Source organism: Macrobrachium nipponense, chromosome 7 (assembly GCF_015104395.2).
Source record: "Macrobrachium nipponense isolate FS-2020 chromosome 7, ASM1510439v2, whole genome shotgun sequence".
Lineage (NCBI taxonomy): Eukaryota > Metazoa > Arthropoda > Malacostraca > Decapoda > Palaemonidae > Macrobrachium > Macrobrachium nipponense.
The window spans coordinates 78,772,948-78,839,703 of record NC_061109.1 but is presented as its reverse complement, the minus strand read 5'-3'; the positions used below and the strand labels follow the sequence as shown (position 1 = coordinate 78,839,703).

Sequence of the window (66,756 nt, the reverse complement as noted above, 5' to 3'; positions counted from 1 at the left end):
GAAGGATCACCCGGCTGCAGTCACTGGCTGGATGTTCAAGGCCCCACAGATAAAGATGAACTTATTGAAGATATTAAGAAGGATATTCAGCAGCGAGGAACACTTTATGCTAAAAATTTGAGTTGGACGGATCTCGTCAATGAAATTCAAGCAAGGGCTCCAACAGGAATGAAGTTTAATATCCTGTTGGTAGCAAAGGAAAAGGAAACTTCACTGGAAGAGATTTTGAATTCCAGAGGACGTAGTGGAACACATCCTCTCACAAGAAGAAAAATCAACATGCATAGCCAAATTATCACTCAAGGAGGATGCAGTAAGGAGCTTACAAGTCATCAGGTTCCGAAAGGAAGTATGCATATGAAGTTAAGCAAGAAAAAGAAAAAGGATCCTGAACCACTTTCCGACAGCACAACAACAGTTGAAGAAATAAACTTGGAAAGTGATTCTGCCGATGACGTAAGTTTCAGTTTGGATAAAGAGATGAAAGCGACATGGATTGTGAACATGAGGTGGTACCAGCTCCAACAGAAACAGGCATTCTTGTAATATCAGAATTATTCTGTTGGAAAGTACTATGCAGCATACTACACTGAACCATGAATGATTTATTTTTTGGGAAAAATAATAAAAACCTTTGCAAATGATGAAGGCGGCACAGTAACGAAAGCTCAAGTTGATTTTCTACAAAAGAAGAATATCTCCAGCAACCCCAAGGAATGGACCTGGATTGAGCGGAACAAGAACAAAAAGGACCTTGATATTGCTGATATAACGTACATTTTCTACGGGCCAAAAGAACTTATGGTGAAGAAAGGTTTCTTTAGATTCCCAGATGAAATGGGATATGCTCGTCTAAAGAAGATAGAAAAGGATTTGTTAACTGAATTATAGCATGAGTATGCATGATTTACAATTCATACCAGTGAAATGATTTTAATTTTGTTTATGGATATTGTAATGAAAATTTTTTTTCACAATTAAATACCCAAAAATACACTTTTTTGTTATCTTTTGATATGATTTAACTTTTGTTCATGTTAAACTTCCCATTTTGTATGGAAAAACGCATTTTAGTTTCTTACACATGTTTCTTTAGCCAAAAATAAACATGATTTGCTCTTGCCTCGATATGATTTTTTTTTACCCCATTTCGGGATAAAAAAAAATCTTCAAAAAATATTGTTAAAAAAACATTGAAGGTCCTAGGCTCAATTCCTTTTTCATGATTTACTTAACATTGAATATTGGTAAATATGAAAAGGTTTAACTGGAAATACAAATCAAATAGAGGGAAAAATGAAAGTTTTGAGTTTTGATTGTTTTTTGCCCCACTTGACTATATATACTATATATATATATATATATATATATATATATATATATATATATATATATATACATATATATATAAATATATATATATATATATATGTATATATATATATATATATATATATATTATATATGTGTGTGTGTGTGTGTGTGTGTGTGTGTGTGTGTACTTACGTGCGTAAACGATTGTTGTCTTAAGGGTGTTACATAAACCGGAACGAAATAGCTTATCGTGTTATCGACAGTATGAGGCTGAAATTATGGCGCTCTTATCTCATCTACCCCTATCCTGATAACGTCTCTCTCTTCCAATAACCGAAATCATACAAGAGGAGAATCTGTTGAAATTTCCATTAATTTATGCAGCATTTATGAACGATACTGACTCACGTTTATTGCCCCTAAAGATATAGTCCTAGCATCTTTATATATCCAGTAACTCGCCGTATATATATATATATATATATATATATATATATATATATATATATATATATATATATATATATATAATATAATGTATCTGAGTTTGTGAAATTTTATCATATCACCGTGATTCATATACACGTATTAAGCTACAAATGTCCTTTACTCCTTAGGGGGGGTGGTGTCGTCAGTGGACCTCATGCGGTGCACTGTAGGCATTGCTTAAGGTTCTTTGCAGTGTGCCTTCGGCCCATAGCTGGAACCACTTTCGTTTCTTTTACTGTACCTCTTTTCATATTCTCTTTCTTCATCTTACTTTCCACGCTCGCTTAACACTTGATTCATAGTCCAGCTGTGAGGTTTTCCTCCCGTTACACTTTTCAAACCGTTTACTGTCAATTTTTCATTTCAGCGCTGAATGACCTCATAGGTCCCAGTGCTTGGCTGTTACGGCCTCTGAGAGAGGTCCGCTTCAGGTTCGATATTATGATAAACAAAAAGAATTCAACACCAACAGTTGAAACTGGGGATATGAATATAGAAAGAAACACTAACACAACAAAGGTTTATTTACAAGCTTACTAACAAAGATAAATGCAGAATGGTATCTCCTATTTCCATAAAAAGGTAAAATCTTACAATGCGTGAACTAGGGGAACAGTGAGGTAATTCAAATACTTGCTGGCCAGTTTTGCGACTCGAAATGATGGCTCCACAAAAGGAGAACTGCGATTGCCGACGTCTTTTGACTCCGTATTGCAGAAAATAATGTCTATTCTTGACATTATTTATATATATATATATATATATATATATATATATATATATATATATATATATATATATATATATATAATGTATCTGAGTTTGTGAATTCTTATCATATTACCGTGATTCATATACATGTACTTAGCTACAAATGTCCTTTACTCCTTAGCGGGGTGGTGTCGTCAGTGGACCTCATGCGGTTGCACTGTAGGCATTGCTTAAGGTTCTTTGCAGCGTGCCTTCGGCCCATAGCTGAAACCACTTTCGTTTCTTTTACTGTACCTCTTTTCATATTCTCTTTCTTCATCTTACTTTCCACACTCGCTTAACATTTGATTCATAGTGCAACTGTGAGGTTTTCCTCCCGTTACACTTTTCAAACCTTTTACTGTCAATTTTTCATTTCAGTGCTGAATGACCTCATAGGTCCCAGTGCTTGGCTGTTACGGCCTCTGAGAGAAGTCCGCTTCAGGTTCGATATTATGATAAACAAAAAGAAACACTAACACAACAAAGGTTTATTTACAAGCTTACTAACAAAGATAAATGCAGAATGGTATCTCCTATTTCCATAAAAAGGTAAAATCTTATAATGCGTGAACAAGGGGAACAGTGAGGTAATTCAAATACTTTGCTGGCCAGTCTTGCGACTCGAAATGGTGGCTTCACAAAAGGAGAACTGCGATTGGCCGACGTCTTTTTGACTCCGTATTGCAGAAAATAATGTCTATTCTTGAACTCCCCAAAACCTATAGCAGAACGTCTCTTTGAAGTCTCGCTCAACGTCGAAATAACTCGGTCGTCCACTCCTGAAGATGACTTGACCAGAATTCGACCAATTCTCTCTCAAGTGACTTTTCCTCTCCGATGCTTCGTCCTTCTTCTCTTATCTCACTCTCTAATGATCTCTGCTGCTGAGCTCTCACTGATAATCAGATCTGTGGCTCTTACTGATGATGTCTTACTCTAAGACTAACTGATGATCTGCCTTCTCCTACTTCGTCCATCGTATTTATATGGCATTCTGGGGGCAGGGCCTACGGCGAGCGTCACAGACTCCCGAGATTACGGGAATGATTTAGAAGAATCTCGACGGAATACTGCATCAGAAATCACGGCGTTTCTCACGACACTTTGGCGCCTGTCAAGTTCCACAAAACTGCCGATTCTAGAACCATACCATCATAAGAACAGGCGCCTCCAACACACGCGCGAAAGCATCCTTGCTGCAGAACTTCTCGGAGATGCGTTTTCCTTTCCTTTATCTTTCTTTGTTATACAGCAATTGCCATTACATTTGCCTAAATTCTATACTCAACTCAGCTCAAGAAATGTCCTTTAACATGCAATTCGCTCTACCTCGGAATTAATATATTTTACGAAGGGGAATTTTTTAGTTGATAATAATTTCGTCCCCTCGTGGATACGAACCAGCACATAGAGAAGAAATCAGGACTTCAGTGACGTCCTTACCGTAGTCCCGATTTCTCTTATATAATGGTATTGCAGGAGAGGATCGGGAAGATGGTTTACGGGGTGTAAATCCCAACTTTTGGATCTGCTGGACAAAGTCAACGTCATTCCAGAAGTTACACACTGGAAAAGCATACAAAAATATAATTCTGTTAATTTCCGATAGTTTTCACTATATGCGACAGAATACCATTATTAAAGTTGAGGTTTTCTGACATTTAGCAACAACTTGTCGCCAAAATTAATTACGCAAATTTACCAGTGGTGGTACGACCATATTTTAGCGTTCACGAGTGACTTCAATATTACACGTTTAAAAAAAAATCCGTCAGTAAATTCCAGAAGTTTTTGAGCAATGCCACCTTAGCGCATGGGCTTAACGCCTTATAAACAGTATGAGTATAAAACAATAACGAACTCTATTCAAACTGTTTTTATTTTCTGACTCGCTTACCTCAGCTGAAAAGCAAACTTATAGGAAAATATGAGCCTGTGGCAAGTGCTAACGCAGCACTTCACTTTCCTATACTGGAACATACCACCGTTTTATAATTTATTCAGCTATAACAAGCGATCATACCACTGCACAAGGAGGAAATACTTTTATAAAATGCTTGCATTACTCTATGCCCGTTGGGGCGTGCATTCCCAAACTCGCCACCCGACCCCCTCGTCAGGTGATTAGTTAGGAAAGCACAATGGAGAGATAATTCACCATGATGAATAAAATATACAATGAAAGATGGGATTGTGCCTTACTAATATTGATATGTTGAAATCATCGATCGCTAGCTTGATATTATGAAAGTATTAATCATAAAAGTTTGTATTACTATTATTATTTCTATTACTATTATTGTGAAAAAACGACATAACCGCTGGGAAAGAGTAATAACAGATAAATTAGCGGTAGATCTAGGGTACTTACCCGCGGCGGCCTAGACTATGGCAGTCGCGATTTTTCTGTGCAGTTTTACCGCCTGAACAAGAATTTTAGGTAATATTTATTCGGACGACTGGAATTAACCCCCGGGGGCCAGTACTAAACACGGCGAAATACATTGGATGCCCCAATCCCTAGTGGATGTAGTATCCGCGGTTACGTTCCTTGCAGTCCGTGCGGAATGCTTCTGTAGAAATACCAAATTAGCAAACGAGAATAAAAGTAAGCAAATAAACAGCAAATGTAAGTCAAGATAACAACAATGCAAAATATTTCTTGACAAGAACATGAAGATGATATAACAGTACACGGCAATGTCAAAATACTAAAGTTGCAAGTTTCTTTGTATTGACGCTATTTCTAATTATTATCGGTATCTGAAGTAATATGAGGCCATTATATGCTTCAGTGTTGCGTGTATGTAAGTTGAGGTTACTCTCTTGTTTCAGAGGGGGTTTGTGTTTGTCTGTCTGTCTGTCTCTCTCGTTGGAGAATGGAAATAAATTCAACTTTATTGAGAGCAAGTGGTCGCGACGGGGTCAAGATGTTTTCCTAGTCTCTCTCTCTCTCTCTCTCTCTCTCTCTCTCTCTCTCTCTCTCTCTCTCTCTCTTGTTTTCCTTCTATAAACTTACTTTGAGACGAATCTAGCATGACAAAGAATAAATTATTCTTCGATTAAATTATTTTTTAACAAGTTTCGTAATTTTGTTCATACGCTGACGTAACAATGCAATACGAGAATCTTTTTTTCCAAAAACAAATAATTTTGCTTGCATTGTCTTCCTGTACGAAACCTGTTCGGTATGTAATATTTCTCGAATGTCACCTTTATCCAACAGATCCGTCCCCCCTCCCACCCACCCCCCCCCCCCAGGTCCCAATGGATCCTACTAAAGGAGTCATACTAGTCCCGGAGTCCTTCAACCGCACGAATGACCTCGCGACTTGGGGAGCATGGATACCCATAGTGGATACCAAACCCCCCAAGGTCACACTTCTCTTGTGTGCTCAGCTCATCCCGTTGGTATACTCCGTAGGGCATGCCGTGGCAATTATCACTGACATCTTCTTAGGAGTTACGTAACCCACAGAGATACTTGTTCTCTTTATCGTGTTTTAAGGGAGGATAGGGGTTACTCTTTTTATCAGTTTCAGAGAGATGGCATTATTCTGAGATGGCATTATTCTGTACGTAGACGGAAGGTGACGCAATGTTTTCAGAGCGTGGAGCAATTGCGCGCGCGCGCGCGAAAGATAGAGAAAGGGTAGAATGATTCGCTGCATGATTAGATAAAAATCCTCAGTTAGCTGTAACGTGATGCAATGCTTGCGAGAAGGAGAAACATCAAGGTTAACTGATTCCTTGAAATGTAAATGCTATCAACTCTCATTAGAGCATTAGTTACGGATTTCATGCAAATGTTACAGTATTTGCTAATCTCGGTCATCATACCAAATTAGAGAGGGGAAGGAGGGAGAACTTAATTTAGAAATTTTTCGTTAAGTAAATGAATCATTTGTACGGTTTACAGAATATCATAAAGAGAGAGAAAACTTTATTTCAAGAAACAACCTTATGATCATTAGCTTGCCATACAGCAATGTCTGTAAGGACGAAATGATTCATCTTGAAGATGCTGTTGTTATGGCATTAACTTTATTATTATTATTATTATTATTATTATTATTATTAGCCCCGATAGGAGTTGGATTCAGAGACGACAAGACAATAAATGTTGCTGTTATGTACCTGTTGCGATTGATGTTATCATTGATGTTATCATATTATTATTATTATTATTATTATTATTATTATTATTATTATTATTATTATTAGTGGACTGTATCTACATCCTCTACTTCTGTATAGAAATAAAAATATGGACATGAATCGGAGTGGGTTATTAAATACAAATCTGCCAAAACAAATCTTCAACTTACGTAAACTGGCGTCGAAATAATAATGGTCATATACGCTACTTTAAGCGCCTCAGTGGCGTGGTCGGTATGGTGTTGGCGTACCACCTAGGTGGCAGAGAATTCGATTCTCGGGAATTCCATTGAGGAGTGAGAGATGTGTATTTCTGGTGATAGAAGTTCACTCTCGTCGTGGTTCGGAAGTCACGTAAAGCTTGGTAAAGCCGTTGTCCCGTTGCTGAATAACCACTGGTTCCATGGAACGCAAAAACTCCAGGCAAACAAACAAAATATACGCTGCTTTATTGTTTTTCATTATTTTTAAGGCCAAAGCAGACCAGGATAATGGATTGTTCGTTTCGTCGGCTTCTTATAAGGTAAAGTTGAGGTGTCATTAATTCATTTTGTTCCTTTGATGTTCTAGTCACCACATTTCTATGCAGCAAAGTCTTCTAGTTTGAACAAGCATTAAATTTCTCTTTCTTTCTTTCTTTTCTCATATATCTCTGAGATCTACAGCCCCTTTTCGCCTGGGAATCAAAATATGTCACTTGTCCTTAGAACATAAAAAAAAAAATGTATTTAGAATATATTAACACGTTGGTTTCATAACATTCATTCTAAGCGTATTCTGATTCATATGTAGCACGCATGTAATCTATGTACATATGCCCATGTGGCTACGCATGCATATGTATAAGCTTATAGCTGCATCTACGCATAGCCGCACATTCTAATCTGCTTATATTTTCTTACATTATGTGCATGTATAGCTTCGCATTGCATGCAGATATAAGCGCGATGTGTATAAGTAGAAAATAAAACAAAACATCTTTTACTTTCAAGAACTTTCATCCTATAGCGTTAAATTTTCTGATAAAAAAAAAAAAAAGCCTTATTGCATCACGTTGCTCTCCCGTTTGTTTGATGACTGAATAACTGGATCAGACCAGATAATTTATCTTCATGATGCCGTTGCCATGGGATCTACTTCGTTATTGATGTTAATAGATATTACTATTATTATAATTATATTCCTCCCGTTCGGAGGTGGTTGCAGAGAAAACGAGACAATAAATGTTACTGTCAGGTTGATTACTTGGTTAATATATCACTGATGAACACAGGCGAAAGATTCCACATCAGCCACTTCCGTTACCTATAATTTCTACCTACATATTATTATTATTATTATTATTATTATTATTATTATTATTATTATTATTATTATTATTATTTAAGATGAACACGGGCGAAAGATTCCACATCAGCCTCTTTCGTTACCTATAATTTCTACCTACATGTTGTTATTATTATTATTATTATTATTATTATTATTATTATTATTATTATTATTGGAAAAGTAAATCCACAATAATATGTCTGTTTGATTTTGTTATTTAAAATACAAAGCGGAAAGCTCCCGTTGACCTGCACGGTCCTCCTTGAGTTTTCTTTGGATTATTATTATTATTATTATTATTATTATTATTATTATTATTATTATTATTATTATTATTATTATTATTAACTGGACTTTATCTAGATCCTCTACCTATATGTAGACACATTAAAACATTGATCGAAAAAGGTTATTGATCGCAAATCTTCAGTTTTATGGCAACATTGTTTGTCTCTTACCCTAGGAAATATTGGAATTTCAAAAATATGAACTGTTAATGATATGGGGATATCGATACTTCTTATATTCTTTTCATTTCACCTAATACTTGTTTTTAATCATTCGCCTATTTATTGTGATCAGACCAATGTCCTACAGTCTTTTAATATCAAACCTAAGATGCGAATGATATTTTTTTATGTTTGTTTATATAGCTATTTTGTCATTTTCTCTCCAATTTAGTATGAGAATAATTTTCCGACTCTTGCCCTTAGGACAAAAAAAGTCTTGATATCTATAAGATTACGTCTGTTTTAAACTTTCATTCCAGCGTATTCTGATTCTTTCCTAGCTCAAATATTAATTTATATCATGCATGTGTGGCCATGCATGCATGCATACATATATGCATAGTCGCTCATTCTAAAAGACTTGTATTTGTTATAGTATGAGCATTTTTAGGTTAACATTGCGAAAGCACGTGCGTTGAAAATGAAACGGACAACATTTTAGTTAGACCTTTCACATAAAAAAAATGCTCCCAAAAAATCATTATTGCATCACGTTGCGGAGCCGTTTAATTGATGACTTAGCAACTCTGGGGCGGCAGCTTGGCTGTCTCTTATATATACCGAAGTGTCTTGCATTGAGCCCCAGTCTCGTGTTGGTGTGCGTTGCACGCGTAACACACAACTTGTAAACTTAGTGTGTCCTGAACTTGATTGTTTTCTCCTTTCTTTATTACGTTTAAGTGTCGTGTAAAGTTAAGAATTATTTTGTTACGTGACAAAAGGTGAAGATCATGAGGAGCTATGACGTGCCGCAGATCGCAAACAATAGCAACAGCAGCGAAAAGTAAGTCGATAATCATTGGCATCGTTGTTCACCTACCGATAGAATCTTTCGAACTAATGGCTGCCCTAAGGTATTCGGAACTTCTCTTCGCCGGCGCACCGCTCGTGTTGACACGCTTTATTTTGGAATTCTTTCTGGTTGGTAATCATAACAGCGAGCACGTAATGAAATAAAACATAAAGAGCAATTAACCCTTCCCCCTCAGTTATACCGATATCGGCTCGGTTTTCACCGGCAAAGATTGAACAAATGGATCTCACGAGTTGTGTTTCCATTCCCAGAATCGACTGAGGCATGGTTTCTATTTCCTACAGAAATATAAACTTTAAAAATGAAGGAATAATATGCATATTCAACCCAATGTAAGAAAATGGCTTTTCCAGTTCAAAATAACACGGCGAAAGGATATAATGTTGCTTTGTGTTCTATAATTAATCACACTCATTTCCCCCCAATACTATCATTATATTATATACTACTTTATATATATATATATATATATATATATATATATATATATATATATATCTATATCTCGATGAGAAAACAGAAAAAAAAAGTGCCTCTTCGTTTCCGCACAAGTAAAGAAGAGTTTTGCAAATTTGGTACGATATCTGGCAACAGGATGAAAGGGTACCAAAGAAAGGACCTTGGAAAATCTGGCAATTACTCTAGTTCTTGATCATCAGCAGTTTTTGTCATCGTACACTTTGAGCGCGTACATGTGTTTGATTATTTTTCGCATGGGCTATCATCTCGTAATGAATTACTTCTGTTCACTTCTGCTTTTATAGTTAACATAAATCTTGCTTTTCTTTTATTGAATTTCCTTTTAACATGATGTCCTAATTATCGTTTCATTGTATTTATAAATAAAATTCATTTTTCGTAAGTCAAAGAAATTAAATGTAAAAGTCAATAGTTGACATCTTGTGAAAAGTATGTTAACTGCAATAAGATTATGTAGGCCTAATGACCTATTTGCGTGTGGTGTGAAAATCATGTATGTATATATACATATATATAGTATATATATATATATATATATATATATATATATATATATATATATATATGCTTAAAAAATCAAAGTAGATGCACGTGACTTCATTAAATAAGCGAATACCACAGGAAAATGATAGTCAGAAATCCAAGCGCTTTCGAAACCGCTTGGATTTCTGGCTATCATTTTCCTGTGGTATTCGCTTAAATATGTATATATATATATATATATATATATATATATATATATATATATATATATGTGTGTGTGTGTGTGTGTATTGTGTTGTGTGTGTATGTATGTAGCCTGTATATGTTTAAATGATATTGTGTACTTTAACACCCAATGTATAGTACCATCTATAACAAGTAAATTTGCGCTGACTCTCTCTCTCTCTCTCTCTCTCTCTCTCTCTCTTCTCACAAGGGTACATTAGCAAAAATTCTTTCCCCCACTTACTTACGATATATTAAAGCTTCTTACAAATTCACCTTATGACAGTTAAGTAGCTTTCTCCTTAAGCAGCATATTTGTCATAGTTTTAAGTATTTACTTGGTCCGTGGATCACTACCTGTTCTAACCACTTAAGCATTTAGTGCGCATTCTTCTTCTTTTCTGTTTTCTTGTTATTTTTGTCCTCTTGTTTGAAGTGGGTTTCCCAGAGTAGGCCTATGCATGAACACTTTTTTTTTTTTTTTTTTTTTTTTTTTTTTTTTTTTTTATCCCCGGCCATTCAGTATTGATGTCGTGACGTCAGCTTGCAGAATGAAGTATATAAACGTATCATCTTGCTAATCAGATGATGCTGACATTAGTTATCTTTAGATTAATATTTCTGAAATACATCAAACGAAGAATGGTTCATTTTAATACGTTTTTACCCTCGGAGCAAGAACAGTCTTTTTGGAAATTATTATTATTATTATTATTATTATTATTATTATTATTATTATTATTATTATTATTATTATTATTATTATTCTGTTGAATAAAATGGCAGAATTCAGCGAATTAATCTTATATATATATTATCTTTTCTTATTTTTTGGGAGTAGACCCTCTTTTAAACAAGTCCTGTTGAAAAGGATTGCTGCATCAGCTCCATATATTTTGTAGTCTTCTCTATTTTCCTTATTAAGGATTTCTCAGTGTTACTGAAACTGGCAAGCAACGTGCCAATGGGGATCGTCAAATTCGGTGTAGTCATATTGAATTATCTTTATTACTACTACAAGTTTCTCTCTCTCTCTCTCTCTCTCTCTCTCTCTCTCTCTCTCTCTCTCTCTCTCTCTCTCTCTCTGACGTTTCCCCCAGATCTGCCCGGGCATAGTCACAGCGATGGTTGCTGGAGGACTGAATCTTGGTGTTGTTGTTTTTGATTGAGCTGACCTTGTGTCAGCACTTGCTCACAGAGCAGCCCGTAATATTCTTGGTGTTGTTGTTGTTTTTGATTTAGCTGACCTTGTGTCAGCACGGGCTCTTGCTCACAGAGCAGCCCGTAACTGGTGGTGAGTCCTTCTCTATATATCATGGTCGTGCGGGCGCCCAAAGATGCTCCTGCAGGACCCGGAGGATGATCGACTTTTCATTGGCTGGCGCCCAGGCGTCGGAAACTCGAGACGCGCGTTGACCTTCTCAGGTGTGTTGCGTCACCTGGAGCCGGGTTTTCAATGGCTGCGACCGTGGCATCTCTTCCAACCTCTTCAATATTGGTCCCGTCCTGGGCGCTGGTGTTATCGTCTGCATGGGGGCCGGAGGGGCTGGGCCTTCCTTACACAGGTGGGCAGCAGGAAGGGTTCCTGTGTCGTATCCAGGAGGGGTTTTTGTTCAAGATTGAATAACGCCTCAAGAAGGAGGCGTAGGCGTCGCTGATCAGCGGCTCTTCCAATTATCTCCGTGTTTTTCACGATGTCCTCTCGCACGACGTGCTGTTGGTGGGCGGTGAGGGCGTGGTGTTTGATGGCACCGTTCTGGGCGTAACGAGAGATCCTCTTAGACAGTCGTAACGTTGTCATACCGATATAGACTCCAGGACATCCTTGGATTGGGCATGTGTACCGGTAGACGACGTTATTCTGCTTCAGGGGTCTCCTGCAGGCGGGGTTGGGGTTATTCCTCATAACCAGGTCTCTTGTTCTTCGGTTCTTATAATAGATTATAAGAGAGAGCTTCTTCACTTCCTCCACGGGGGTGACGGTCTCTTCCACAATCTTCTTGATGCATCTCTCCTCTTCTTTGTATCCGTGGTGCATGAAGGACTTGTAGAAAATTCGTATATCCTCGGAGGGGGGATTCTCTTTATTCTCTCCGTCCTCCATGTACCATTTGTTTAAAGCTGTCCTTATCTCCCTGTTGATCAGCTTGTTGGAGTAACCGTTGTTAATCATCATTTGTGAGGCTCGATCCAGTTCTGCGTGGGTGTCCTGCCACGCTGAACTGTGCGTTAAGGCCCTCCTCACGAAGGCCTGACGGTGGTGGCCTTGAACCTCACAGGACACTCACTCCCTCCATTTAAGCAAAGTCCCAAGTTGGTAGATTTGGTGTAAACGGTGGTGGTCATCTTCGGGGTAGTCTTCGTAATTAGGACGTCGAGGAAGGGGAGCCGATCTTCGCTTGCTGAATTCAATTGTGAAATTGCCAGTTTCAGCAACATTGAGAAATCCTTATTAAGGAAAATAGAGAAGACTCTATACAAAATCAAGGAGCTGATGCAGCAATCCTTTTCAACAAGACTTTTCTATTTTTCTTGTTACTCGCTTTTCTGGCTCAGCGATACTTCTCAATAACTGGCCAATATTCAAATTGAGAATAATGCTGAAAGTGGTATTTTATTTAGAACAGGATTTATTAGTCAAAAAATGGTATTATCACTATACACTGATATACTGATAATACCCGTTTTTTTACTAATAAATCCTGTTCTAAATAAAATACCATTTTCAGCATTATTCCAATATGAATATTGGCCAGTTATTAAGCAGTATCGCTGAGCCAGAAAAGCGAGTAATAAGAAAAATAGAAAAGATAATATATAAGATTAATTCGCTGAATTCTGCCATTTTATTCAACAGAATTTGTTTAAAAGAGGGTCTTCTTCCAAGATATTAGTATTATATTATTATTATTATTATTATTATTTATTATTATTATTATTATTATTAATTATTATTATTTATTATTTATTTATTTATTTAATTTTTTATTTTTTTATTTTTATTTTTTTATTTTTTTTTTTTTTGCTCTATCACAGTCCTCTAATTCGACTGGGTGGTATTTATAGTGTGGGGTTCCGGGTTGCATCCTGCCTCCTTAGGAGTCCATCACTTTTCTTACTATGTGCGCCGTTTCTAGGATTACACTCTTCTGCATGAGTCCTGGAGCTACTTCAGCCTCTATTTTTTCCAGATTCCTTTTCAGGGATCTTGGGATCGTGCCTATTGTTCCTATGATTATGGGTACAATTTCCACTGGCATATCCCATATCCTTCTTATTTCTATTTTCAGATGTTGATACTTATCCATTTTTCCCTTTCTTTCTCTTCAACTCTGGTGTCCCATGGTATTGCGACATCAATGAGTGATACTTTCTTCTTGATTTTGTCAATCAACGTCACGTCTGGTCTATTTGCACGTATCACCCTATCTGTTCTGATACCATAGTCCCAGACGATCTTTGCCCGATCGTTTTCTATCAATCCTTTAGGTTGGTTTTCGCACCACTTATTACTGCAAGGTAGCTGGTGTTTCTTGCACAGGCTCCAGTGGAGGGCTTTTGTTACTGAATCATGCCTCTTTTTGTACTGGTTCTGTGCAAGTGCCGGACATTCGCTTGCTATGTGGTTTATGGTTTCATTTTTCTTATTGCACTTCCTACATATGGGAGAGATGTTATTTCCATCTATCGTTCTTTGGACATATCTGGTTCTTAGGGCCTGATCTTGTGCCGCTGTTATCATTCCTTCAGTTTCCTTCTTGAGCTCTCCCCTCAGTAGCCATTGCCACGTGTCATCGCTGGCTAGTTCTTTAGTCTTGTCTCATGTATTGTCCATGCATTGGTTTGTTATGCCATTCCTCTGTTCTGCTTGTCTTTCTCCTGTCTCTGTATATTTCTGGGTCTTCGTCTACTTTTATCAGTCCTTTTTCCCATGCACTCTTGAGCCATTCGTCTTCACTGGTCTTCATATATTGCCCCAGTGCTCTGTTCTCGATGTTGACGCAGTCCTCTATACTTAGTAGTCCCCTCCCTCCTTCCTTTCGTGTTATGTATAGTCTGTCCGTATTTGCTCTTGGGTGTAGTGCTTTGTGTATTGTCATATGTTTCCTCGTTTTCTGGTCTATGCTGCGAAGTTCTGCCTTCGTCCATTCCACTATTCCTGCGCTGTATCTGATTACTGGTACTGCCCATGTGTTTATGGCTTTTATCATATTTCCGGCGTTGAGTTTTGACTTGAGTATCGCCTTGAGTCTCTGCATATATTCTTTCCTGATCGTGTCCTTCATATCTTGATGTTTTATATTGTTATTATTATTATTATTATTATTATTATTATTATTATTATTGAAAAAGAAACCCACAAAATCACTGTGTATAACGTGTTTACTTATAAGTATTTACATTTAATTTTACTCCACACTCGAGTACTTTCAGGCCCTATCTGTGGCCCATTTTCGAGAGATGTATAGGGTGTCAGCCTGGATCAAGGCCCAGCAGTCTTCTGGAACTTCTTGTGGAGATGTCATTTATATGATGGCTGTTCTGGTTTCCTTGAGAGTTGCTAATCCCCTCTTGTCGCTCTGATATTCTGAGTTGATGGTCAATGGGATAACCTTTGTGGTAAGGGAGTGGTCACCAAAAGCCTGTTGGGCAGAAAACCTAATCTCCAGGTCAACAGGGTCAATCTTAGCTTCTTTTAATGTCAAAGCTCGGCTTATGGGAACTTCTGAGGTAAAAACCTTTGTTTCCTTCTATTACTTTAATCTCTCTGATGAGTGCTCCTTCTACTACCCTCCTATGACTGATTTGATTGTTTTTGTATATAAGCCTACTATTATTAAAATCCATCCTATGGTCATTTTCCCAGCAATGCCTAGCCATAGCACTCCCATGAGAGTTAAGCTGTACTGCCCCTCTGTGTTTTTTGATTCTATAGTCTGTCCAGAATGTCATAAAACATAGAGTAGGTTTCCAACGTTGCCGCTTTGCGCCAATTTCATTCATTAAATCTCACTTAAGGCGAATAAACAGTGTAGATTTGGCATACACTTTGCCACATCTCTCTCTGTCTCAGATCAGGAAGGTTAAGTAGCTTATCACTTTGGTTCTGTTACCCAAGCGTGACGGTTTAAGATGGAAGGCTCCCCACGGCAGCAATTAAGTGCTCAGACACGAGAAGTCATATTCAATGTCCCCGAGTACTTCAAAAGGGAGAAAGACTTTTTTTTTTTTATTTACTAAAACAGTGCATTATTTTAAAGAAAATGTCTATTAATTTTATCGTTTCATTATCCTAACATCCAAGAAATTGTTTTAATGGAGAAAATATTATTTTATGAAATATTTGATGTTTGGCACATTCATCAATTCTACAACAAATTATATAAAGAATACAAGTTAACGCTTTATGAGTAATAAAGCTCGAAAGCATTTAGTACATTAAGATTCCAGTATTGTACTGAACTAGATTGATCGTAGGGTACAGAACGTTAAATTTTTATTTTTATCTGAGATGGATCTCTTAAAAGTTGTAGAAAAACTGTGATATGTGTTAAAGGACTCGAACTCTTCCCCAAAAAAATTGTTTTACGTGAAAGTTTTTAAAATAAACAGAGTAATCAACTTTATGAGCTGTTTTCGAAACACAAGGTCAACTTAATCCACAGCAACCATTCAGCTTTTTGTGACTGGAAAGATTCAGATTATGGGATTAAAAAGGAAATTTTACGACCGTATTAAAGGACCCGGAATAAAAGGATGCTGGGATAAGCTTGAGTCAGATTAAAAGTCTTGAGAAAGTTCGGCATCGTTGCAAACCTACTCGATGTTTCATGACATTCTAGACAGACTATAGTCTTTATTCTCTTACACAGAAGGGCAGTGCACCCACAGATAGGGCCTGAAAGTACTCGAGTGTGGAGTAAAATTAAATGTAAGCACTTAGAAGTAAACACTTTATACACAATGATTTTGTGGGGTTCTTTTTCAATCATCAGAAGAAAACTGAAAGCAGTTTTTGTTTGATTATTATTATCATTATTATTAGTAGTAGTAGCAGCAGCAGCAGTTGCTAATGCTAATAACGGGGTGAAATTAGTGTGACTAATGAGGACACGAGGCAACATTATATCCTTACGCCCTTATATTTCTTTTAAAATTAGGAAATCCATTGCACCACATTGGTTTTAATATGATTTAAATATCAATATACAGAAAATGTTGTTTATGTATACACACACAAATATATATATATATATATATATATATATATATATATATATATATATATATATATATATATATATATATATATATATATATATTTATCTTAAAAACAAAGCAGGTGTTGCGGTGAATTGTTAGATCTCAGCTTCTCTGCTTAGTGAAGGGAGGGCTTAGCGACAAGCACTTGATTCCTCAAAGAATGCTGAAATGAAAGAACAGTCAGAATCGATGACTAATGCAGTAGGGGTTTGTCGACCCCTTCAGGAGGTCACATGACTGGGCGCAACACTCGGTTGCTATGCCGTTCCAAAAGGCGTGACCGTATTTGTGTGTGTTCGTGCGTGTAATGTGTGGGGCCCAATAGTCTGAGGTCCTAGAGAAGGTGACACTCTCTGCTTATCAGTGTGGAGGCATAGAACACTTTTGGAGAAGGACTCGAGGGCGCACCCATCATTAAGGTAGTGTACTGGTAAGACTGAAAAAGTTTCCCTTTGAAAAGAGAGAGAAGTGTAGTGTGTACACGTTCATTTCATACATGTTGGGTGATATAATAAATATGTCTCTTTATTTCAGATGTGTTCATGGCATTATACAAGAGAATGGGTTCTCTTAAAAGATTTGACTATTTAAATGCATAACTAATCAGACTGTGAGATTTAAGGGATAATTGCTTTATCTAATTCAGGAAAGTAGAATGACAGTTTAAGGTCTTTGAGGGTCAGACTTAGTTCTTTATTTACGTCATTTTTATTCATTTTGTTCCATATCATGTTTAGCTAGTTTGGGAAATAAAAAGTATATTTTTGTATCTACGAGGATTCAAAAGCCCAGCTTGTAATTTTAGCTTGATTCCATTTGCTGAAGGATAACCAGCAACGAGAGGTAAGAGTATTGACTGTTTGTCTATTTTATTTAAACTAGTGTCGTATGGTCGTATAGACTCGGCAAGATAATATATATATATATATATATATATATATATATATATATATATATATATGTATGATATGTATATATATATATATATATATATATATATATATATATATATATATATATATATCTATATATATCTCTTTTTAATCCGTTTCCTTTCAGAGGACTCTCACTTTCACATTTTCACTACTAAGTCAGGAATGAGTTAGTTGTGTAGAAAAACTTTCCATACTAATATATTATATATAGGTATATGTGTGCATATTGTGTATATATATGTATGCATATGAATAAGATAGATAAATATATATATATATATATATATATATATATATATATATATATATAAATAATCGTAAACTTAGGTTGGGTTTCACGTCCATTTATTTTGTATTATTTTTTTCAAGTTGGGAGTGGGTTTCACTCCCATTCATTTTATATTATTACGTATTATTATTTGTAGTCCGGGTTTCACTTCCGTTCATTTTATATTATTATTATTTTAGGCTGGGTTTCATTTCCATTCATTTTATATTATTATTATTATCATTTTTTTGACTGGGTTTCACTTCCATTCATTTTATATTATTATAATTATTTTTTTTCAGACATGAAGAAAAGAGCAGTGACAGATCTTTCAGATATGCACAGACACTCAAGCTGTTTATACCGTTCAGACCACCGCCCAAGTAAGTGCCGCTCCCCTGTTTGTGTGTATGAGAGAGAGAGAGAGAGAGAGAGAGAGAGAGAGAGAGAGAGAGAGAGACTTAGCATTTGAAGATCTGACTTGGTCTATATGCATGTAATATTCTCCTCCAAAGGAGAAGTTTCTTCTCAACTAGAGAGAGAGAGAAGTATTTGTGCACTTGAAGTTTTGAAAGGACTTTTTCGTTTTGATGTGCACAATATTGCATTGCAATTGCGTGTCTAAGACAAGTAATACATCATTAGCATTATTGGTGCGAAATAAATTATGCAGTCAGCTGTGTTAGAAGCGCCGGGGGAAGGCTCGTTAAAAACAGCGACCCCGACAAGGTATTAAACCATGAAGAAGAAGAAGAAGAAGAAGAAGAAGAAGAACTGAACGTCACTGAATTGATTGAGGTTGATTACTTAAATGCCCAAGAGATGCCCTAAGGGCGCGTACAAAGTTCTTGCCCTCAAGGACTTCTTAACGACACTTCTTTGTTGGGGCACTCCGTTTGAGTCACTCCCTTTCTATTATGGTATGTTGAGGCCAAGGGTCTAGATACGGTTGAGGCTGTAGATAAGGAGTTTGAGTAGTTTGCTAAGGCCCGATTGTCAACTGCTTCCCCGCCGCCCCCCCTACCTCCCCCCCCCCACCCCTTCCCTCTCCCTCCCACCACTCTACCATGCTCTCCCAGGGAAGTGGAAAGAATTACGGTAAAATTAACATAATAATTATACCGATGTATCTTTTAACTAATCTAAAAATGTACTTTCTACAGTATAAACCCTCTACAGAATACTTTCGAAATGAAATGAGACTGTGTGGCAATTCACCTTTGTAGAAACAAATAACAAGTGTTGAGATGTCTATTAATTAGTGAAAACTGGATTGTGGCTGGCGTTCTTCACTTGCTGACAGTTTATATTGGCACTTTATATCGTACATTCCTATACTCTGTTTTTTTTCCATCTGTCCATCCGCCTGTGGTGTTTGCACATGGTAACACTGCGTCCCAGGCTGTAAATAGTTACGCTTTGTGTAAGTTTTAGGTAAATAAAAGAATATCTAAGTGTACATTTGCAACTGAAAAGTGTTTTAATAATTTACTGTATGCGAATTACACCGTTATTATTCGAAATAGGATATTTTTTAAAGCCCGGGACGCAGTGTTACCATGCGCAAACACCACAGGCGGATGGACAGAGGGAAAAAAACAGAGTATAGTCTGTGGCATAAAAAGGTTCTCCACTAAATTAGAACAATAATTTTCATATGCTGAGGATGCGTCGAGTATAAGTTTGCAGTGTAAACTTCAGGCCAAAGCGCGGAGACCTATGAGGTCAATCAGCGCTGAAAGGGAAATTGAAAGTAAAAGAGGTTTAAAAGGTGTAACAGGAGGAAATCTCGTAGTTGCACTATGAAACAGTTGCTGTAAGAGTTTCGATAGCAAGATGGAAGGAAGAAAAAATAAACGGAGGTACAGTAAAATGAATGAAAGGGTTTGCAGCTAGGCATCGAAGGGATGCTGCAATGGATCTTAAGTATTGCGTACAGTGCAGTACGTGAAGTACACTTATGGTGTAAACCCCGGGGAGATAGAGGAGGAGTGTGTCCTATGAATTAGTTCCTCATTCTCCAAACATTGGCCCTAAAAGGGTACTAGCTCACCCTTAAATTGACCAATGCGTCAAAGACGAAGAGAATTCCAACAGAATGCTTTATCTGCCCATTAAGTTAAAGTCTGTATAGTCTGTATCTGTACAAGGGGTTCATAACCTTTTTTCTCCCCGTCAACAGTACCCAGAGTGGCCCTTGAGTCATACCCAAATCAAAATGGTCCTAGAAAAAAAATGGCTGCAAAGTGAAGTTAATTATTTATTTATTTAGTAATAATTCAGATTTATTAATGATTAGGTCTGAGGTCTGTACTTCCTATTACTGGACATGAAAAGGCTCTGTATCAAAAGTGATTTATTATAAAATGGTTTTCAGTGTAACAACACATTTTAAAATTCTAACAAAGTTTAATGAAAAACAGACTCGTCTCGCCTTTAACCGGAGACTTTTTTTAATCACTACGGTCTTTTTAGGCGTTGTTAAAAATAATTCGGTGTTTTAATAGATTTAATGTGCAGATAGTCGCCAACTCATTTTAAAATAATTTAAAGTTTTTTATGATAAACAGACATATCATGTTTAACCGGAAACTTCGAGTTATAGATTTGTTAAAAATCACTGTATTCCTTATAGGTTTTAATATAAATAATTCGAATTTTAAGATTCATTGTACAGATAGTCGCCTACATCATAATTAATCTGCATCATGACTAAGCAGGGCTGAAATTGCAGCTAATCTTATGAAAGACGCTTGGAAAGTTCTAAGTGACACTTAAGAATCTGTGTTCTAGACATTCCAAGAATATTGTTCTTATATAGCCTCTCTGTATCCACCTACGGTGTTTTCAACTATAGTAGATTCACATCAACCGTGCATTTGATGTCTAGGCCAGTCCCTTACGACGCTCCTGATTGGCTGTTGATAAGCCAATGACAGGGCTGGAAACTGTCTCTCGAGAGAGTTCACGTAGGCAGGATGCATGTTCCACCTCTCCTGAAAGAAGTATACCTCTGGAGAGGTGGAACATAGATCCTATTCATGTGCACTCTCGAGAGAGACTGAGAGTTTCCAGCGCTGCGAATGGCTTATCAACAGCCAATCAGGAGCGTCGTAAGGGACTGGCCTAGACTCAAATGCACGGTTGATGTGAATATACTATAGTAGTCTTCAGCATTTGAGTATAATGTATGATGTTTCTTCTATAAGAATAATATTATATAGACTGAAACTCCTTCTTTTAGTAGGAAAATGTGCATGAATAGCTTCTGAATCTTGAAAATATTAAAGAAAAGGAAATTGTCAACTTTATAGAAGGTGAAGTAATGAGCAAAATGAGTGATGGCCGTAGGCCTCATTATAAATCCAGACTGCAGACTGCATGTGCATTCACGGGATGATGGTGGTGATTGTGATAATGAAATCAAGAATAATGATTAAGCGAAAGTTAGCATATTGTAACACATCTTTCTCCACGACCTCCACGAGAGTTATGATAACCCTAGGCCTACGAAAATGATGATGGTGATTGCTATAGTGAAATCAAGAATAATGATAGTCAAAAGGTAGCATATCCTAGCACACTAACACATCTTTTTCTCCTCATTCCCCCTCCCCACCCCAAAGGAATAAGAAAGTACTGCCCACCAGGTATGCAGGTCTCTTCAGTACCGTCAGCGTCAGCTGGATGACGTCACTCATGTGGAAGGCTTACAAGAAGAAGATCGACGAGGAGGATCTGTGGTCTCTGCCGGTAGGGGTGACAATTTTCTTCCTCTTATTATTATTATTATTATTATTATTATTATTATTATTATTATTATTATTATTATTCAGAAGTTGAACCCTATTCTTATGGAACAAGTCGACCACAGTGGCCATTGCCTTCATATTCAAGCTTCTTAAGAATATGGTGCGCATTCGAAAGAAGTAACAGAAGGGACTGAGAAATACAGAGAGATGATTATCTTTAAGACCAAATAAATAAATAGATAAAGTTTCCCTTCATATATTCTAGTGGTTTTTAAGCTCTCAGAAGTGTTTTGTTTTTGCTGATTTTAGGAAGGAAAATATACCTTTTTCATTATGACAGTTAAGCAGCAGTTACCTCGGCAGGACGCTGTTTGTCCCATTTTAGTAATGAGAATTATTTGTCATGACATTGTGTGAGTAATTTCAAATATCTCGAGATTAATGTGAGGTCATTTTTAATCATTTGTTTATGTATAATAATTAATTCAGTAGGCCGTTGAGTCCATTTCTTAGGCATAGTCTTCATAAGATTTTTTTCAGGGTAATAAAATTCCTTCGAATAATATTCCCTTCAAATATTCCCAGCACCTCAGTGGCGTGGTTGGTATGGTCTTTGCCTGCCATCTCGGTAGCCGCGAGTTCGATTCTCGGGCAATCCATTGAGGGGTCAGAGATGTGTATTTCTTTGTGAAAGAAGTTCACTCTCGCCGTGGTTCGGAAGTCACGTAGAGCCGTTGGTCCCATTGCTGAATAACCACTGGTCCCGTGCAATGTAAAAACACAATGCAAACAAACAATTCAAATATTCCCTTGTTGTTGTTAATGTTTTCTGAGGGAAGAGTGGTAGCGCACTAGCTAAAAAATAAGTCAACTTATCTGTATCCGTTTTTATGATGAATTAACTCAAAAGTTTCTTCTTCTTCTTCTTCTTCTTCAGCGCGAAGAGAGTGCAGAGATCAACGCCGACCGTTTGGAGAGGCTCTGGCAGGAGGAACGCGCCCTCGCAAAGAAAGCCGGCCGGCCTCCCAGGCTCTGGAGAGCAGTCTGGCGTTTTTCGCGGACGAGAGTTCTAGCGGCGCAATTCTTGGCGATGATCATAGATTTCATCTTCTTTCTAGGACAGGTGAGTCATTCAATTACCTGTGATTAGTTCTAGGACAGGTGAGTCATTCACTTGCCTGCGATTAGTACACGTGGACTAATTTCTTTGTGGGTGTAGTAGGTTACGGACATCAAGTGTCCTATGTAGAAATAAAGAGAGATAGGCAGACTTTTTAGCTCAGTTAGGCACAGACATCTTGGACTGATAAGTAATAGGCTTAGCGTTGTTCACATGACTATAGCTGGTTCACTTAAGGTAGATTCTTGGGTGAGCCCTGTGCCTACGAGACGTTTGTTTGGCGGCCACTGATTGGCTGGGAGCTGCCTACCTCCCGGTACCAGCCAATCAGCTGTCGCCAAACAAACGTCTCATAAGGATAGGGCTCACCCAAAAATCTACCTTAAGTGAACCAGCTATAGTTGTTGATACCACTACGTTCCTTAGATGACCAGTGGGTAACAGACTCCATGTTCCTTGCGTTTTGACTCCATGAGGACAGTGACCAGCAGATTTCTTGTTTATAGGACTAATGATGATAGTCTTGACGTTCTTATGTATGACCAATTGGTAATACGAGTCTTGACGTTCTTATGTATGACCAATTGGTAATACGTACCATATTCATGAGAAGACGAGGGGTAATAGACTTCATGTTCTTTATGTGAGTGGTAGAAGTCACAAAGAACAGTGAGTAATAATACATGTCACATTCTTTATACGCCAAGTGAAAAGTAGCCTAGTAGACTTAATATTCTTTACAAGATCTGTAAGTAATAAACGTCACGTTCTCTGAAGAATCAGAGAGCAGTAGTGGCCATATTCTTTAATGTTTGCTCTAGTCACCTCGATAAGATTTTCAGAAAAGATTTAACCTCTTATGTCGATACTGATAATGATGATATTTTTGCGTCCTAAATCCCAGTCATTATATTTCATGCTTAGCAAAGTTATGTAATCTTTATTTTTGTTTGATATTTTTCTCCTAACCAAATCGCTGATCCGTGATATACAGATGTAATCAAAACTAGCATGCTGAATGCAGTTGGTTACTTCAAAATGTATTATTTTGCAAATGTTCGTGATTTATGATGTTAAATAAATTATTAAGAACCATCATTTGCTTGCATGAGTACATTTTTAATCAAGTGTCGTCATTTCCTGTGATAATATAATGTCGGTACACAACACATGCCTTTAAAACATCTTTACCTGAAAGGACCAGAAACTATGTCCTGTTTATATATGAGTTTTTGTCAGTTCAAGAAATGGTCTTACTTTGTTCTCCTTGTTGGGAAATACATAAAAAGAAAGTAGCCTATCCCTGTGTCTGTCACCTCAGGCGTTGCCATAGAAATAAATTCTTTATTTTTACGCTAACTAAAAGTGATATAGCTATTACTTCAATGTATACTCGTAACTTTTAAAACTGGGGACACTAGGTTAATGCACATTTGCCTTTATTTATCTAACGCAGGGGTGTCAAACTCAAATCCTTTCGAGCGCCAATTATGCACTTGGTTATGGTCTCGAGGGCCACCAAAGATTTAGTAATTACTTATTGGTAAGACTGAAGATTACAACTTATTTTGCTGGTCATCCAGGTTTACCAAGAATACATTATTTGGGTTCATCTGAATTTGCACATGTAAAATTGGTCTTACCGAATAATACAATACAGTGTATTGAATTATTCGAGTTGAAAAATCTCTTGGCAACTCGCGGCCCATGAGTTTAACACCCCTGACTAACGTATATTACTTTTTATATGTATCATTGTATAATTTTTGTATAATCTCCGTAGTTATGTATTTATCATTCTCCCTATTTTTCTCTTTTTCCTTCCACACGTGTTTTCTAGCCTTAAAAACGTGCTTGGCAGGTTAATGACCTTTTAAGCCAGCTCCCACAAGAATCCTTAATGTGGAATGATAACAATACGAATAATGTGGGGAAGCGTTGCAAGCAGGAGCTGAGCTGAATTGTAATTGGTTCATACGGGATTATTGTTGCCAGGCTAAGCCTTCTCCCAGACGTTGAATTGAATTGAATATAGAATTTAGGCCAAAGGCCAATCACTGGGACCTATGAGTTTATAGAACTTAGGCCAAAGGCCAAGCTATGGGACCTATGAAGTCATTCAGCGCTGAAATATACGTTGACAGTAAAAGGCCTGAAATGTGTAACAAGGGGAAGACTTCGCAGTTGCACCCTGAATCAATTGCTAGGAGAGGGTGATAAGTGAGATGGAAGAAAGGGAATATGTAAGAGGAACGAAAGGGGTTGCAGCTAGTGGCCGAAGGGACACTGCAAAGAACCTTAAGTAATGCCAACACCACTGCATGATGTGCACTAACGGCACTTCCCCCCTACAGGCTCCAGACGTTTTGAAGGGACGCCCTTTGGGAGAAGGCTACTAATGAGAATTCAGCGTTGCTCTCACTCGCAACGCTGCTGGCCTCCTGTATATATCTCCACCCACAATCTGAATAATAATAATGATAGATATAATTTCATCATTTTTGGTAATAATAATCGTCATATTCCCCAGATCGTCTACCTCCAGAGGATCTTAGAGTACATCAACAGCGCCGGCGTTGACTACGCCTACGCAACTTACCTCTTCGTGGGCAAAGTATTCCTTACTTCGCTTCTAACAATAATCTTTTTCAACGCCCTTTATATTCTGGGCATTCACAACGGTAAGTCAGGCGATCTGATGGGTATTTGTCAGGGTTGGAATTGCTTAAATGAAACTGATTTAATCAAGTGATTAAATCATTGATTTTTTTCATTAAAAAATTCATGATTTATATATATATATATTGCTTTTTTTCAATTTGAAAGCAAACAAATTGAAAATATTTATTTTGATATAAAAAAGAAATGCAAGTGCACACTTGAGGCCAGAACTGGAAACATATAAGATAAATCAATAGTAATTCTGCCATAAAATACATTTTGAGGAAAAAAAGGGGTTGAAAAAACGTCTGACAAATTAAGAAAAAACATGTAAATAAAAAATCAAATAAATAAAAAAAATTTTAATATAAAAAAATCAAATAAATCACTGATTTTTTAATTTTTAAAAATGTTTTTAAAATCTAAAAAATCACCAACCCTGGCATTTGTGAAAGTAAGTCACCGTCTGATAAGCATTTACAAGCATAAGTCAAACTGTGAGGTTGGTATATCCAAGACTAAGGCAGATAATCAGATGGGTATTTACAAGCTTAATTCAGGAATAAAAGTATCTTTAGTTTTACCAGACCACTGACCTGATTAACAGCACTCCTAGGGCTGGCCCGAAGGATTAGATATTTTGACGTGACTAGGAACCAATTGGTTACCTAACAACGGGACCTACAGCTTATTGTGGGATCCGAACCACACTATATCGAGAAATGAATTTCTATCGCCAGAAATAAATTCCTCTGGTTCCGTGTTGGCCGAGTCGAGAATCGAACTTCGGATCACCGGATTGGTAGCCGAGCGCGAAATCCACTCGTTCAACGAGGAACACTTAGTTCAGGAAATGTGAATAGGAACATTCTGGTGACATAGGTTTTTTTTTTTTTTATCATAACGTTACTTCCACATTCCGCCCATATCATAGAAACCTCTAGGCCTGATTGGTGCAGTGACGGTCGTTTATTATCTTCTCTCGAACCAACCTTGTTCTTTTCGCCTCAGGTTCCAGGTTAGCCGGGGCGTTGCAGGCTCTGGTGTACAAGAAGACCCTCACGCTGAAGACGGGGGGAGAGAACTTAGCCGCCCAGGTCATCAATTTCTCAACTAATGACATGGAGAGAATATTTGAAGCCTGCTTATCCTGTGTCTTTTTGGTCGGTGAGTATATATTTGTTAAGTGTTTTTTCCAGGTGGTTGTGAGAATTGCGAAGTACGGTTTTAACATCTTGTGGAAGTTTACGTTTAAGAATCTTGACTGTAATGTTTATGACGAGTTTTATAATATATATATATATATATATATATATATATATATATATATATATATATATACATATATATATATATATATATATATACATATATAATACATATGTATATATATATATATGTATATATATACATATATGTATTATATATGTATATGTATATTGTATTATATATGTATATGTATATATATATATATATATATATATACTATATATATATATAATAGGTTAAGCATAAGTGGCTGTCTAAGACATTTTTAACATATATTGATTTACATATTATAAACGTATTGCTTTACAAAGGAATAATAATTCTTCCTTATACGAGTTTTTTTTTGTGAGATCATTCAGAGGTTATGTCAAAGAAAAAAGATAAAAACAAATCTCATTGAACTTTTAATTAAGTCATAATAATTGGGAAATAAATATACATGCAAAATATCTCAAAATCAGTAAGTACTTATATATCATGGAACTGGTCATTTTTTCTTTAATCACTCACATAACTTAAATATAATTATTTTATTTTATATTGCTTGAGTTACTAATTGTCTTCCGTCAAAAAACTTGACAATTTTACTAGCTGAAAAGTTTACACATTCTTAAAAATACATCTTCCGTTGTCTGTTATACAGACACTTATCAAATATGCATGCTTAATAGTGCCCCGCCAACTGGCCATAATACGGTCTCCGTATTTTTGTGTGTGGGTGACCCCAACCCTCCGTGGCCGAAGCTTCATACAAAAGCGTAAAGTTACGCCCCCCTACCTAAAGAAGCTATTTATGAAATGTGAATGCTATCAACCGAATGATTTCTTAGGAGTTGATTTTTAAAGTTGTAAGTGTGGTTGGGGTGGGGCCTCCCTATGGCCATACAAAAGAGTAGATTTGGGTCCCTCTACATATAGAAACTATATGTGAAATATGTATGCTATCGGCCCAAAGACTTCGGGGAGTTGATTTTTAAAGTCGTGACAGACAGACAGAACGCATAAATAATACGGTCCGCCCTAGCCCTTAAACGCCGGAGCGGTAAATAAAAAAATGACCCCCGTATGCCGGAGGGGTTTTGAGAGTGAGCGCGTAAGCGGAAAAAATATTTTTTTCAAAAAATCACAGCGCGCTTAGTTTTCAAGATTAAGAGTTCATTTTTGGCTCCTTTTTTGTCATTGCTTGAAGTTTAGTATGGCACACCATCAGAAATGAAAAAAATTATCTTATCATCTTATAAAAATAGTACAGCAGAAAATAGCGAAATATGAGATATGGGAAAAACATGTATTTTTAAAATAAATGATTAAAACATCATTTAAATATCAATTTATGATAATTTAAAAATTAATATGGGATGAAATTCAAAGACGTGAGGTTTTACCTGCCGAAAGAATTTTCCTTTTATCTTTAATGCTTTTGGAGATATTGGCATTTGAATACCGTTAGGGCCGGGCCCGGCCACCAGAAATGAGCCCGTTTGCTTTCATGACTTCGCTTGACTCGTAACCATGAGAAAATTTGACAGTGATCTTCCCTCCCCCCTCTAACCCCCCCAACATCATTAAATTGGGGCCTCTTACATGCCCCCCCCCCCTAGAACCTTTGCAGTGCCACTGTTTCTTATCCATATTATTATTATTATTATTATTATTATTATTATTATTATTATTATTATTATTATTATTATTATTATTATTATTATTATCATTGCAGAGGTGCCTGTGATCTTCTTATTGAACTTTATTTACTGCGTTTATGCTTACGGCCCCTGGGCAGCTGCCGGTTTTGGAATGTATCTGGCATTTTACCCCACAATGGTAGGTGACCACTCTCTCTCTCTCTCTCTCTCTCTCTCTCTCTCTCTCTCTCTCTCTCTCTCTCTCTCTCGTGCACCTAAACATCTGAAATTCGTCTTGCAAAATTAGCAATCAAAGAAATGGTTTTAAGGATCTTGAGCATAAAAAAAAAATTCTTCGTCTTTTTTCTTTATGTCAGTCCTTATGAAGCAGCAGTCTCTATCTTATATTTAGCTTTATCTTTGAAGGCACTCATCGCGAGGGCGCAGAGCACCATCAGGGAACAGACAATCCGGGAGACAGACAGACGTGTAGGTCTCATGAGCGAAATCTTGAATAGCATCAGACTCATTAAGATGTACGCTTGGGAGGAACCTTTCGCCAAGAAGATCGCAGGTACGTGATGACGGCAGGTAACCTTGATGGCCATTGCACCCGTCTCCTATGTCCCCTAGGGGTTAGTGCCGTCAGTGCAACTCACGGAGCGCACTGTAGGCATTACTTAAGGTTATTTGCATCCTCCTTTCTGCCCCTAACTGCAACCTCTGTCATTCCTATTACTGCACCTCCATTCATCTCCTCTTTCGTCCATCTGACTTTCCACCCTCTCTAACAGTTGTTCCCTAGTGCAATTGCGAGGGATTCCCCCTGTTACACCTTTCAAATCTTCTTGCTGTCGATTTTCGTTTCAGCGCTGAATGACCTCATAGGTCCCAACTCTTGGCCTTTGGCCTAAATTCTATATACCTATTTTATGTCTTATGTCACAGCATCTTTTCTTGGCGTCAATGCAGACTATATATATAATTAACAAGACACAATATGTGAGATTAAACTGATATAAAATGAACCGGAAACTATATAATATAATGAACTTATATATAGAATTAACTAGAAACTCTTTAAGATATTAAAGTAGATGTTCGTATCTCCTTTCCAGGTATTCGCAAGTGTGAAATGCAGAAACATAGAGCTGGTGCTCTGCTGAGCTCAATCACGAACACTCTGACTCCAAGTATCGGGATCTTAGCAACCATAGCAACGCTTCTGTGCTTCACACTTACTGGTAAGTGACTCAGTTCGACATTCTGACTTTTAACTTTACGTTAGGTAATTCCGTTTGACCCTCTTACACTTACATTTACCAGTAAATAACTTATTTTGACTCTTCTGGTCTCACGCTTACAGATAAATAGCTCTGGTCAATCCTTCTTAGTGAAACACGAGTGAATAACTCGGGTAAATCTTTCTTAATGAGACAAAGGTGAATAACTGGTAAATCCTTCCTATAGTGAGACACAGGTGAATAACTCTGGTAAATCCTTCTTAGTGAGACATAAGTAAATAACTCTGGTAAATCTTTTTAAGTGAGACAAGGGTGAATAACTCAGGTATATCTTTCTTAGTAGGACATGGGTGAATAACTCGGGCAAATCCGGGTAAATAAGTATTAAACTTTGTTAAATTAAGATTAGAAATTGTTATAAAATATTGAATCGGTTCTCAGCCACTGTTGATTAACTGTCCGACGTATTTTGTTGCGTCCCGGTTATAACATTATTGACCTAGAAATTTGCTAATAAATTTGAGCATCAATGAAATATCTATCGTTCATAATCCTGATTTTCCTATATTTAATATATTTCCATTGTTATTGCTGCTGTTTTTATTCTGATTAGGAAAGTTCCAAGATAAATTTCATTATTATTATTATTATTATTATTATTATTATTATTATTATTATTATTATTATTATTATTATTATATTGTAGTTTATCAATCTCTCAAATGAGTTTATTTGTAACTGCAGGTAAATCATACAACAGCTGTCCAGAGCTTAAAGAACAGTTATTAGAGTTACGAGGAGTTAAACAGACGTAAAAAGCGTACCAAAGACATGACAGGGAATTAGAAGTCATTTCGTATCAAATTACAGATCCAATTCAATTAACATATTTGACAGACCTCCCTAAATGAATAGAAGCTTTCAGTGTCTTTCTGTTTGTCCCCAGATATATGAATATATAAAGTCACAAAAAGCCAACTTGTAACGTCTGTATGGCTTCAGATATGTAGATAAAAGACATAAATAGCAAAATCAATAATATAATAATAATATTACTTAAGTAAAAAATGTGCAATCGAGTTATCTGTACAGAGTATAATTCTACATGAAACTCTCGATGCGCTGCAGTATGATATTGTCAGCTATTGCTGGTACTGGGTAGCTCTCAGTTTCTCCCCAGATGCGGTCATGTGAAGGTGCGTTGGCGACGCATCCAGATTCCAGAATAGTACGCGGCCTTGCCAGACACAGGATCATGGTTAACTTCAACCTTGAATAAAAAAATATACTATTGAGGCTAGAGGGCTGCATTTTGGTATGTTTCTTGATTGGAGGGTGAATGATCAACTTACCAGTTTGCAGCCCTCTAACCCCAGCAGTTTTTAAGAACTGAGGGCGGACAGAAAAAGTGTGAATGGTCAGACAAAGCCATCCCAATAGTTTTCTTTTACAGAAAACTGAAAAAGGTATTCTCATCTGATTCTTCCTTGTTCCCGCAGGTGAGGCAGTGACTTCGTCAGAAGCCTTCACGATATTTACTCTCTTCATCTCGATGGGTTTCACTGTCAGTCTCCTGCCTTATGTCATAAGGTGTGTTGCTGAAGCTGCAATATCTGTGTCTAGAATGGAGGTAAGATAGTTTTTTTTTCAGTTTATGTAGTATATTACATGTGTGAGTGTGTGTTTAGACAGATAAGCATGGATATTTTGGCTTGTCAACAAGGAAAAAAGTTGCTTTGGTATTTTACGAGTGAAAAATTGTTTGTATAATTTTTTTTATGGATTTCCAGTGTTCAAGCACTATATGCATAAATAAATATAATATATAAATGCTACCACAATATATATATATATATATATATATATATATATATATATATATATATATATGTGTGTGTGTGTGTGTGTGTGTGTATGTATGTATGTATGTATGTATGCTTGTGTATATGTATGTGTGTGGATGTGCCACATACACTCTGAACCACATTGAGCAATTCAACCAAACTTTGTATACATAAGACTTACCATCTGGAAAAGAACACTGTTGGGGTAAGACATCACTGGCACCAAATGGTTGGTTGGAAGTGGGTGGGAAAGTGGTGAAATGTAAAAATAACTGAAAATGATAGATATTAATGTTTAATCCCTAGTTTTTGAGGTAACTGAGATGAAAAATGACTCACCAGATCCCCTTCAAGTACAAGTTCAGCCCCGAAAGGGAGGGGAGGTGTAAAGGGGTGGGAAGGGGAGAGTGAAAATAACCGAAAACGACGGATATTAGTATCTAATCCATAGTTTTCAAGGTCTCCGAGATGAATAGTGACACTCTCAATGTCCTTAAGTCCAAGTTCAGCCCTGATAGGAAGTGGGGTAAGAAGGGATGGGAAGGGGGTGACATGTAAAACTAACCAAAAAGACAAATAGTGTCTAATCCATAGTTTTCGAGACTACTGAGATGAATAGTGGTGCTCGTGATGCCCTTTAATGCCATGTTCTGTGCTGATAGGAGGAAGGGGTAGGAGGGGGGTGACATGTAAAAAACCAAAAATGTCTGATATTAGTGTCTAATCCATAGTTTTTGTGGTTGCTGAGATCAAAAGTGACTCTCCCGATACCCTTTAAGTCCAAGTTCAGCACAGGTAGGCAGGAGTGAGAGGGGGATGACATGTAAAAAAAACGGAAAACGACATATATTAGGGTCTAATCCATAGTTTTTGAGGTTGCTTAGATGAATAGTGACACTCCCAATGCCCTTAAAGTCCAAGTTCAACCCCAATAGGAAGGTGGGGTGAGAAGGGCTGGGATTTGAATGATATGTAAAAATAACCAAAAACAATAGATATTAGTATCTAATTTATAGTTTTCAAGGTCACTAATATGAATAGTGACACTCCCAATGTACTTTAAGTCTAAGTTTATCCCCAATTGGAAGAGGGGGTACAAAGGTGTTGACATGTAAAAGTAACCAAAAACTACAGATATGATTGTCTAATCTATAGTTTTCAAGGTTGACATTTTCAATGCCTTTCAAGTCCAAGTTCAGCCCCTATAGGAAAGCGGGTTGAGAAGGGGTGAAAAATAAAATGTCAAAAATGATGGATATTAGTGTCCAATCCAGTTTTTGAGGTTGCTGGGATGAATAGAGACACTCCCGGTGCCCTTCAAGTCCAAGTTTAGCCACAATAGGAATGGGGGAGTGAGAAGTGGCTAAATATAAATTGTCAAATATGTTGGGCAAAGTAACTGAGGCAACTATATTAACAGGAAAAGGAGAGAGAGAGTCTGTGTGTGTGTGTGTGTGAGAGAGAGAGAGAGAGAGAGAGAGAGAGAGAGAGAGAGAGAGAGAGGTGGTTTGGGTGGAGAGAGAGAGTTTATCGGTTGTCGTTCAGTTTTTCCTTGCAGCGCCAGATTGGTCAGCTAGTATAATATATATATATATATATATATATATATATAATATATATATATATATATATTTATATATATATATATATATATATATATATATATATATATTTAGTATATTTATATATAATATAATAATTAAATCCCTAAAAAAATTCTTCATGATAGCCTTTGTACTTTCTACTTAATGTTGCAAGCTGCATAGAAAACAGGAATTATGGCCTCTGGAGCCTGACTCACAGTGATTCCTCTTCTAACTCTTTCAACTGGATTAGAATGCTGTTTTTTGACAGGATACTTACAGTCTGTTTAGCGAAGCCACTCTTTGAATGCTTTCAACTTGATTAAAGTTCTGTTTTCTGACAGGATATGACAGTTTGTTAAACGAAGCTACTCTGCCCTACTGACACTTATTTGACTCTTACCAACAGACCCTCCTGAATTTGCCTGAGCACAAACAGACAGCCGCAGGTAAGGACATTGCTGGAACTGCCGTAGAGATAAAGGACGCCATTTTTTCCTGGGATGAGGTCAGTATCGACACTGAAGAGAAAGGGTCTGAGAAGCTGAAACACGTCAGAAAGCGGACGACCAGCACAGGTAGGTGTGTGTGTTTCTTGCGCATGCTCAGTTATCCTTTGTACAGACATGCAAAATCAGATAGTGAGAGGAGTGTTTCTTCACTTATTCAGCGTATGTTGGTAAGGTGAGGATGTCGTGAAACTTAAGTATTCAGTTAATAAACAAACACGAGTATAATTATTATATTGGAATGACAAAGATTGGTAAAGTGGTTCATAGTTGTATGTAAAATCAGATAGTAAAAAGGAGTGTTTCTTCACTTATTCAGCGTATGTTGGTAAGGTGAGGATGCCGTGAAACTTAAGTATTCAGTCAATAAACAAACACAAGCATAATTATTACACTGGAATGACCAAGACTGATTAAGTGTTTCATAGCTGTATGAGGTTCTTGACTAATTTTACGCTGGAATTACTATCTGTTGGATAGATTTTACTGTAAAAATGAATGATAATGATGATGCTAGTTGTATCACTTATATCAAGAATAAAGCTTCTATATGACCTTTCATATTGAACCTAAAGGTTCATAGCTGACTTCACGCTGCAATGCCAGTGTGTTCTGAGGTTCTTGTGCCATGAGGCGGACATCAAGATGAAAATGATCATTTCTGTTTGAAACTAGAAGGAAGAGAGTAGTTTTAAGGTAATCTCTGATGAGGAAAGGGTGTGTACGTACATACGTGTGCGTCCGCACACCTGTGTACGTGCTTACCTCAGTGTATGTGTGTGTGTGTTGGGTAGGGGGGTTGGGAGCTCGGTAGGGGCCGTCCTGGGAGGAGGTAGGGGGAACCTTGCTGTCTGACACTTGGAAGAACGATGTCTCTTAAGTGAATGGATTAAAACCTTACTGTTTTTAACTACATCACTACATTATGTCACATTTTTCTATTTTTTTTAAATTAATGATTAGTCTTATTTATTTATAATGGGTCAAACTTTCCGACAACTTGTGATCTATTTAATGCTGTTGACAGTTACACTTTTATCACGCGGTCATATATGAAGCTGCAATTGCTGATTTCTCATTAATATGAAGATGGAAATTGTATCGAACTCCCACATTAAAGAAATGTGAAGACGAAATTGGTTTCGCCCTTCTAGAGAGTGAGAGCTAAGACCAGAATATTTTTTCTTAAATCTGAAACAGGAGAGAAAGATATGAGCGAAGACGAAATGGAGTCACCCCCGTTCTCCGGTACCTACAGGAAGGACCAGCGCGAGAGCTTCACCAGATCCATATCCGGATCGACTGCCGCTCCATTGCCAGTTCAGTTGGGGCGACGATAAACGAGTACAGACGGAAACACGCGAAGTCGTCTGTCAGTCTCTACCGCATCAGTCTCACCATCCCTCATGGGAAACTCGTGGGCGTCTGTGGCAGTATCGGCTCGGGCAAGAGTTCGCTCATTTCGGCCATTTGTGGGGATGTGAGTATTGTTTCTCGGGGAAGTGAATCTTGTTTCCCGGAGATAATTTTATTATTTCTTGGGGATGTGGTTATTTCTCGGAGATGAGAAATGTTTCTCGGGGATGGGATTATTGTTTCTCGTGGATGAGTAAGTTTCTCGGGAGTGAGTATTTTTTCCCGGGGATATTTATATTGTTTCTAGGGATGTGATTATTATTTTTCGGAGATGTGTAATGTTTCTCGGGGATGTGATTATTGTTTCTCGTGGATTGTTTCTCGATGAAGTGACTTGCGTTGCCACAATTTCCAACCAAATTTCCTCAAATGATGGGCTGATTAAAAGTTCTTGAATGATATCAAAATCTTTCAAACCAATTTTCTCAGAACGGGGAAAAAATGGCTTAAGCCAGTTCGTCGAACGGGGGACGAATTGTCCCCCTGAACTGACTTCCTCTTCAGATGGCTAAAATGACCACCGATTTATTTGCCAGATGCGCATCAATCGAGGAAACATCTTCGTCAATGGAAAGATCGCCCTGGTGACCCAGCAGGCTTGGATTTACAGCGGGACCCTACGGGACAACCTGCTGTTGGGGGCGCCCTACGACGAGGCCAGGTACAAAGAGGCCGTCCAGGTCTGCTGCCTGCAGTCCGACCTCGAGATGCTCCCCGCCGGCGACCTGACGGAGATCGGGGACCGGGGCATCAATCTCAGGTACGTTTTGGGTATTTCTGGGGTGCTTTCCGTATAGGGGAGCAACGCTGTCAGAGCACCGGTTACTAAATGCTCTTTGCAACGTCCCTACGGCCCCTGGCTGCAACCATTTTCATTCTTCTTAATGTACCTCCGTTCATATCCTCTTCCTTCCGTCTGACTTTCCACTCTCTCCAACAATTGCAAGGTTGTTCTCCTGTTACATCCTTTATAACCTTCTTACTGTTAATTTCTATTTCAACGCTGAATGACCTCATAAGTCCCAGTGCTTGGCTTTTGGCTAAAATCCTTTATTCCAATTTCAGTCAAAGTCTATATTCCCGTTCCAATTTCCTTGGTACCAAAGCTGATGGGATGGGCAACTTAAAAACACTTATCTGGATCATATTGGAAACAAGGAAATGAAAAAGAATGGGGCTTATGTCCGAAGGAAGTGAGAAACTTTCCTCTTAAATGAGAGGAATTTGGAGGAATCTGGGAAAACAGAAGAAGGAGCATTCCAAAGCTTGGAAAAATATAAAGCAATATTCATCGAACCGAGCAGTCTCTTAACCACGTAATCTTGCCAAGCAAATTCCCTACAAGTTGGGAAGACTTGGCACAGTTACTTTGTTACATGTACCAAGGCAGAATTTTTATTTAATTATCTTTAACTTTCAACTGAAATGAGCTTCATTTCTGTAATCGTTGTTAATGTCAATGCTTGATTTTATTTGTCAGTATGCCTAGATATTTCGTTAGTCTGCATAATTATTTCGATACTTGTGTCCGGCATGCAACCGTTTATCAATGTTTGATTCCGTACTTTGAATAACAACACCTGAATAATGTAGTGTTAGTTAAGCTTTTCCGCTCATATATATATATACATATATATATATATATATATATATATATATATATATATATATATATATATATATATATATGTATATATATATATAATATATATATATATATATATATATAATATATATATATATATATATATATATATATATATATATATATATATATATATATATATATATATATATATATATATATATATATATATATAATATATATGCAACTGTAATAGCCACAATGCCCTCTTAACTTCTTGAAGTTAAGAGGGCTTGTAACTACAAAGCCTGAAGATCCAAGTGCAAAGAAATTTTTATGTCTGTTTCTTCAAAAAATTTCTTTGAACTTGAATCTCCGGCCTTTGTAGTGACAAGCGTATCCGAAAAGGAGCAAAGAATTCAAGAAGTTAAGAGGGCAATGTGGCTATATTACAGTTGCATATGTATCTGGTAAAAAATTCACCAGTAGATTCTACATTATATATATATATATATATATATATATATAATATATATATATATATGTATCTATATATATAATCCTATATATATATAGATATTATCTATATATTTATATATATATATATATATATCTATATACTATATATATAAGAGATATATATATATATATATATATATATATATATATATATATATATATATGATTTGAATAACTTGATCACGAAGTATATAAAACGTGATGCTATGTATAAATAAAAGTTTTTGCCACGAAGGAAAAAAAATGAAAACGCGAGATAGCCAAGAACTTTCGGTCTAGTTAGACCCTTTATTCAGGCACAACTGATCTTACAGAGGAAAGACATAGTTAAGGTAGGCTTAATATCCAAACTGACACTACAAGATTGGATATTAAGCCTACCTTAACTATGTTTTTCCTCTGTAAGATCAGTTGTGCCTGAGTAAAGAGTCGAACTAGACCGAAAGTGCTTGGCTATCTCGCTTTTCTTTATTTTCCTTCGTGACAAAAACCTTTATATATATATATATATATATATATATATATATATATATATATATATATATATATATATATATATATATATATATATATATATATATATATATATATATATATATATATATATATATATGTGTGTGTATATATACATATATATATTTTAGGTATATTATATATATATATATATATATATAATATATATACATATATATACATATATATATATATATATACATATATATATTTTATATATAATATATATATATATATATAATGTTGCTGAAAATGAATACATGATTAGATAGACAGCCACCATATTGAAACATAGAATCCCTAGCTATTTAACGACGCACTCTCCCCACCCAACAAAACCTTTTGTGCGAGACCACTGACGTCCCGAACTGTCCCTTCCAGCGGAGGGCAGAAACAGCGCGTGAACTTGGCCCGTGCCGTGTACAGCAACAGGGACATCTACCTGCTGGACGACCCTCTCAGCGCCGTCGACACCAAAGTGGCAGGTGCCATATTCAACAATTGCATTAGGGGCCACCTCAAGGGGAAGACGGTCTTGCTTGTAACTCATGCTCTGCACGTAAGTCGGATCGAATAAGACGGTCGTTTCGTTGGGATTTTTTTTTTTTTCTGCGGGAAGTTAGGAGTCTTAATGGCGATTCATTTTTATATGATTATTTAAATGTTAGAAATGATCTTCCTTGCTCCTTGCTTTCACTATTTTCATTTGTTCTTGTTGTTTGAAGTGAGGCGTCGTACTGTTGATTCATTTTTATTTAACTTGTAAAAACAGGAAATGAGATATTTTATATATTCTTTTATTGTTGGGAGTGTAGGTTGTTTTTAAATATCTGGATATTTTTATATATTATTTTGTTGTGGGGAGTATGGTTTTATTTTTTAATATCTAGATATTTTTATATATATTATTGTGGGGAGTGTGGTTTGTTTTTCAAATCTTCTAGTTTGGCCTCCTGATGTTTAATACGTTTTTCTGAAGTTCTGTAGGCGTATTAATGTTAAGTCACGCTTATTTTACGTATGTTTTTAACCTATATAAGTTGTGCTAGGTGTCGCGTAATGTTCATCAAGGAAAAACATGTACACAGTTGCATGTCAGTTCAAAATAATTGGAAGTCAAAATAATTGAAAAGATATTTCAAGGTAGTACTTTTTCCATTGTCGGTATACATTTAGTAATTCATCTAATGATTATTTTAGTTATCGATAACTTGCTTGGTGGGAACAAAACATAATTGTGTGTATTTCAGCTTATTTCTAGAAACGGTACCGAAATGGGACGAAGGAAGTTTACAGAAGCTTTCCAGTAGTTAGATTAACAAACAGACAAGAATTTATATATAGTTTTGATCATTTTATTTTAAATAGCTAAGGCCCGCGTATTTTCTGGTAACAAATTGTGCCTCAGTGTTTGATATTAAATCTAGTTGTGTATTTGTTTAGGCATATGTGAGCATATGGTTTAGAGAAGATATTTAATGTAAATTTGCAAATATGTTATATCATAGGTCCTTTATTATTATTATTATTATTATTATAAACAAACTGCGGAAGTTGAGAACTCCAGGATCAAAACTTCACATCATCAACGTCTAGGTCGTTGCATTTGCTTCCTTCTGTATTTCCTAAACTATTAACGTAAACTAATTTTGATTTCAAGCCAATGAGGTATCTTCTCATGACAAGGTCACTTTCCAATAAGCATTTACTGAGTGATGTACTGTTTTCTGTGGCTAGAAAATTTCCCCCTCCTACTTATTTGTTCTTTAGATTTTACCAAATTAAAAAAGCTGTTATCAGCATTTCTTATTTTCCATTCCATATCAGTATTTGCTTGTGCTTACCCCGCAGTTAAATCTTTTTTTCTTTCTTTCTTTTCTTTGTATGGTATTTTTACGTTGCATGGAACCACTGGTTATTCAGCAACGGGACCAACGGCTTTACGTGACTTCCGAAACACGCCGAGAGTGAACTTTTATCACCAGAAATACACATCTCTCACCCTTTAGTGGAATGTCCGAGGATCGAACTCGCGGCCACCGAGGTGGCAGGCCAAGACCATACCGATCATGCCACTGAGCCCCCCACCCTTCCCCCGCGCAGTTGAACTGTAAAGTCTCCGAATATTGTCGAGTTGTAGACAGCATCGACTTACGGTCTAACAGTTGACGAGTCAATCCTGTCGATCGACAATAATGGAAAATAACCTCAAAAGACAAATTTGCTGGCATACCTTAGGAGCATCGCGTCGCCAGACACCGAACCAATGCTTTTTTTTTTTTTTTTTGTTTTTTTTTTTTTTTTTCATATCTTTGCAAAATGAAGTCACGCACATTCGTGAAGGCGATGTCACGCTTGCACGAACAATTTGCAGGTTCAGTCTCCCCCCCCCTACCCACCCCACCACCACCGCCCCCAACCCCACCCCACTCTCACGAATGAACTGCTTGTTGCAAAGTTTGGTGGATGGATGTAGTAAGTTTAATGTCTTGTAAGAAACGATTTTCTGATGAATTTCTGATACTGTGAAAGGAAAGATCAGTTAGAGAAACGCTGCTCTAGAATTCTGTCTCTGGTCGCCCTGTTCTTCCCTCTGCCTGAAAGAACGGATATGTAATGATCACAAGAATTTATTTTCCCTAATTTCGATTTATGCTTCATATCTGTGTTCTTGATAGTTTACTGGCTGGGTCAGTGGTTCTTCAGCACCTTTTTCATCCTATGACCACTGAGACTCTTCAGTATATTATTACCATAACCCCTATAATAAATTTTGAAATAGTGAACCTTGTGATTGATACGATAAAACAAAATGATAGGAGGACCATAGTTTATGGAAAATACCATGAGCAAAAAACCTTGAAAAATTCCACATACCCTTCACAAATGCCAGAACATTGCAGATTCAACAGAACTATTGAACATCATACAAAAAACAATGAGCAAAAAACCTTGAAAAATTCCACATACCCTCTGCAAATGCCAGAATATTGCAGATTCAACAGAGTTATTGGACATCATACAAATAACAAAACCTACTTCTCATTCGCTCAGTGGGAGGGTTGAAATTATATTGCAGCCGTAAGTTTATCAAACCGAGGTTTTCAGTGCTCGACAGGCAACAACCTCGTGTCAGCAGGTAACAAGTTACACTCACCAAACTGGTAAAAGCCCAACTAGCTAACCTGAATATATGAAAATAGATTAAGTTCTCCCGAATCCTTTGTGACCGCCTGAGAAACCCCAAACGACTACCCCAGGGGGTCACGACCCCCAGGTTAAGAACCGGTGGGCTCCAAGGTGCTATAAAGGGCGGAATATGTAGTTAAGATTTCCCTTTTTCAGGCTCTGACTCTCATACCTTTCCAGTTCTCAGTCTCCGACTATCATCACTTACGCTTTTCTTCTTACCTTCCAGTTGCTGGAACAATTTCCAGTTCTTAGACTCCAACTCTCATCACTAACCCTTTCCCTTAGCTTCCAGTTGCTGAAGGAATGTGATGAGATCATCCGGTATGTTTCCAGATCTTAGATTCTCACTCTTATCACTAATACTTTTCCTTCACCTTCCAGTTTCTGGAATGGTGTGATGAGACCATCTAGTCTTTCTAGTTTCCAGACTCTGACTGTTATCACTAATGCCTTCCTTCTTCCTTTCAGTTGCTGGAACAGTGTGATGAGATCATCCAGTATCTATACAGTTCCTAAATGCTGATTCTTACCAGTAACACCTTTCGTATACCTTCCAGTTGCTGGAACACTCTCTTTCCAGTTCTCAGACTCCGACTATCATCACTTACGCTTTTCTTCTTACCTTCCAGTTGCTGGAACAGTGTGATGAGATTGTCCAGTTTATTTCCTGTCCTCAGACTCCAACTCTCATCACTAACGCCTTTCCCTTGCATTCCAGTTGCTGGAAAAGTGTGATGAGATCGTCCAGTTCATTTCCAGTCCTCAGACTCCAACTCTCATCACTAACGCCTTTCCCTTGCGTTCCAGTTGCTGGAACAGTGTGATGAGATCGTCCAGTTTATTTCCAGTCCTCAGACTCCAACTCTCATCACTTACGCCTTTCTTCTTACCTTCTAGTTGCTGGAACAATGTGATGAGATCATCGTGATGGATGAAGGGAGAGTCAGCGAACAAGGAACCCATGGCCAGCTCTTGGCGAATCGTGGTGACTACTTCCTTATGGTTGGCGGATTAAGCACGAAGGGCAGTTCGTCCAAGGATGCTGATCAGAAAGCAGAGGACACGGCTACTGAAGGTGACGAGAGTATTTTTCTTTTTATTCTGTTCCGAGGGGCTTTTCCTTTAAAGAGTTTGGTTTTCCTCGTAGATATCGTGCATTTCGGTCATGCAGCCTAAAAAATACATCATGCGGGCAAAAAAAATTCCATGCAGCTTAAAAAAACTCTTGCGGCCTCAAAAAAAATTTCATGCGACCATATATATTTCATGCAGCCTTTAAAAAAACTTCATGCAGCGTAATAAAACTATACATCCTGAAAAGAATTTAATGTTGCCTAAAAAAAAAATTCATGTTGCCAAAAAAAACTTCATGCGTCTAAAAAGAAATTCACGTAACTTAAAAAAATCTTTATGCAACTTACCCAAACACTTCATGCAGCCTTGAAAAGAAAAAAAAACAGCTGTTTTCATTTCCGAGAATATTGGAATCTTTGTGAAAAGACGCGTCACTCAAGACGCCGAAATGGCATGCCTGGAACCGCTTGGAATAATCGCGTTTCTTCTGGAAATTTCCCATTCCAGGACAGACAGACCAAAAAGACTCGACCGAGGAGGAAGGTCTTGGTCTGGACGGAAAGCTGACCACGGAGGAGACCAAGGAGACCGGCGGGGTCAGCTCCCAGGTCTACAGGACTTTCATCAAGGTGAGAGATGGATAGAATAAAGCCAGAGGTCCCAGTAAGTGAGAGGGTGATACCAGCGGATAGGTGTGGAAATGAGAGGGTAATGGGATGGGACAGAATAGAACCAGATGCCTCACAAAGTGAGAAGAGGCACCAGCGCAGCGGTATGGAAATGAGGTGATGGGATGGGACAGAATAGAACCAGATGCCCCACGAAGTGACAGGAGGCACTAGCTCAGTGGTATGGAAATGGGATGATGGGATGGCACATAATAGAACCAGGTGCTACACTAAATGAGAACGTGACGTAAAATGATATTGCTTTCTGAACTATTACGAAGGACTTGCTACATATGAGGCTTTCGGGTGTTGTGACTAAACATCTTTCGAATATTTAATTGATCTAAAGAAAGAGTTAGTTTTCCATTCTCCAAATCATTCCTTAATTCACATATATTTACATTTTACATTGTCAAGAGATACTTTCTGAAATTCTAATGTGTTGCCATTTCTGTTGCCTAGAGCGAGTTATATATCTAATTTTGTTTCCCTTCAAGAGGAGAAACCATCACCTTGTCATTTTTATTTAAATTCAACAACCAAGAATTAAATTCTTGCGTCTCTTTCCGCCGTTCCTATAAATGTGATTTTGTTTCATTTTGAAATATATAATTTCCATCACCCAAGAACTGAAGTACGTTTATTTGAACTTTGCTTAACTTTCCAGTTAATGGCATTTTGTTTTTATTGCTCAATCTGTTGTATATCGGCTTTGGTATCAGTGAAAATTGTTCTATTTGTTCCTTTTCATTTTGACAGGTGTGTGGTGGATGGTGTCTGGTGTTCTCTCTCACCGTAGCGGTCATTGTTTTTGTTCTCTTGCGACTTCAGAATATGATCTGGCTGCAGATTTGGCTGGATGAGGTGAGATTTGGTCGGATGAAGTCTTTTGTATATGTACTGAGGTCTGTTACGTCCATGTAGGTGGGAACGAAGGGCGATGAGACAAAGCCGAAGATTCTTTATACTCCCATATATTAACAGAAATACACTAGCGTGAGAGCGGAAGGAAGTCTCACGCTTATCACCTTCAGCGACCACTCGACAGGAACTGGCTTATGCATCGCACATGGCGGGAAATATAATTGTGATGTTGCCACAATGCATAATCAAGCTAGTGGTCTTACAATAAGTACAGTATAATGCTTTAAGCATTCATGCAGGCTAAATGATAAAGTAAACATACGCAATGATGCAGGATAAATGATAAAGTAAACATAATTCTTATATGAAACATTAATAAAGTAAACGTACATGGATGCATGTAAGCTGTACCTAATGTAAGCACTATGCTAATGATATTTGATTTGATATCTATGAAAATTCCCCCTTTTTTTTAAGGAAAACGATGACCACATGTATATAGTAATAGAGTCTATTTTGGTTATATTTTTAAAAGGTGCTTAAAGTTATTTGTATAGGAAAGAAACTCTACGTTCCATACACAGAGATATATATAAGTGTATGTCTACAGGATCACAAACAAAACAAATTATATTGAAGCAAATAAGTTTTCCTCTTTTTCTAATTCTCCTCCTCTCACTCCAGGGTGACGGACTCAAGGACGAGCGCCTCTTCAACGTGACCGAATACAACCTGACCTTGTCCGAGGAAGATCTGAAAGGGAGCATCGTTAACAATCCGATGCTCTGGATGTACCAGACCGTCTACGCCGCCTCCTTCGTTGCCCTTGTCGTCGTCGGCATTGCCAAGGGCGTGGGAATCACCTTCAGGTAACGCAGACACACGCGGGAAGTCATAGGCCTAACCGCTTCTGCGAAAGTTCTGGATACGGTCATGATTAGATAGATAGAGTGTAACACTGAGTAGACATAGGTCTAAAGAGAGAGAGAGTGAGATGTCATTCGCCATTTTTTGTGTGACAGGCAACAGTAAATGAATACTACATCTTGAAAAATGATGTTTAAAGCAAGGATTGATAAAGATAGTGACGCGGAGATACTGCACAGGTTGTGAGACTGAAACGTTCCCTTCAGGGAAAAACATTCTCGCCGAAGTACGCTAGATGAGTCTAAAGTAAACTTCTTGACTCGCATTAGAGAGAAAAAAGGAAAAAAAATAAACACCTTTTTCTGTCTGTGAAACAACTAACGATGAGCCTCGAATACAACTGCACAATTTTCGTAGCAATTGGTTAGCGAAGCACAAAAATAGATTGGATTAACAATGCCTCAGAATATATCAGCTTTACTGGCCGCAGCAGTGCAGACATCTTGTCTAGACATTCGTATTGATCCTGAATTTGCGTTGATTTCTTCTCCAAGCGTCTTACATTTATTCATGAGTAGTTGCAAGTTCATTATCAACTCACGGAAGGTTAAAAGTTACTTGTATTGTGTTTTGATGAATAGTAATCTCACTCACGTCGTGAACGTGGGTTGTATCTGTAGCTGATTAGGGAAATATACAGAAGCATCTATAAGGAATGCCTGTGGTTATATCATAGAAATTGTTTAAGGAAAATAGTTGTCAACCTTCATGATAGGAAACTTCCGTTCTGCTTTCAGAATTCTTTATTTATCCATTTCCTACACGAGAAATACGTGATATGTTTGGTATATCAAATTAATGTCGATGGGACTTGTAGTCGCGAGTAATTTTTAGTCGATAGTCAATTGAGCCATTTAAGCTTTTTCACATTTATTCCCTTCTGTCCCTATGTTTTGGGAGTTTCTCGGTTCTTCAAGGTAATCTTTTGCCATTCCCTGTCATTAACACATCTCGACGATATGTACTATTAATTATAAAGCTATTTTCCACATCAATTTCGGTACTTTTTATTTTGTATTTGATGAATTCCATTTTTCTATAAAATTTCTTTCGGCATTTGATAAAGATGTAAGTATCTTAAACTAATAATAGGTTGGTAATTTGTTAACTCTGCACAACTGTTTTACCAGCACAATGTAACTTCAAATAGTTTCACAAAGGGGTTGGTTTTCTTATGTTTGAGGCTCAACGTAAGTTATAATTTGTAGCCTAATTATGATTGTTTAAAGGATAAATTAGTGTATCAAGTTTCTAGATCTGGACTCTCTCTCTCTCTCATATACGCCACTGTCAAAGGATGGAAAGTATATTGTCTTTGAAAAACAATTATACTGTTACCATATGCTTGCTTTTCAGCTTTTAAGTATTGCCAACATTTTCTCCTTGTCTGATGTCCCTGAAAGGTTGAATTTGAATCGTCTGTTTTCTCAATTCATTGTTACTAGCTGATGTGCAACTTATTGTCAGTTTATATCTAGGGGTAATAACTTACTAGAGAATGTATTTACATCGCTGTGAATTTCTTTTTAGAAAAACTGAAAAAATGCTACTGTAGGTTACGTGATAATTCAAGATTTTGGGAGACTTTTGCGTTACAAAGTGCAATCTTCCTCGCACATTATCCTTTGGAATGTCTTAATTTTTTCCTTGATTGCTATGCTGTATGCAGTTCAGTGATATATTGCAACTGTTTCTGCCTGGTTCATATTGTTAGTAGTGATTCAGGTGTTAAATCTCTCAATTTCTCCATAGGTGCAACCTTCTGTTATGAGGTTACTAAAACCACTATTGGTGAAAAGTTGACAGATCAGGTCTAGTTAAGGATACAAAAGCCCTACTTTTTAGCAGAGCAGCAAGTGACATGTTGAAAAGCAAAGAATTTGCCGAAGTTTTGCATTAGTTTTTAGAGCAGGTGCTTATTGTCCAGTGATGCACAGATTTAAATGCATAGGAAACTTTTGAAGCCAAAACCCCTTATTATGTGACGAATGTTCGCTTTCTCTTTTTCAGCGTATTAAAAGGAGCAACAAGCTTACACAATGCAATGTTTAAGAGTATCCTTAGATCTCCACTGACTTTCTTCGATGTCACACCAGCTGGGAGGATCCTCAACCGATTTTCTAGAGATCTTGATGAACGTAAGGCAATTTTACAGAAGTCACTATGAAACATATGAAAAGTCACTTGGTATTTCCACTATTCAGAGCTAGAATTAAGTTTTCATTTGGCAAATGCCGTCTCAGAGACTGACTTGTATGGAAAGAAGTTATGACCAATCTTTTCACTATCTTGGATTCATGTCTAGAAATGATGTCCCCACATTTTTTTTCAGTTGACATCCGAATTCCATTCTACCTCGAGTTTGTGATGCAAGGAGTTTTATCCGTCTTGGGCCAGGCAATTCTCGTCTGTACTATCTACGCATGGTTTACTATCCCCCTTGTTATAGTGGCAAGTAAGGTTTATACGCAGTTTGGCAGTCTGTTCATTTTTCTTTTTCTATGATTATATATATCTGGTTATTTACTTGCTTAGTGATATGCAGCGCTGATTTCTGTGTCTGTGTGATTTTCTCCTGTGTATGCATTAACATATTTGCTCACATGCAATTAAGATTTGTATTAAAAGGTGCATTTTGAATTGTCACTTGAAAACTCTATAGTAACTTACGTAATAGCCTACTCCTAATGAAATGGAGAGCGTTGCATCTTTCAAAGGTAAGAGGCCATTTGAGAACTCCACCCAACTGTACCTGTTCTTACTATCCAATCAGCTCTGTTCATCATCATCGACGTCTTCCTGAACGCTGGAGTTCGAGAGCTGAAGAGGATAGACAACATGAGAAAGTCTCCTGTCATCCAGCACATTGGCTCCTCCTTAGCTGGGCTGTCTGTCATCAGGACATTCGACCAACAAAAACTGTTTACAAACAGGTTAGTCTCATTTTGCGGCTTATTGAGCATTTCAAAAACGTTTAATAACGCCCCATTTTACCAAGTTTTCAAATCTGCTCGATAATACTGTTATTAATTAAAAAATACTCATAGTAGCGTGAGTCGTGCAATAGAGAAACAAATCCACGGTTATGTATGGGTACAAATATGTTTATTTTAAAATATTTTTGTACTCATACATAACTGTGGAATTGTTTCTGCACTACTGTTTTGATTTACTAAAGTCATGCAAAACCAACTCGACTCTCCTATTCCTCAGAATGTATCATTATCTGGACGACCACACAGTGGCCCAGCTCATCTTCCGCCTGTCAAGTCGTTGGTACGTGTTCAGAACAGACATGCTGTCCCTCGCAATCAACGCCGGCGTCACATCCATTTGCGTTTACACCAAAGGTCTCGTCAGCACTGCGACGGCTGGTCTTGCTCTCGCCACCATGAGTGCGGTACTTTACGTCTTAATTTCGTTTTCCCTCTCAATGATTACCCAAACCCGTAGCAGTATCACAGTAGCATGCAGCACTGACTTATCTGAACATTACGAAAACCTTGCTAGTTTATAACCTAAAAGGTACTTGCTGTCTTTATTTTGAATTAGTATATGTATAGGAACAGCTTTTGAGTATGCCAGATATCAAACCATGACGGTTTGCCAAGCAAGAATATATATACTGTATATGTATAAGTAGAAGTCAATGTAAAACTGTCGTGCTTATCATCATAAAAGTTTTCTATTGTCATAATGTTGTGTGGAAATGCAGTTTAGATCCATTCGTGGTAATGTGTTTGTACAGTATGTTGTTATTAATACTTTCTGTCATTCCACAGGTATGTGATTTCTTTCCCTACCTGATGAAGATGAAATCAGAGTTCCAGTCTCGTTTCACCGCTGTGGAAAGGCTCGTCGAATATTCTTATGTAAGTGGTAGTCTAGAGTACTTCTATAGTGTTCTTCTTAAATTTTTCTGTCGTAAGTGAAAGAAAACCTGTTTAAATAGGTATAGATATCTTGAGGGGAATATGTCATTTTTTTGTTATGTGCTCACATTGTCTGTACAAATATTTGCATCTTGAACTATCCTCTTAGTCTTCCTTTGGAAATTATCTTCCCGATGACTAATTTGCTGGGTTAAGAGTGATTATTTATTATTGTCAAGTCAAGGCCAGATGCCTACAACAAAGTTTTTTTCACCCAACAGATCTTTACCTAAGCATTCCAGATATCGCTTCAAAGTTTTCCCTTTTAAAACCTGATAAATCTACTTTCACGCACTCCAAGTATTTACTAACTGTACTTTTTCAGGACTTGCAAAGCGAAGCATCTTGGGAGAATCCAGGGAAAGACCCTCCCAGGGACTGGCCGGAGTTTGGGAAAGTGGAGCTGAACAAAGTGTGTCTGAGGTACCGCCCAGATTTACCCCTTGTTCTTCACAGCATCGAGGCCGTCTTTGAACCGGGTCAAAAGATCGGCGTCGTTGGTCGTACGGGGGCAGGTGCGTTTTGTTGATCATCTCTTTTCATTTGAGTCCCCGTGTTTTCTAGTTTATTTTGGTTTTGCAAGTTTAAATATTCTAGCCTTAATGTAACTAGCAAAAAGGGTCATGAGAGTTCATGGCAAGATGTCATATCCTGAGTTCAATAGAACTTGTTGATTTGTATGAATAGTTTCCCTAAGGAAGACGAAACGACGCTAACACAGTTGTTCAATGAAGTTTTACCTTGAAGTTTATTCCCACCCGCAGGTAAATCCTCTTTGATTTCTACACTCCTGCGTCTTGTGGAGTTGGAGAGTGGCAGTATAATTATAGATGGCATTGATGTCTCAACCATAGGATTACACACCCTCCGTTCAGCCATCTCTGTCATTCCTCAAGATCCTGTTCTCTTCCAAGGATCAATAAGGTAAGGTATGGTGGATCTCTGAATAGAGGTAATATGGTAATTATAGGGCTCTGAACCACAGGGTAGATACTGTTCATTTACAAGGATTCGTAAGGTAAGTTGTGGGGGACTGAACCATAGGTGATGGTATAGGCAATGAATATGGTACAAGATATCAAGAGCGACAGAAACCTATGTTTATTTAATGAATAATTTCTAGGTAATAAGGGACCTGTGAAATACAAAGCTGTACATATGACAGGTTTGCAGAATAATTTAGGTTTTTGGTAATTAATAGCATTATCATTGTAAGCTGGTTATCATTTCGATTTGCTGCATGATAATAATCATTCAATATGCTTAATCCCAGCTGACTGCAAAGGTAATTCTTATGCACATATCACCCCAAAAGGTTTGGAAATGTTAGTCTATCAAACTTTCATATAAATGCACAGTTGTTTATGGTATCTGATAAAATGGCTGAACTTCCTTTTTACCAAAGGTATAACTTGGACCCCTTCGAGGAGCACAGTGACACTGCTGTGTGGGAAGCCCTCGAGCAGTCAAACCTGAAGAAGGTGGTCATGCAGCAGGAGATGGGACTTCAGTCTGCTGTAGCTACAGCAGGAGAGAACTTCTCTGTTGGGGAAAGGCAGCTTATTTGCCTCACTAGAGCCCTCCTTCGCAAGAGTAAGGTAAATATATACCCTAACCTTTCACTGACTGTTAAATTAATGCAGGGAGATTATTTCGGGTGTTTTTTAAAGTAAAGTTGCAATTGTTACAGGTTTCTGCCTTAACTTCCCATTACAAGCCCTTCTTCGATGGTATTATCTTTACTTACGAGTCCCTGAAATAAACTGTCGAGCAGTAAAGCCTCAGGTACCATGAAGTCCTTTTCATAGCATTGTCCATATATTTTGGGCCTACAGTAACATCTTTTGGTCTTTACTAAACACAGCCTCGAAGTGAAGTGCACATCGTAGCAATGTCCATGTAAAATCTGTTACGGTATTGCTCAAAGGTACTGAAGTTTTTGTTTATATTCCAGATCTTGCTGTTGGATGAGGCTACAGCTTCTGTCGACTTGGAAACAGATCAGATGATCCAGATGACCATCCGGAAGGCTTTTGTCGAAAGCACTGTTATCACTATAGCTCACAGACTCAACACCATTACCACCTACGACAAAATCATGGTTCTCCAAGAGGGAAGAGTAAGTCTCTCTCTCTCTCTCTCTCTCTCTCTCTCTCTCTCTCAAAAGTATATATGGATGCATATAGTGTTACGGTTCTCCAAGAGAAGACTAACTCTCTCTCTCTCTCTCTCTGAAAAGTATGTATGGATGCATATACTGTGTTACGGTTCTCCAAGAGAGAAGACTAACTCTCTCTCTCTCTCTTCAAAAGTATGCTCGGGTGTATGTACAGAGCTTGCTTAATATACATTTAAATATAAGTGTTCCTGTAAGTAAATCTGATTGATTAATAAGACTTGGTGTGTCATGATGTTCTATATCAACCTCTCTTAGTTGCATTTTGAACCCTTCTACAGATTTAGACAGTCCATAATACTACAACATACAATACTTCATACGTAATACTGTCTTCAGATTAAAACAGTCCATAATACGACAACATACTTTATAATACCTTCTTCAGATTTAGACAGTCCAAAATGCTCCAATATACTTTATAATACTTTCAGAGTTAGTCAGGCCAGAATACTGCAACATATACTTCCTAATACGTTCTTCAGATTAAGGCGGTCCATAATACTGGAATATACTTTATAGTCCTACGTTTATTTAGCCTGACATTGCAGGTCTACCAAATAATAATTCTCTTCTTTCGCCTTTCCAGGTCGTCGAGTTTGATTCGCCAGACAACCTCATGAAGAAGGGAGGTTCTCTCTTCAAGGAAATGATGTCAGCAATGGGAGTCTTCACGGTCGAGCAGATGAGATCGCTGACTTAAAGGGAATTTTATTTGATCGTGTCTTTAGGAGAAGGCAAACGGTGATTTGTTCTAAAATGCCAAAATGCTGGTTGTTAGAAAAGCTGCCGGCGGAAGTGTGGAGCGCCTTCCGATTGGAGGCAGCAGGGGCATCTCTATAGTACTTTGGTCATGATATGTCTCAGAAATGTCACAGATCTGGGGGATTGCGGAGGTTATACACACACACACACACACACACACACACACACACACACACACACACACACACACACATATATATATATATATATATATATATTATATATATATATATATATATATATATATATATAATATATATATATTGCGACTAGTATTTATGCGAGTATGCTCAACCACTCTGTGCCAATAAATTATAATACCATTTTATTGTGGTACATATTGTAAGTAGTGATATACAAGAGAAATATATTTTACTACTTGTAATCATATAGGAAGAACTGCTGAACTGTTATTGAATTTTATTTATCTAAATTTTTATTTTAAAAAAATTGCAATGCTATTTTTGTTAAATCATATAATATTTCATGTCAAGTTTATTTTGTTTCCAGTACGTTAATTTTTATACAAGTTTTAAAGAAATGAAAAATATTTTTGTACATTTATTTGTGTATCCTCCAATATTCGAAGTTTTTTCTTTTAGAAGAGCAAGAGTAATGAAAAATTAGATATATTTTAATAAACATGTTTTTAAAAATCATGTCATTTTGTATGAAATCCGGTATTATCCTTAGTTTAAAACAAGAATATGACAATTTTTTTTTTTTTTTATTTTGCAGAATCTCTATGAAAATTTTAGTCATTTAAAGTTCCCGGAGCAAAAGATGAAATACCTTGTGGTCAGGTTGCAATTGAGATTGTACCACGCTTTTTCTGCCATGGAACCAAATTACGATCACAAGATCGGTCTTGTTATGAGACGAGCTTAATCTAAGCAACAAACAACCTAATCTACTGATGCCATGAGACTTGTACAAATGTTGCTAAAGCCTTTTGATCTCAGGTTCAATCCTCCAGGAGTAAAAACCTCGTTTACTATAACCCTTCAAATCAGGAGATTGGGATTTAGGGAAACTGCAGTAAAAACGAAATAAATTGGATAGCTCTATGATTAAACAACGTTGGGTATAATGAGGACTTGGATTGGTGACCACCAATATAAGTATAGTAGAAAATTTCCCATGAAATGTTGGTTTAGCAATGCAAAAAGTGACAAAAGAAATTATTCTGTTTATCGCGGTGACATTAGAATTTTCAGTGCAAGGCGAATTCCTGCACTCTCATGTCACAACTTATTGGTGTTGTAACCATGGTCTAGCTCGCCGCGTGATAGTTATATACTAGATCTACCCAAGATATTCTTAAAAAATCAATTGTTGTTGGGTTTGCAATGACACAACGTCCTGGAGACTGGACTTTATTACAGGATACTCGGGAGCCAACTGACTTGCAACAGCGTATACAGAATTGCCAATAACGGATGCCTGCTCGGCAGCGCATGGCCGTAAGAACATATCGTACATCCCCCCCTCAAGAATATACTTATACATGGCAAAAATAAAAAGGGGAAAAATACAAAACATATCGTACATCCCCCCCCAAGAACATTCTTATACATGACAAAAAATAAAAGGGAAAAATGCCCTTAGATCAATGAGACAAGAGAAGAAACAAAAAATTAAAAGCTAACTTCTCGATACATACACAAAAACGAAATAAAATACATAAATTCTCTGAAAAGAAATATCAATTCCTGATGCATTGCATACAAAAGGTAATAACATCACTCTACAAAGTCTTTGAGCCACTTGGGTTTACCAGCGGCTCTTCTGGGCCTATCAACGACGTGCGTGTCCCCTGTTCTGTCGGGGTATGGTTTGCGGAGGACTCGTGCTGGGACATGGGCGTGCCAGAGGGCGGAGCGATGACTCTCAGGTGTCGTCTGTTTCTTTTTGACAGCCTGCCGCTCCCGTTAAGCTTGACGGTGTACTGACGATGGGGCTTTGTTTCTGTTACTATGCCCATTCGATCCCATTGCTTGGTAGCTTGGTTTTGTATGCATACATGGGTACCTAGTTCGATGGGCGGCAGTCTTCTGGTAGTGCCAGGGATGCGCATCGCCTCCTGCGACCTTGCCACTTGTAACTCCCTTCGACGTATCGTCCTGCCTCCAATATCTGTCTACTAACAGGTGTCTCCTGGCCGTCGGTACCCCATCGCGCAGCTGGCGACCCGTTGCAAGCTGAGACGGCGACTTGTTAATTTCCCTGAGAGGAGTGTTGAGATACTGAAGTATCGCCAGGGCCGTTTTGTCCGACTCAAGGGCTCCACCCTTTAATGTATTTTCCCGGAGTAGCCTCTTCGCCGATTTGACAGCTGCTTCTGCCCTGCCGTTAGACTGGGATACTGGGCCGACGACAGCCGGACCTTGACCCCCCATCTCTTGAAGAAGGCCTCCATCTCCTCGCTGGCCAAGTTCGTGCCTCCGTCAGTTGATATTTGTTCTGGGGCTCCCCAACGCGAGAAATATGATCGAAGGTGATTACTGATTTTGTTAGACGTGGCACCATTGGGGAAATGAGCCACTTCTAACCAACCTGTTAGTCTATCGGCATACACCATGTATACACTGCCTTCTATCTGGAACATATCTGCTACGACTTGCTGGAAGGGATATTCCGCAGGCGGCGTGTGTATCATTTCTTCAGGAGGCAGTGAGGGGGCATGTTCATCGCATGAAGTACATCGGGCGCGGCAATGCTGAAGGTCCCCTTCTATTCCCGGCCAATAGACCGACTGCCTGGCCCTTCTAAGCATCGAGTCGAGGCCTTGGTGTCCTGCGTGTAGGTTAGCGGCTACCTGGCGGCGTAAATCCTCGGGTATAACCAAGCGAACACATCCTTGGTCCACTGAGTATGTCACCAGATCCTGGTTGATGGCTAGCCGGTCCGAACGCTGAAGAAGGGGCGAAGGCAGGCGAGTTCTTGCGACTTCTGTTGGGGGCCACGTCGCCCGCTGCAACCCTTGCAAGCAAGAGCTGATATACAGGGTCGTTAGATGCGGCGCTCCTTACGCAGTCTTCATCCAACACGATGATATCCGGTTCCAAGGCGGCCACGGTTGCACATGCCACTGCCACTTGAATGTCGTCCTCCAAATCCATGTCGGAAGCTTCGCGGGGTGCTCGCATGGTCGGGTACCTTGAAAGAAAATCCGCGGCAGTGTTCCTTTTTTCCGGGCAGAAATATTTCATGTGGAACTTGAACTGGAGTGTCTTCTCTTTCAGGTTGAATAATCTCGGGTTGATGACGTCCTTAAGGGCTCTGTCACCCAGCAGCTTGACGAGAGGACGGTGGTCCGTGATGATGGTGAGATTAGGACACCCAAGTAGAACAGCCTGGCCTTCCGCAAGCACCAGGTAACTGCCAGGGCTTCTCCTTCTACGGGGGCATACCCAGCTTCAGAGGAGGTGATGTCGACTACCACACAGGGCAAGGCGCCAGCCGCCCTTGCAACAAAAGGGGCTGTCAGCTGACTGACAAATACAATACTGCTGAAGGACTACGAACCCGATACCTTCTTTACTCCAATCCGTCATTATCGTCGTAGGGCGTGTTTTGTCGTAATATGCCAAGCCGTCCTTGGCTAATTGACAGATGACCTCCTGTGCCTGCCGGAGTTTGTCACGTAGCTGACTATCCCAGTAAACGTTTTTTCCAGTGGGCTTTCTGAGGAGGTCCCTAAAGGGCTCCATGATGGGCGCCGTTGCAAGGAAGGGCGCTAACTGATTCACGAACCCGAACCACGACCTAATATCCGTGATGGAAGGCTTCTCTGGCATATGGAAGTTACGAATGGCGTCTAGTCGTTCGTCTGCGGGTTTGTATGACTCCCATCCCAGGTAATAACCGACGAAAGTGACCTCTCTCTTGCAGAATTTAAACTTCTCGGGCTTGAGTGTGATACCTGCAGAGGCACACGTTGACAGGAATTCATATACATGCCAGAACGCCTCTTCAATGCTGTGATCGTATAGCAAAGTGTCGTCAACGCATTTATGCTTTCTGGTGATGTCTTGCAGGGCATCATCAAACCTTTTTGTGTAGGCGTCCGACGCCGAACAGTGGCCCATGGGTGTTCTACGATAACGGTATCGTCCCCATGGAGTGATAAAGGTCGTAAGAAGCGGGGCGGCTGTCTTCGTTCCAATTCCACTTGATGGAAACCCCAGTGGGCGTCCGCCGTAGTCTTGTACGTATGAATGGGGATGCTTGAAATCATGTCGAAGGGTGCCGGTGTATGATGAGTTCCGCGAAGACAGTGGGCGTTGAGGCGCTGGAAGTCTACTGTGCGGCGAGGTTGACCCGTCTTCTTGGCGACAACGACCATCCTTGCACACCATTCCGTTGCATCCCCCACTGGGACTGGTTCTATCACGCCCTTCCGAACGTCCCTCGTCAAGTTGAGCCTTGACCTCCTCTTCCCAATGCTTAGGGATTGTCGCGGGCGTGTGACAGGCATAAGGCACGGCATCAGGCAACAAATGGATGTGGTGCTGCTTGCCCGTCATGACAGGTAACGGTTCCCTGGTTGTATTAAAGGTTGTTGAAGAGAAATGCCGTAATAACCACTCCTCAAGTCTCGGTAATATTCTCCTCCACAGGCGGGATGGGTAAGGTGGCTGGCTTCATTGTCTTAGGGGAGTTAGGCCCGTGCGACGTCTTCATTAAGCACATCAGCTGATGCAACGAGATGGTAGGGGTGAGGGAAGTCAGGGGGTACTATTCCCAGCTCCTTACAAGCATTTCAGCGATATATAGAAGTTCTTGGCCGTCGGCACAAAGTAAAACCTCCTGCTTCGTGCGTCCGCCCACCTATATCAATGAAGCATGTCGTTGATCCAAGACATCTCACTCGGAGATTAGCTACGTCCCTCAGACCTGCTCGCGGCTGCAACTCCAGTGAATTTATTTGCAGTCTTGAGAGAATCGTGGGTCCGGCAACGCAGATCTGTGCTCCTGTGTCTGCTACGACGAGTGTGGGTACTGAATTCCCGTTTTCTATGGGAAACACAAGCCTTGATCGTGGGGTGGGGGGAGAGGTGCGTGTCTGCAACAATCGCTAAACTCGAGGCAAGCGGCGCTTTCTTCGTATTCCTGCAGCATTTCTGAAAGTGCCCTACCTTTTTGGCACCCGTGCACGTTATACCTCTTGCTGGGCACGACGCTCGACCAAAGGGATGGCGCCCCCCACAATTTCCGCAACGCTTCACATTGGAATTGCCGGCGCAACACCGCGACGTCTGGCTCTACGTCATCAATGCCTGTGACGTCATCACTCGAGGCGCCAGCAGACCCCCTCTCACTGATAGCGACGCGTGGGATACTTTCGACATCTTGGCGTGCAGCTTCGAAAGTGCAGCACAGTGCCTGAAGGGCATCTACACTCTTAAATGTCTCACATGTCTGAAAAACATGCCTCTTTAATACAGGGTCACTGAGGCCTACCATTATTTTCCGCAACAGCATGTACTCTATTAAACACTCCCCGCATTTGGACACTCAAAATCACAGTCGGTGGCCTTCTGAGCACACCTCGAAAAATAGTCGCTCACTAATTCCTCGCGCCTTGTGCGAGGGCAAAGAATTCAGGCCACTGAACTGCCTGATTCGACGACCGCAACACAATATTCCCGATGGCGTCCAGAGCCGCGTCTGGGGCGAGGGCATTCCATTTGGCATCTGAATACCGAGCGTCCAGTGCACGTTGCAACGCCGGTACACAGTTGAGCCTAATGTGCAGGACAACATCCTGCGGCGGGAACTTGTTAAGGTGAATCCAATACGTCATCGAACGTCTCCAGGATCTGAACGCTGCCGAAGACATTACCGCCTCACACTTCTCAGGGGCAGCAGAGACAGGAACTTTACCGGCACGTGCTCCTGAACCGGGAAGGGCATCCTGAAGGGAACGGATGGCACGCTGCTGGTCTGCAATAACGTCTGTGCTTGCATGACGGCCTGTGACAAGGCCCTTGGCATTGCAGGTGAGGCACGCCTCGCGTGGCCTGGGGTGGTCGACGTATCTGGGGCATGGTTGGTCCTTATCCTACTCACTGCGCCATGTTGGGTTGCAATGACACAACGTCCTGGAGACTGGACTTTATTACAGGATACTCGGGAGCCAACTGACTCGCAACAGCGTATACAGAATTGCCAATAACGGATGCCTGCTCGGCAGCGCATGGCCGAAGAACATATCGTACAATTGTGTATTAATATTTACAACGTGTATTTTGGTGACATGTAGGTTTGTTAATTCATTTTGTCACTGATAATACGAAATAACGATCACTATTTGTAGGGGAAATTATGATGGAGTAGTACGATGGGTTTCCTGTTCTCAAAGATCTGATATGACTCTCGTGGATATGTAAATCGCGGATATGTAAAATCGTAGAGATCATCATATTCATATGTGTCAGTCAGTGTGTAAATTTGACAGCGACAACCTGGCTTTTATCGTGCATGCTACTCATGGCTAGTTACAGTCACGGCAATACTTTTCTGTAAGCATTTTTTGTGTATCAGAAGTTCGTAACAAGCTCTCGTCATAGTTATACTGAAATAAGAAATCTGGCTTGCATCTAAAAGGATTAGAAAGAGAAACTGGGAACTCGTGCAGGTGTTACACACCTCCTCTTAGTTGATAAACCTACTAGGTATGTGATCTGGGCGAGGTCTGTATAGATTGTGAGACTGAGTTAAATGTATTTTTTTAAAGCGCTAAATTATTCCGTAGACGGCGGTTGCCAAAATTATAAGCTTATGACAGTGAAGTACCTAGATATTGTGAAGCTTTTGCTGTTTCGCTGAGCAATACTAGGCCTACCAAGGAGCCTTCCCTATGAGTTATTCACTTCTAAGGTCCAACAGATGCTAAAGAGGAGAGGTAGGTAAAATACAGTATTTATCGTTCCTGTCCCTGTAATTTTCGAGCAGATGTTTATTTTGTAGTTACCAGCATAGTTAACATAGATTTAGATTAATGCTAGATACCCTATTAAACTTTGCACTGACCAAATAGCCTAGGGTTGGGGGATACTAGGTAGGCCTAAAACGTGTTTCAGTAATAGGCTAGGCCTAGGCTGCTATGATATTTTGTTATGTAGGGCCTAGTCCGGTACGTGAACTAGGGGAAACAACCGAGTGGATTAGCGTTTCTAGTTTCCACCGCGTGTGAAGCCACCCTCCGAAACGTACTTTAACGCGTCCTGACACCGGAGAGTGACCGTACATCCTTCTTCTTGACAAGGGTAAGTGTCAACGATTAACATAATACATCATAACCATATCATTATGCAAATAATTAATAATGATATAGTAGGCTACTCAATAAATCTTTTGTATTATTCCTCCAAAAGGCAGCTATGGGTAACAAAAGAAAATTGCGGGATGATTGGCTATTAACGGAGGAGTTTAAACCCTGGTTATCCAGGGTAGAGGATGATCCCACCAAAGCATTCTGCAATATTTGTCATGCAGAACTGACGACTATCAAACGGCACAAGGTAAAGGAAAATCACTTTTATTCTTCTACTGTATTATTTTGATTTACTGCTGATAATTGTTTAAATGATACAAACTGTATGAATTTTTTATAACTTGTGTTAATTCAACAGACAACCAACATTCATCTCGTCAGTGAAGCCAGTCAGACCCAGAATGACGAAGACCCCCATAGGCCTAATGTGCAACTCCAGATAAAATTGGCAACAATCTTGCTGATTTGCTTTATTGCAGAACACAACCTGCCTTTCTTGATTGCCGACCATCTCATTGACTTATGTAAAACAATGTTTCCAGAATCGGTAATTGCACAAGGCCTACAAATGAAAAGAACAAAATGCACTGAAATAACAAAAAACCTAGGTACCTGTATGACAAATGATTTAGTTGAAAAATTAAAGAGCAATTTATTTTCCATTATCATAGACGAGTCAACTGACGTCACTGCAAGCAAGTTCCTCACTATTATAGTTAAGTATTTTGACTCTAAAAATTGTACTATTAAGACTAGAATGCTAGACCTAATTGATATTTATGAAGGTAATGCTGAAGACGTTGGTTCTAGTGGGGAAGTACTTTTCAAAAAACTTATGGGAATATTAGAGGCTCATCAGATTCCTCTGAGTAACTTCATAGGATTTGCTGTAGATGGTGCTTCAAATGTAATGGTAGGCAATGCGAGGATATCATACGCAATGTCTATACTCACTTTGCTCACAGTGCAAAGAGGAAATATTAATTCAAGCAGTTTCAAGGTATTTTTGAGTTAAAACCCCACAAAATCCTCCATGCATGCCAGACACGCTGGCTCTCCTTTCACCAAGCAGTTGGAAGTTTTAGAATAGTGGAAGGCACTGAAAGACTATTTTATAAAGAAAGAATCAGAGGAAAAACTCAGGGCAGTAGACTTGATTGTTAAAGACATGAACGACCCTTCAATTTATCTTTATTTAAATTTTCTCAACTTCATTTTGCCTACATTTAATGCATTAAATCTAATGTTTCAGAGGCAGACTCCAACTATTCATTTAATACATTTTGAAATAAATAGGTTTTATAAGACGCTGTTGCTATATTTCTGCCGTAAGGACCTTGTTGATAAAGCAGACTTAATATCTTTTGACCTTAATCTTGAAAAAAACCATGTGCCTTTGAACAATATCTACTTAGGGGCAGCAGTGCATGGGCTATTTCAAACCGAACACTACAGACATCAACCATTTTCAAACCATGTAAGGTATAGGTGCAGATCATTCATGATAAAAATGTGTATGGAGTTACAGAAAAGATTTAACTTAAAACATCCATTATGGCATATGGCTTCATTCTATAATCCTGATAAACTCCTTGATAACAACACGAGGTCCATATTACCAACAGTATTACCTTTTACTGAAATTGTACCCCGTATTTACAAGGGGAATATCCAAGATTTAGACAATGAGTGGAGAAATCTCGACAGCATTTCCCTACCTGCAGAACTCAGGTCAGAACAGTGTAATAATATTATTAACTTTTATAGAACACTAGGAGAAATTAAAGAAGATAATGTGCACCAATTCAAAAATCTTGCTACGTTTGCTTTACAAATTATATCATTGCCAATAACAAACACGGATGCTGAAAGACTTTTCTCGAAACTGAATTTAATAAAAACTGATATGAGGAATAAACTTAGTTTACAATCAACTCAAGCATTAACTTTCGTTTCAGAGGCAGTGAGGGAACAAGGAAGTTGTTACAAGTTTAAAGGCCTGTCCACACGATCGGGCCTGATCGGCGGACTTCCCCTCTAACGGGCACACTTGTCGGGCAAACAGTTAAATTGCCCGATGGGTCTTGTAGCAAAATCACCATGGTGGTGCCCGATGACTTGAGCTTCGACCCTGGCAGACGTACGTTAACCATATACATTTCTTTTACTGAGCCAGCCTTTGCACCATTTTCTCTCCTTTTTCTTCTTTTTCATCACACAGAAAGCAATTATCATGCTAAACAATATCCTCTTCTTTGCGGTAGGTACCATGTTTATCGTACCGCACTGAACACACTACTTGCATCGTCGGGCATGCCCACCTCTCCATCGCCTCACCCATGTGGACAACACTCACGGGTAAACCGGCCAGAATTTGCCCGTCAACCCCGGAGCACGCCGATCAGGCCCGCTCGTGTGGACAGGCCTTAAGCCATCAGAGGCAATGGTATCCGTTGCGTAAGAAAATATTAGCAATATTATGGATATAACAGTTATTGTTTATTTTTGGTTCTTATATACTTAATCTGAAAAAAAGTACTTGTCTGTTTTGTCCTTTTGTAAGTTATTGGCTTGTGATTGTTTTGATTATTCATATGCTGTTTACTTGTAAATATATTGTGAAAGTATGAAATTGTTTTATTTAATCCATTTTGGGGTATTAGATTGGAAAGAAATAGAACTGTAGGATATAATTTGAAATAGCAAAATAGTTTACCGCAATCAACGTTTTCTTTGAAAAGACCGTGTCAAAATAGAAAACCTTTAATCTCCCTCGAAAGGTGAAAATGAGGTTTGTACTACGTTTTTGTACACTATACATATTACGATTTTTTGCATCACTATATTTTTGCATGTGACAGGTCTAAAATGAATGAGAAAACGTATAATATATTGTATATCGATTTACAATATCATTGACCTCCTAAGTATGTGAAAAAAACGTTTGTTGAAAGTTTGTGAAGCACTCTCCTAAAAAGTTCCTTCATGAGCCGAGAGGACAGCGGAAATGAAGCTCACGAACGTTCGCTTCCGACTACGATTTCTTTAAAAATCAGAACTGCGTATGGTAACTGCTAAAAGCCATTGCTGTGAAGAAAAAACGGCAACGCTGCGAGATGGGCATCAGTCACGAATTGGTGGTGAGAGCAGGAGCTCAAGACCTCTACTTTCCTTGTGAAGTAGGTAAGTATTTTCTCCAAAGTTAGAAATTAAGGTCATATTTTAAGATTAAACAGAGGTTAATGAAAGTCTGGCTCTACGCAGTGCACTCGCTTTCGAAATTTTTACTTACAACTCCAAATGTTTAGAAGATTGATACCCTCTCGGGGCACTGTCTTCACAAAAATCGTAAACAATGACTTCCAACCACGACTTATCCAAGGAAACTACGATTTTTTTGGTAGAAGCAGCAGCAGCGTGCACTAGATAATTATTTAAGTAAATAGTCAAACGGCAGTATAAGGTCATGAATTGTATGAATTTTTATGCATATTCATGTTTATTAATTTAAAAATATTCGTTGTTGGAAAAGTAACTAGATTCTTGACTCAAATGTCAAGTTTTTGCTGTGAACGGTACCTACGGCGTTCGTGGTTCTTCGCACTCTTCTATTGTTTATCAGTGTTGCCAATTGGTATGTGTTTACCTTTCAAACTGGGTATAATTATGACTTACACAAAACCGGGGAAATAAGTGAAATTAGCATATCTATTTGTAATAGTATATATACATATTAGAGCAATCGGATGTGTGAAGCTCCACTAGATTGGCAACGATGAGTAATTTTGCCGTCTGCTCGTATCTCCTTTGGAATAATCTGTAATTTTTTGGGGTTAATTTGGTTGTAAAAAAGGGATAATAGACATTAATTAAATAAACATTTTGAAGTAACAAAGTAAAGTTAAACTAAATAATGAGTAAAGTAAACAATTAAGGGAATAAAGCTTTGCACCTCATAAACAGTGTAGTCGTTTGCTGCCTGCAACTGTGTTAGTGGAGTGAGCACTTGGGAACCAGGAACTGCAACGTAGTTCAAGTGCAATTTGGAGGGAATTAAGACCAAAATATGTATAATTACAATCAAATAAACACTATGAAGTTTCAGTTGTGATGGCAGTAAGGATAAAACCACCGATTACAAGGTAAAAATGAATTTCAGTTCAAACCATGACCCCGAGAATAAGAAGTTTCATGCTTTCACTAATATAGGTAACAGAATGTGTTATGGTGCTGATTACAACTGCGATCTTGAGTAAGATCAATAAACGTTACATATAATATGCTAATATTGTTGAAATGAGCTCTGGGAAAGATGGTGGCTCTGCTGCGCTTACAAACGGCACCTCACGCGGGTGCCACCATGTTGGATTTAAAAACTGCCTTGAAAACATATTTTACGAAGACCTCACATGCCTATTTTAGTTCGTATGGCACTTTCATATATCACATTATGTTGACGAAACTTCAATCTTTTGAATGGTATGCTAAAGTTGTAATTGTATTTGTGTTTCACTAATCAAATATTGAGTGAATAAGGCAGATCCACCCAATGACGATGGATCCACTGCAGTGCTTCCCCCTATATTTTGATCAAGTTTTGCTTGGGTAATTTTAAGTAGCTCGTACTCTTGCCTTGGAAATTGATTTACTACATAGTTCCTACAGTTTTAAACTTTCGATGAAGAACTACCCAGCCTAGCCTAGTTATTATTTTGGCAGTCAACTGTTATTTACCTGCTAGCCTATCTCTACCCAATAATGATGGGGTACTTCGAGAATTCGAGTTTTGGGTGGGATAGAGACTATCTTCAACCAATTTTCTAGTCATAACCTACCGCTGGATGGCGATAAGCTCTATCAAGAAAATAGCCGGAGCGATACACAACAAAAATGGCGACGAGACAAAAACCAATAACAAAATTTTAGCGGTCATATTTTGCACATTCCTGATTTCAGTCTTGGCATGGCGGAATGACACTTCTCGCCATATCCACATTTTGAAACATTCTTGGCAAGCACGTTTGTTCTGGCAAGTGGGAATATTTGTACTGCACGCTTTTGCCACAGGGGTTACAGGGCAATGGCTGTTCTGTTTTTTAACTCTTGAGTGTCACCGTGGTCGGGTCGAGGTCGAACTACTTACCTATGTGGAGGGATTTGGCTGTAGCGCGGTTGGGCCCAGTAAACCTAAACTACCCGAGAACATGCATAAACAGAGCTGCCATTTTTGTGTTTTGGTAAAGTTTGACGTATGCAAACCATCAGGGAGCCATAGCTATGTACCAAGAAAGGAAAGGCTGAGAGAAGGAAAGTATCACAGGGGTGTAGGTACCCTAGAGGGGTCCTTGGTTAGGAGTTAGAAGGGGCTTCAGGTAGAGAGTTCTGGGCATAAGCAAATGATAGTTTACCAGCACAAAACAACTACACCAAGAGCACTAAAACTAGGAAAAATAAATTTTCAAGTTAAAAGTAATAGTGAAGCAATTACTCAGAAACAACGCAATTACTTAGCAATAACATTTGCATAGTAATGACTGTAAATCTAAAGACACTTACCTCAAATATGTTAAACAAGTCGGTCAGCATTCACTGCTGCGCTTCGGGGAGGCAAAAACAGGTTTTTGTTAACATTCCGTAATGACGATATGTGATTAATTTAGTGTATGTATATAATCACCGTGATGATATAAATTGAAATCACAATAATTAATAGAACTAATCTCACAATTAATGGAGAGAGTGAGACAAAGGATAAAAAGATCAAGATGTTGAAGGCAAAAAAAGGACATTTTTATGATGAAACAAAGTTTAAATTATACCTACCTAGTAATTACATAGCTATTAGTTTCATGTATTTGCAGTAGTTTAGAATAAAAATTCATGGTAGGGACAATGATATTGTGTAGATAACAAGTCTCATTCCCTAGCAATAGGGTTAGGAACGACACAGCAGACTAGCTCATTCCATTTATGCTTATTTCCATCAGAGGAGAGGCGGGAGGCCTCTGATCTTGTAATTACTGGGCAAGTATGATTAAAACCTTGTTTTATTATAAAAATGTCATGTTTAATTAAGTAACTTACCCAGTAATTACATACCTGATTCCCACACTGAGAGGATATGGGTACATTCATCTCTAAAACATTCAGTCATGTAAAGAATTAGAAATAGAAAAGCTGCTAGCATTGAAACAATGCTTGTCGTTCCTTATTAGTTAAGAGAGCTTGCTGTAAATCCCGCCTCTGGTTGGTGCTCAACTTGACCTGTGGTGGTGCGGCAGTAAAGCCAAGGGTCGCCTCTACAAAAGGGGGAGCCTTGTAGCAAGGACAGTTCTAATTGCTCACAAGGACAAGTTGCCCTTGCCCTGGGCTCAGTACTGTAATCAAAATAACAACCTACACTGAAGTAAAACAACAACCCATCCACTAAAAGTGACAGATCCTCTGGGTACAATGTACCCTCCTGGCTCCCTAAACTTCAACCCTTCACTACCGGGTAAATGCTCAGAAAATAGGAGAGAATCCTATGCTTCCTTCTGCGATACTACCATGCCAGCAACTAAAATTTTCAAGGTACTGCCTAAATTTCAACACTTTAAAAACTCAAAATCATGAGAAAATTAATGAACAGTGATCATACTACCAGTAGAACAAATGCACTCGGTGGACTCCTTTTCAATGGTTGTCCGTCGAAACCTGCTGACAACAGGTTTGACTGAGCAACTGACCGGGGTTCTCATGGACTTCAGAATGCCTCTTCCCTGGTGCATGGAAGTCTGACAGGGACTGGGTTTAGGAGTCCCATGAGTCAGATTGTTATTATGAAACTGAGGAGTAAACTACCTTGGGGCAAACCCCTTCAGACTCCTATGGATTTCAGTAAACCTCCTCCCTTGTCAAATGGACTATGAGATATATATCGCTTGAAAGCCAATGAGATAGAGGTTGTACTAACGTCTTAAGCTTTTGTTAAAAGGGGGCAAATGCCTCTTTTAAATCCAAGTGCTTCAGAAGATAAAGTTCATTAGTGGAAATGGCAAGATGTTCTAATTCGAGGACGAGACTCATACATGCCATAAAATCTTGGGTTAAAATTGGTTTGGGATTCTGGTTCCTAGGAAGTACCAGACCATGTAGCTAGTCAGAAAGAGCTCTATTCTTCCTCCTCCCAGAAAGCACTTCAGTCTCCCCTAGAATGAGCTTTCACCAGGCTGTAGCTCTTATCCTGAGTTCCTATTAGAACGAACTAGCTCCTGCTAAAACAACAGTTTCTGGATGGCCTTCGAACCTGAACATTCAAACAGAACAGAAAATCTATGCTTCAACCAAGTGAGCGCATCAGGCACTTGGAGCAAATGCGAGTGTCAGCAAAAGTTGGTGCCAGAAAAGTAGGGTGCCAGACTAGCTATGAGCTCAGGTGAATTCTGGCACCTCTGAAATACACGGATCCAGGTCTTGGTGCCGTCACTGTCTTTGACTAAAATCCCTGGGAAGCTGAGCAAATTATCTTCTTTTTCCTTGCTTGGGCATATTAAGAACTTTAAAGGAAAAGAAACTATGTTTCTGCTGCAAAAGGGATACAGATATCTTGCATAGGAGACGTACAGCCTGAGAAGCTAGTTTCAGGAAGTTGATCACCAGTACTGAAAGATGGCATGAGAAGATTCACTTACAATACTTGTAAAGAGCTCTGCAGTACATAAGGAAAGACCTCTTGATTGATAATCCTCCATACAGTCTGGAGTGATTCTGGAAAAATTAGACTACATTACACTTGCTGGTTGGGCATTTGATGTGGTAAGCTTTCACATTGAGTTTCTTTCTATTTTTCTTACCAGAATCAAAGAAGCATTCCTGCTCCTTACTCTAGCAGGGGGAGGAAGGAGACTCGGGCAGTAAGGCAGGAACATCTTGGATTTGTGCCTTAATACCTCCGATTCTGAATATTCATCCCAGCCTTTTTTGTATGAGTTACGATTTCTTACTGATGGCAAAAGTCCCAGAATCTGACTCGATCTCGCAGGGCTTATACTTTGATCAGTTTGTAAGGAGCAGGGCACTCCTCCTTGCTCCTGCGACCAGGAGTAGCAGCCCAGGTGTGCTGAGAGCCAGTTAGTTCTAGAGACTCACTCAGATTACTCCCTCCAATAAGTGAGTCTTTCTATTGTAAAGGGCTGAGGGTTTGTAGTTTAGTATGTAGGAACAAACCATAATTTTT

General features: G+C 38.5%; 1 protein-coding gene across 1 annotated transcript; it reads left to right on the top strand.

Moving 5' to 3' along the window:
• Window positions 1–9,139: 9,139 nt before the first annotated feature.
• Window positions 9,140–51,450, top strand: LOC135217363 (ATP-binding cassette sub-family C member 5-like). The gene is given in 29 exon segments (XM_064253204.1): window positions 9,140–9,336; window positions 18,324–18,404; window positions 21,648–21,774; window positions 22,711–22,896; window positions 25,424–25,574; window positions 26,566–26,721; window positions 28,541–28,644; window positions 28,872–29,019; window positions 29,564–29,689; window positions 31,189–31,319; window positions 33,526–33,694; window positions 34,826–34,984; window positions 34,987–35,105; window positions 35,578–35,801; window positions 38,040–38,217; window positions 41,748–41,925; window positions 42,432–42,553; window positions 43,352–43,456; window positions 44,141–44,325; window positions 46,394–46,521; window positions 46,716–46,838; window positions 47,157–47,316; window positions 47,597–47,783; window positions 48,166–48,255; window positions 48,641–48,830; window positions 49,080–49,239; window positions 49,721–49,913; window positions 50,270–50,434; window positions 51,081–51,450. Coding segments are annotated over 29 exon segments (4,212 nt in total). The 5' UTR covers window positions 9,140–9,283; the 3' UTR covers window positions 51,195–51,450.
• The last annotated feature ends 15,306 nt before the right edge of the window (window positions 51,451–66,756 follow it).